Source organism: Panicum hallii, chromosome 1 (genome assembly GCF_002211085.1).
Source record: "Panicum hallii strain FIL2 chromosome 1, PHallii_v3.1, whole genome shotgun sequence".
In the NCBI taxonomy this organism is placed as follows: Eukaryota; Viridiplantae; Streptophyta; class Magnoliopsida; order Poales; family Poaceae; genus Panicum; species Panicum hallii.
Window position 1 is genome coordinate 48,130,721 of NC_038042.1, and position 60,948 is coordinate 48,191,668.

The following is a 60,948-nucleotide window of genomic DNA, read 5'->3' on the forward strand; positions in this document are numbered from 1 at the left end:
ACGCGAGCAGGCGGGGGCGGGCGCGTACACGCGGCACGGCCAGGGTAGCGCGGGCGCGACGCACAGGGCCGGCGCGCGGCCACTGTGCTCGGGAGCAGGGGAAAGGGAAAACAGGAAGGAGGGAAGAAGAAGAGGAAAGGGAGGGAAAAGAAAAGAAGGAAAAAGGGAAAGGGGAGGGAAAAGAAAAGAAAAAGAAAAAGGAAGAGAAATAGGGAGAAGAGAGGGAAAAGAGAGAGAGAGGGAGGGAGAGGTGCCGGCGCCGGTCGCGGCGGCGACCGCGGCCGGTCGGCCACGCGCGGGAAGGCGCGCGGTGCGAGGGAAACGGCGAGGGGAAAAGAAAAACGCGTCGGCGCCAATCGCGGCCGCAGTCGCGGCCGATCGGCCACGCGCGCGCGGGATTCGCGTGCTGCGAGAAATGACTTGCGCCGGCGCTATTCGCGGCGGTGACCGCGCGCGGACGGCAGGCTTCCGAGCGGTGCGGGATGGGATGGCGATACGGTCAGGGGTTAGGGCTATGGTCTGGCGACGAGTGGTCTTTAACGTTTTAACGCGTGATTTGATTTTGGTAAATTTTAGGGCGTCACAAACCTACCCCACTTAAATGAATCTCGTCCCCGAGATTCGGCTGGCCCCTAAATAGATAGGGAAACTCCTTCTTTAGCGCTTCTTCGCGTTCCCAAGTCGCTTCCTCCACCCCATGTCTGCTCCATTGAACTCTGCATATTCGTACCTCGGAGTTTCTCGTTCTCCTAGTGACGGTGTCCAGGATTCTGACCGGCACTTCTTGATATCGCAGATCCGGTTGCAGGTCTATTGTTTCTACCGGCACATGTTCTCCTTCGGGTACTCTCAAACATCTCCTTAATTGCGAGACGTGAAACACTGGATGTATATCTGACATTCCTTCCGGTAACTCCAGTCGGTATGCCACTGCTCCTACCTTCTTTAGAACCCGATACGGCCCAATGTATCGAGGGGCTAATTTTCCTTGTACCTGAAATCTTCGTGTCCCTCGAATGGGTGAGACTTTGAGATAGACAAAATCTCCCGGATTGAAGCTTATCTCCCGCCTCTTCTTGTCTGCATAGCTCTTTTGCCGGGACTGGGCTGCTTTTAATTTCTCGCGGATTTCCGCCACTTTCTCTTCCGCTTCTCTTATGAGCGCGGGTCCTACTAGCGCACGTTCTCCGACTTCCGACCACATTAAGGGAGTTTTGCACTTTCTTCCGTAGAGGGCTTCGAATGGCGACATACCCAGGCTGGCTTGGTAACTATTATTGTACGAGAATTCCGCGTAGGGCAGACTCTGTTCCCAATCATTCCCATAGGTTAGTACACATGCTCTCAGCATATCTTCCATGATCTGATTTACCCTTTCGGTTTGACCATCCGTCTGTGGGTGGTATGCGGAGCTAAAATCTAACTTCGTGCCCAAGGCTTTGTGCAGGCTTTTCCAAAACCTAGATGTAAATTGGGTCCCTCTATCCGAGACAATTCTGCTGGGCACTCCATGTAACTTTACTATATTTTCCACGTAAAGTTTTGCCAGCTTTTCTCCACCATAAGTGGTTCTCACGGGTATGAAATGTGCCGATTTGGTGAGTCGATCCACGATTACCCATATGGAATCGTGTCCCTTCTGTGTTCGGGGCAGTCCCACTACAAAGTCCATTCCTATCTCATCCCACTTCCACACCGGGATAGGTAAGGGTTGCAATAATCCCGCCGGTTTCTGATGCTCGGCCTTGATCCTTTGGCAAGTATCGCAATGAGCCACAAATCGTGCAATATCCGCTTTCATTCCATTCCACCAATATTTTTGCTTTATGTCCATATACATTTTGGTGGATCCTGGGTGGATAGAGTAGGCCGAGTTATGGGCTTCGTCCATGATCGATTTCCGGAAATCTCCATTCTGGGGTACACAAATTCTATCCTCGTACCATAATGTTCCCACATCGTCCACTCTGAAACCTGGCGCTTTGTTTTCTCCAGTTTGCTTGCAGATCTTTACTAACTCCTGATCCGAGCTTTGAGCCTCTCTAATCCTATCCTCTAGGGTTGATTGGACGCTTAACAAATGGCTGGATCCTCGAGGAACAATGTGCACATTTAATCGTGCCATTTCCTCGCGCAGGTTGTCATCCTTGGGCCCATAGGGTTTCCGGCTTAAGGCGTCGGCTACCACATTCGCCTTTCCGGGGTGATACTGGATTTCCAGATTATAGTCCTTGACCAACTCCAACCATCTTCTCTGCCTTAAATTTAAATCTGGCTGAGTAAAGATGTACTTTAGACTCTTGTGGTCGGTGTAAACCTCACACTTATTTCCGATCAGGTAGTGTCTCCAAATTTTAAGGGCATGCACTACGGCTGCTAGTTCCAAATCATGGGTCGGATAGTTCTGCTCATGAGTCTTGAGTTGGCGGGAGGCATATGCAACGACTTTCCCGTCTTGCATCAGTACGCACCCTAATCCTTGTCGGGATGCGTCACAATAGATGACAAAGTCCCGATGAATGTCCGGTAGGGTCAGCACTGGGGCGGTTGTCAACCTTCTTTTCAACTCTTGAAAGCTTCTTTCACAACTTTCCGACCAGGCGAACTTCTTCTCCTTCTTAAGAAGTTCCGTCATGGGTCGGGCTATCCTGGAGAATCCCTCGATAAATCTCCGGTAGTACCCAGCTAGTCCAAGAAAACTCCTGATTTCACTAACATTAGTCGGTTGCTGCCAATTGGATACTGCCTCGACCTTTTCTGGGTCCACTGCTACTCCTTCCGCGGTTAGAATGTGACCAAGAAAAGCTACTCTCTCCAGCCAGAATTCGCACTTGCTGAACTTGGCATATAACTTATGTGCCCTCAGCTTTTCTAATACTACCCGCAGATGTTGCTCATGTTCCTGAATACTCTTAGAGTAGATAAGTATGTCGTCGATAAAGACTACGACAAACTTATCCAGCTCGTCCATAAACACTTTGTTCATGAGGTTCATAAAATAGGCAGGGGCATTGGTTAGTCCGAAGGACATTACAGTGAACTCAAACTGCCCGTAACGGGTGACAAAAGCTGTTTTAGGGATGTCACTTTCTCTAATCTTGAGCTGGAAGTATCCTGACCTTAGATCGATCTTGGAAAAGTACTTGGCTCCTTTTAGCTGATCGAACAGGTCATCAATCCTGGGAAGAGGGTACTTGTTCTTAATGGTAACCTCATTCAGTGCTCGGTAATCTACACACATCCTCATACCCCCATCTTTCTTTTTGACAAACAGGACTGGGGCTCCCCAAGGCGACGAGCTTGGTCTGATGAAACCAATCCGTTGCAGTTCTTCTAGTTGCTTCTTTAATTCCGTCAATTCCGAGGCCGCCATCCTATAGGGTCTCTTGGCTATCGGAGAGGTTCCGGGAATAAGGTCTATGACGAATTCTATATCCCTGTCCGGCGGCATACCGGGAAGCTCTTCAGGAAATACATCTGGGTATTCGTTTACTACCGGGACTCCTTCTAAGGGCTTGGTTTCCATGCTAAATACCATTGGGTCATATTTACTATCCCGGGTACGGCAGATCACTTGTACTCCTTCGTGGTTGGTTAGGTGGACCACTTTATCGGTGCAGCCTATGAGACCATTGTGTCGGCTTAACCAATCCATCCCAAGGATCACGTCTATTCCCCCAGGCTTAAGTACTACCAAATCTGCTAGAAAGTCTACCCCACTTAAGTTGATCCTTACCCGTGAACAACCTAATTGGCAATTGATGTCGCCTCCAGGCGTCCGGGTCAATAGGGGTGTCTTTAGTAGTACTGTAGGTATTTTATGTTTCTCCACATAGCTCGAGGATATAAACGAGTGTGATGCTCCGGAATCAAATAATACTGTCGCCAGAGCTGAGTTGACTAGGTACTCACCGAGCACTACGCCCTGAGCTTCTTGAGCCTCCTGCGCGTCGATGTGATTGACGCGGGCTCGTCCAAATGATTGCTGCTTCACTTGCTGGCTGTTGTCGTTGTTGCGGACGGGCACTCGGTTGGCACCGGTCAGGGCTGGTCTGGGCCCGTTCACCGTGTTGGAGAAAGTCGACGTTGCCGGTTTATTCTTGGCGTAGGGGCAATTGGCGATGAAGTGCCCTGTCTCTCGGCAGTTGAAACAAGCCCTAACATTGTTGTTGTCGGGGGTGGCCTGACTTGCATTGCTTTGCGGGGCCCTCGAGGTATTCTGGCTTCTAGGCGGGGCCTGTGATCCTGTCACCTGGGACTGAGTTCTATACTGCATTGGGGCCTGAGTTCCTGGTGCAGTATAGCTAGAATTTCTCGGCTTCTGGAAACGGTCTTGTTGGCGAGCCTTACTTTCCAACAACTTGCGTTTGTTGTCCTTTCTTTCTTCGGCCTTGGCCCTTTCTGTGAGGATGGCCTTGTTCATCAGGGTGTTGAAGTCTGGATAGATCTGGGGAGTAAGCAAGGTCCGGAGCTCTGGGCTTAACCCCTTCTTGAACATGTCTTGCTTTTTATCGTCGTCGTTCACCTCCTCCGGCGCGTATCGGGCCAATTCTATAAACCGGTGGGTGTATTCTTCCACCGTCATGCTCCCTTGTTGTAGTGCGCGGAATTCATCCGCCTTGCGCTTCATAGTGGCCGAAGGGATGTGGTAGCGGCGGAACTCCCTTACAAATTCTCCCCAGGTGATGGTAGAGGCATCTTCGGCTGCAGCACAATAGTTTTCCCACCAGGATAATGCCGTTCCGGTGAGCTGGTGGGCTGCCAGTAGGACTTTATCCCGGTCCTGGCATTCGAATGGTTCGAGCTTCCTCTGAATTACTCGCAACCAGTCGTCAGCATCCAACGGGTTGCAGGATCCGGCGAAGGTAGGTGGCTTGGTCCTTAGGAAGGCCGTCAGCTTGTCGTTCATACTCTGCCCTCGCGGCTGCCGGTTAATGAGGGCGTTCGCCAGAGTCTCCAGTATGAGGGTCTGGTTATGGATGATTTGTGCCAGGTCTCCGAGGGGTGGGGGTGGTGGTAGTTGTTCTCCTTCTTGACTTCCCCCTCGGTTCTGGCTTACTTCTTGCTCTCCTTGGGGAAGATCTTGTTCAACGGGGTGTGCTCCGACACTAGCGGCTACGGGGTTCCGGCCGCGGGAGGCCCTCGCAACGTTCCGGGGGGTCACCTGTTGATCAGGGTTATGATTATGTGATGTTTAAGTTGTTTAATTCGTATATAGGGCAGAATCTACCTTCTGCCTGTATTCGTATAAATAATCAGCACACAACAAACCAGTACACAACATCACAAACAACAATTACGAACCATTTTATTACTGCGAGGGGGTACAACTTAGGGTAAGGCTAGGCCTCGTGCTACTCATCCAGGGTCTTGTCTTAAGGGTACGGCGTAAGCAGAAAGGCTGGGGAGGGCATTACTGTGATGGCGTTGGTCACTCTACTTGCGTGGTGTGTCTTCTTCCGGGGCGGACAGGGTGAGAGGTTCTCGCTCGCCGTCTTCTGGGTCCCCATCGGTCAGGGGCTGCATTGCAGCATCTCCTTCGTCGGCGGCAGCAGAACTTTCAGGATTCTCGGGTGGGGCTCGTGTGCTCCCAAAGAGTGATCCCCACCCTATGACGGGTGTTCCGAGCAAAACATGGTCTTCCCCTATCGCCGGGACTGGTGTTCCACTTTGGGTCCAATCTTGCATACGCCGGTCTCGGGCCTGCCTGAGGCTCTCTTGGGCGACTGCTTCGCTACTGACCGCGGCTGCGGCTCTTGCCTCGGCATGGGCGGCTCGGATCTGCTGCATCCTCACCGCGAGCTCTGCTTGCTCGGCTCGGTGAGTCTGCTCCCTCAGAAGGTTGGCTTGCTCGTCAAAGAGTTGGTCCAGGGCAGCTAGGTAAGTAGCCACTTGGTACAGGGGCCCTTCTTCGTGGCGGCGTCGCTCCAGGTTTCTCATGCGCGCTTCCCAGACTGGGGTTCTGATGGCCGGCGGAAAGAACTTCGCTGGTGTAGGGGCGAGGTGTTCTTCAAAGATCCGGCACAAGTAACGGAGTGCTTTTCTGATGGCCAAGGGGTAGGTGTCTTGGTGCCTAAACCCTGTGGCGGTCGCGCGCCAAGGCTGGATGTCGGGGTAGCGGTTGCTCCTGGCGATGACCAGGATCACCCTGCAGCGGAGGGTACCATGGTGCTCGTACTCTCGGCTGTAGTACCTTGGGTGCTTCGTAACGCCAAGGTCTTCCAGGGTGTTGATCAAGAGGCTGGGGAATCCAGGTGCGGCTTGGCAATCGCCCTGGGTCCATCCTTCCTCAGCCATCTGAAACAGAAGTAGGGTAAACAACCTGGACAGGTGTAAAAGCGAGTAGATGATATTTATTATTACAACAAGGGTGGTACAGCTTTCATGGATACGTGGTCATTAGGGTAGGGCTTCTGCTAGGGGTGCTAATCCTATCATGGGGATTCTTCCTCAGTCCTGATAGAGCGCTTCTTTATTGGAAGGAACCGATCTATCTCATTTTCGGTCTGAGTACCCTTGTCCCAATGGGTCTCCATGGGTTCTTCTTCTTCTTCTTCGATCCATCCACCTATCCCGTTGCGGCTCTCGTATTCTTGCATCTGGGCTTGGAGGGCGGCTAAGGAATACTCGGCGTTTGCGGCTCTTATCCGTTGTTCCTCCAGCTCCTGGGTTAACTTTTCAACCCCATGGATTAGCTTCTTCAGTTGTGCCGATTGTTCGCGGCAGAGTGCATCCAAGCCAGTAAGGTAGATGGATAGGTGGGAGACCGCATCTTCTAAATCTTCTTCTTCTCGTCCAAGTCCCCTCATCCGGGCAATCCAAGTGCGTCCACTTCTTTCAGCGGGTGGGAAAAATCCCATAGGAGTCCGCTGAAGGTAGTGCCTGTAGAGCACACGTAATCGGCGCAGGGCTTTACGGGCGGCCTTTCGGTAGGTGTCGGGGAATCGGAAGCCCTTTGTGGAGATGAACCACGGGTCTACTTCAGGGTAGCGGGTGCTTCTCTCCATAAAAATCATCATGTCACACCGGAGGGTGCCCCCGGAGATGTATTCTCGGTAGGCATACTCCGGTGGTTCCATGATTCCAATGCGTTCCAGGCTGAGCAATAGTAGCTTGGGGAGGCCGGGCTCTGCGTGGCAGACTCCGTTGACCCATCCATTGTCAGCCATCTGGAACAGGGTAAAAACCAGCGGTGAGTGTTTATGTGAGAAAAGAGTTAAGCCGGCGCAAATCCTAGGGCTCTAAAAAGGGTTTCGCTCCTAGGGTCACGTCCTACGGCCAGCCTACGGCTCTGATACCACCTGAAGCGTCCCCCCATCAGGGAAGACTTAAAAGTGTCACTTTATCAGTCCCAGGAGGCTGATAACACTTTTATTACATCAGATGGTACATCACCGTACAACTCTTCGCGGTAATGGGCAGTGTAGCGCCACTATCGCGAGGATTACAACAAAAACCCATACTACTACACTGACTACGAACAGGGGATCATCAGAGTCTTGCGCCATGCGGAGCTCCAACGGTGACCTCACCCACAGGCAAGACTGGGTGCAGGACGGGACCCTATTCGTCGTTCTCGGGGATGTAGTCGGGATCCTCCACTGAAAAGTAAGAACGGGGTGAGTACTAACGTACTCAGCAAGTCCAATCACACCCACGGAGGGGTTATAACAGATTTACATGCACAGGATAATCCAAGGATAAGGTTATGGTTCATTTGCGGAAAACTTGACTTTATGCAAAGGTTCGTTTCAAAGCATTTTTCAAAAACAAGTCGTTAAGCATCGAGGGGCACACGGTGTTGATCCACACAGGATCTAGTTTAAAACTGCTACCGGACTCCCCGTCCGCCGTAGCACACGGCACCTACTGCCGGATACTTTCCAAACAACTCACACTGGATCAACCATTCCCAGAGAGAAACACTAGTTATGTGACCACACCGTAACTTGCCCAATACCGTGGGCACGGCTATTCGAATAGATTTTAACTCTGCAGAGGTGTGCAACTTTACCCACAGGCGGGGTACCACAACACGAACACCTTAGCGCCGGTGCAGATCCCATCGAAGCCCTTACCCACCTTAGCTAGACCTGACTAGCCACCACGGGATCTATCAAGGGGTCATTCGACCTATCACCGAGGTTTAACCGGGGCATAAGTCACACAGAGCTTATCCCGTCTCCTTGATCACCCGTTGCTCCCAGCTCTCCTGATGGCTATCAGACTAACTAGTGGGGTTAGGCCAAGCCGTTGCCCATACAACGGTCAAGTGGCTCGCACTATGAGAAGCTAGGTGAGATGTCACATCAACTCGGTCCTTAAGGGTGACAAGATGGATATCTCCCATCCACGCTCAACCACACAGGTACGAGCACACCAGCGGCAATTCACACAGAAATGCCATCCATCTCATCTAACTCGCTTTTCAAAACCACTTTGTATCCCTTCCCACACACACGCATTTTCTTTATAAATCAGGCAGTCAAAGTATGATTATTTCGAGCAGGGGTGGCTATCCTACCGGGTTTCCAGCACGCAAAACAATGCAATTTTATAAAACAGGCCATTGGGTCGTGTTTATAAAAACTAGGACAGAAATATGCATCAAAGGGCGATATTGAACTTGCCATCGTCAAACCCTTGCGGGAAGTCCTGATCGAAGCACTGTCCTTCGGGTTCGGGGTCGCAGTACTGGTCCTCAGTTGCTTGGTCGCGGTCGGGAACCTCGTCGTTCACTCCGTGTCCTACGACGCAAACAAACAGACACACAATCAAGCGAAAGAACTAAAAGCTTTTACCGATAGGCTTGAATCGGAAATAATTTAGTTACGGAGTTAGGGGTGATATCTTTGGGTGGTTTCCTAATGGCATAGCTAAAACTATGCTAGAAAGGGTGTGGTAAAGTTTCGGGTCAATCGGAGGTCGTTTCGCACATAAAATGACGCGCTAAAGGTGGTTTCAGGGCTTAAACAGGGCTCTAGGGGTTTATTCATCAGTATCTGGAAATAGCAAGGACCTTTTTGTAAATTCTAGAATTTCTCGGGGCATGCTAAAGAGTGCCAAACGTATCTAGGTTCAAGTCTTGGGGGGGGTTTGTTTTGAAATAATAAAATAGTGAGGTCTCATTAGTAAAAGAGGTGATTAAATGAGAGAGGGGGGGTTTCCCCTTGGGAATACAGGAAAGGGGGAGGGGGTTTGGGCAAAAAGCCCTCCTTCTTCCTCCCCTTGCCAGGGAAAAACAGAGGAGGGAGGGGAAGGCTCGGCGCCGGCCCCAATCCGGCGGCCGAGGGCTCAATCGCGGCCAGGGAGTGGGGGAAGAGGGAGAGAGGGAGGAGGGGAACCGATCCCCGGCCTTACCTCGGGCCGGGGTGGGGCGAGGGAGCGCGCCCACGGGGGCTTGCGGCGGCGGGCAGAGGCGTCCGTGGGGGCGGCGCCGGGCTGGGGGAGGTGAGGGGCCGGGTGGTGGAGTGGGTTGTGGGGTGGGTGAGCCGCGCGGGGATCCAATTTATAGAGGACGGGGGCGACGGGGCGGAGGGGAACGAGGTGATGGCGGCCGGCGGGCGGTGCGGGCGCCATTAATGGCGTTCCGGCCGCACGCGGCCGTCGCGACGTGGCGTGCAGCGCGGGTGCGGGACGGGAAGCGACGGCGCGTGCGCGGGCAGGACGCGGCGACGACGAGCGGCGCGGCACGCGCGGGTGCAGGGCGCGAGCGGCGCGGCGTGTCGCGGGTCCGGGCCAGGGCGCGGCGGCGAGCGGCGCGGCGCGGGGCGCGGGCACGCGGGGCACGCGAGCAGGCGGGGGCGGGCGCGTACACGCGGCACGGCCAGGGTAGCGCGGGCGCGACGCACAGGGCCGGCGCGCGGCCACTGTGCTCGGGAGCAGGGGAAAGGGAAAACAGGAAGGAGGGAAGAAGAAGAGGAAAGGGAGGGAAAAGAAAAGAAGGAAAAAGGGAAAGGGGAGGGAAAAGAAAAGAAAAAGAAAAAGGAAGAGAAATAGGGAGAAGAGAGGGAAAAGAGAGAGAGAGGGAGGGAGAGGTGCCGGCGCCGGTCGCGGCGGCGACCGCGGCCGGTCGGCCACGCGCGGGAAGGCGCGCGGTGCGAGGGAAACGGCGAGGGGAAAAGAAAAACGCGTCGGCGCCAATCGCGGCCGCAGTCGCGGCCGATCGGCCACGCGCGCGCGGGATTCGCGTGCTGCGAGAAATGACTTGCGCCGGCGCTATTCGCGGCGGTGACCGCGCGCGGACGGCAGGCTTCCGAGCGGTGCGGGATGGGATGGCGATACGGTCAGGGGTTAGGGCTATGGTCTGGCGACGAGTGGTCTTTAACGTTTTAACGCGTGATTTGATTTTGGTAAATTTTAGGGCGTCACAATAATAGTCGGTTATTCGATGGAACCAATACCACATGATTGTTGGATGTGGTTAATCATTCTGCGTAGCCACATGCATTCACGTGAAGCTTCATATAAAACAATTATTTCAGAATAATTGGTGGATGTAGCCACTAATATTTGTTTGGAAGATTTTCATGATATGGTTGTTCCACCGTGTAAAAATATATAGACTGTCTGGGATCTGGCATTATGGGGATCAAATAAATAACCAGCATAAGTGTATCCAATCATATTTGAATCTGCATTACTTTGAAAGAAAAGCCCAAGATCTTTTGTACCATTGAGACATCGAAAGATATTTTTAACTCGTGTCCAATAACTTTTGGTATCTAGCTAGTAAATTCACTGCAAAAGCAATATCTGGACGGGTACTATTTGCAAGATACATTAACGCTCCAATGGCACTAAGATAAGGAATCTCAGGTCCCAACAATTATTCTCTATCATCTCGTGGTCTAAATTTATTCTTTTTCATATCAAGTGACCGTACAACCATAGGTATCTGTCGGAGGAATTCTCCAGCCGGGTGGCGGAAAGCACCCGCCTAATCCTAGTTAAGGATGGGTTTGGAGGAGACTTAGGAGTGCTCGATCGGTGGACAGATGAACGCAGGAAGGACACGAAGATTTAGAGTGGTTCGGGCCGCCGGAGAGTAATACCCTACGTCCACTTTGGTGTTGTATTGGCCGCGTGAGCCTGAATGGAAAGCAGCATAAGCTTGTGTGTGTGCAACCTGGAACCTCTTCCCTAACGAGTACACTCTCCCTTTTATAGTCCAAAGGGAGTGTTTACACTGTGCAGGGCTCCGACAGGTAGGCCCGGCCAACAGGAGCCTGCTCTATGAGAGATGTGGAGATCTTCATCTCCAGCTCCTCTCCGTAGTCTTCTCTATCGGGGAGTTGATGTGCGTATCCTTTGCCAGGATATGGCCGTGTGCAGCCTTATCTTGTACAGTGTCCGCTGTCTGCGTTGCCCAACAGTGAAGCCGTGCTGTCACTGTTGGGATGGAACCTCCTGCCACGCGGTGAAACAGCACTGACCCGTTGCGTGCGCACTGTTACAGCGCACGCCTTGGCTCGCCTATTACAGGCCATCATCACGCGTGCAGCGCCGTGACGGGACTGTACACAGTCCGCGCACTGTGCACGGTGATACGACGCGCCGCCTTCAGGTCAAGCAGACTTACCGTAGTGTCAGCATATCTGCCCCGTGTGTCAGTGGCTGGCCGCTCTTTTTGACTTGGGCGCGCCCGGCCCAGCTGCCGCATTAAATGCTGGTAGGTGGGGAGGTGACCCGCGAAGGGCCTCCAGCCGCAGGCACGCGGCAGGGCCAGCCCCGCTCCCTCCGTAGGACGGCACGTGGTGGCACCGGACCCCTTCCCGGGGGAAGGGAGGTCCGGGCCCCCAAGGCCGGTCGGAGCGGTCTGGCCTGTGATGGACCGGCCATCACACGTGGCAGCCCCGGACCTCCCTGGGGAGACCGGGTCCGCGGGGGCTACCCGAGAGCTCTCCAGCCTTCCTGGGGGCGTGGAGGCCCCGGACCTGGAATAGCACGGGGAGGGTCCGGAGACCACGGTCCCAGCTGTCAGGCCCGGGCCGTATGCCTCGTCTTCCAGAAGGCGAGGGGGAGATTACAGATTGCGAGACGCCAAGGGCCTGGACACCCTAGCAGGAGGTACCCCTGTCTGTATGTACCGACAGTATCTTTGATGGATATGATTTGTGCATATTGAATTTCTCCGATATCTTTTGGATATAAGCGGCTTGATGTACAAAAATTCTCGTAGGAAGATGCTCAAGTCGTAAACCTAAACAAAATTTGGTTTGGCCCGAATCTTTCATCTCGAACTCCATTGTTAGATGATTTTTTGCTTCATTTATATCTTGCATGTGTCCATTGTTATTAAGATCATCAACATACACACAAGTAATACAAAATCCTATATTGTAATGGACACACATGGTGAATCATCACTACTAGTGTACCGCTTCTTGAGAAAGAATTCACTCAGCTGATTGTACCACATTCGACCCAATTGCTTTAAGCCATAAAATGACTTCTTCAATTTTACACAATATATGTTGCGATTTGCGTTCAAATTAGGTATGGGAATTCCTTCCGGAACCTTCGTATATATATCAGAATCCATTGACCCATACAAGTATGCTGTCACTACATCCATCAACTGAATAGATAGATATTTTTTACTGCTAATAAAATTAAATATCGGAATATGATTCCACTCATAACTAGAGAATAAGTTCCATTGAAATCAATGCCGGGCCTCTGCATGAACCCTTGTGCTACTAGTCTTGCTTTATATCTCACCACTTCATTGTTCTCATTCCGCTTTCGAACGAAAACCTATTTGTATCCCACAGGAAAGATACTTGGTGATGTAGACATCACAGATGTGAATACTTTCCTCTTAGTAAAAGCGAGGCTATTTCTAATTGAATTGCTTCTTCCCACTTTGCCCAGTCCGAGCGTTTTCTACACACTGCTATGGTCTTTGGATCTGGATCATTGAGAATATTGTTTTCAATTTGTTCGAAAAAATATGTGTCGACAATAGTAATCTTTCTATTAAATGTTTCTCCAGAATTAATATAATTAATTGAAATCTCTTGTACCCTTGATGATTCCTCGTCATTTCCTCTTATGATAGAATCTAGATACTCCAATATCCTAGCCTCAGTATTTAGTTGCACCGCTGAGCTAGGTTGTGGATATTGCCCATCCACCGAATTTGAACTGTCCAATACGTGTCTGTCAACAAGAGCTTGACCGACATTTACAGTTTCTGAAGATTTATTCTTCTGTTTCTGCAGTTGCTTGCAAGAAGTTTTTTCCTACATTGTAGCCATACTCCTCCCCCCTCTTTTTCTATTTTGGAGGTTGAGTGGTTTTCTGAGGGTATGTCCACTTTTTTTTTGGTGACACCTTTATAATCAGTAAATGCATTAGGCAGATTATTTGTAATATGTTGCAAATCTATAATTTTCTGAACTTGAAATTCAGTTTCTTAAGTACGTGGATCAGAGGCCGGAATGCCTTGCACATTCCAATCGATTTCCTGGCACATATTTTGGTACTTTGTTTCTCCCACTAATGCCGAGAAATGGTCTTCATAAAAAATACAATCAGCATACCGAGCCGTGAATAAATCCCCTGTCAGGGATTCGAGATATTTTATGATCGATGGAGATTGATATTCCACATAGATCCCCATTCTTCTATGAGAACCCATGGATGTACGCTGCGGTGGTGATATCGATACGTACTTAGCGCAATCGAACTTACGCAGATGGGAAATACTCGATGGATTTCCACGCACTAATTCTAAGGGGAAATTAGTATGATAAGCAGTTGGACGCAATTGAATCAGATCAGCAGCGTGTAAAACTGCATGGCTCCAACACGTGGTTGGTAACTTGCAATTCATCAACATTGGTCTTGCAATAAGCTTTATCCTCTTTATAAGTGATTACGCTAAACCATTTTGAGCATAGACATATGGAACTGAGTGCTAGACCTGAATACCTAATGTCGTGCAATAATCATTAAAGCCTCTTGAGGAAAATTCAGCAGCGTTATCCATGTGAATGGATTGAATCCGATATTCAGGATAATTTGCCTGTAACTTGATAATTTGAGCAATTATCTTAGTAAATGCATGGTTTCATGTTGATAAAAAGACACACATAGGACCATCGTGTAGATGCATCGATGAGAACCATGAAATATCTTAATGGTCCACATGGTTGAATAGGACCACATATATCACCTTGAATGCGTTAAGTGATTCATTTTTAACGATGCAATGGTCTTAGAATTAACTTCTCTTCTGCACATGCAGTACACACAAAGTCTGAGAATTGAGCGAATTTAGCCTTTTATAAATTATGACTAATTGAATTACTAATAATTTTCCGCATCATCCCTACACCAGGATGACCAAGGCAATCATGCCATGTTTGAAATGTGTTAACATTTTGGAAAATTACCTTATATGCAACATGCTTGACGGGTTTGATGTATGCATTAGTACAATCCATATGAAAAGGAAGAAATTTTTTCAACAATTTGTTTGCCCATATCCAGTATCTTTAGTAAAAAGAAGATATCCTTCTTTATTCTTTTTGTGTGTTTTAACATAAAATCCGTTTTTCCGGATATCTTTATAACTTAGTAGGGTATGAGTTGAATCAGAATATAATAAAGCTACTCGATTGTAATTTGCATACCATAGGAAGTGTGACAGTAGCACGACCAGTGCCTACTATCATCGCATCGCGTCCAGCGATTGTTACAACATTTCCTCTCTTTTGGTAAGATTATGGAAATATTTTGTTTCTCTAAGTATAGTATTCATGGTGCAACTATCCACTAGGCATATTTCTTCCTCCATTGAATTGACTCCCATTCAAACTATATATAGAATGAAGAATTTAAATCAGAAATTTTTTTCAGAGATATAGAATGCATACTTATTTTATTGAATATTAAGTGTGCTTGATATAATTACATATTATTAATTTATTCAATGTAAAAGTATGATAACAACTTTAATTATTACAATATTTCTAAGGACATTAAATATTATTACGTCTGTGGAATCTTGAATTTGTTCCATGTCTCCAAACACATCACCTGAAGTGAATTCTCTACGATCATGTTCTCCATGCTCTCCTTGAGGTCACCTAACTTATTATTTGTCTCATTGTTGCTTGGTTTTTTTGGAACTTGCTTTGAACAACTAGCCTCCTTAAAGAAAGTCTGGTTGAAGCGAGCTTCATATCTTGAACCTTAACTTTTGCATATACGACCCACAGATTTGAGATATAGATCTACTAGGTACTTTAAAGTACGACAGTTTTTTGCTACGTGCTCATAGCAACCACACTTGTAAACAGTATACCTCATCTAGAAGACTGGAACGTGCTGCTTGCAGGTAGCAGCGAAAAGTAAATGGAGAGGCGGGATCAGCGTACGCGTGTTTGACGGAGAACTTTCATCCATGCTCAACACGAAGAGGAACCACACAAAAGTGTAAATCTGTATGGAGTAACTGACATTGTCTCCTAGACTTGCTCTACGTTGAAACGTGGGATCCACACAACTTTTCAACGAAAGCAGACATGGAGATCATTCAAACAAACACCATGCCTTGTCAAACATCCTAGTTAGACCCTGGGTACATGGAGCTCGAGGAATAGGAATACAAATTATATATATTTTAGGTTATTAGATCGATCTAAAAGGTTGATAAAATAAATTAAAATAACATTCTGCGTAAATAATTTAAATAATTTGAGAGAAAAAATGAACTAAAAGAGCATAATATCATAATTAAATAGCCGGTCTAAAAACAATATTAAAAATATTAGACATCCACTTGCATGTTATCGAGAACACTCAACGAGTCAACAACTCCCTTCTTTGTTGAGCAAAGCTCCCCTAACCTGCTCAACTATGCTTTCTAGGCCTCTTCTGCTCCATGTAACTAACTCATTTTTTAGAGGAATTTATCTTATGTCATATTATGATGGGGACGAGAAAACAGGATCTTGGAGCGTCAGGTCTGCTGCGCTGTTCCGAGATAAATAAATATTTTGAGGGGTAAATAAATAAATAATTAGGTCCATCAAAAAACAAAAGAATAATTTGGTCCATTCAGCCCACACTCTACCCCTCAAGCCCAGCCCGTGTAGAGCCCACACGCGGCGGAGGTGTCTGGCTGGGCCCATGAACCTTATCCCCTTCCGTCCGTCTTAAACCCAAACGTCCACTTCCCCCACCGCTCGCTTTCGCCTCTTCCGCCCCTCCTCCTGCGCACCCGCCCGCCGGCAGGCATGCTCGCCGTCTCGCCCCCTCCCCGTCTCCCTCTCCGCCTCCCAGTCCGCCCCCTCCTCGCTTTCTCTCTCCCATCCCCTCGCCGCCTCTGCCGCTCCAACCGCGGCCGCCTCCGCGGCGGTCCCCGCCGTCTCTGCCGCCTCCGCGCGGACTCCGCGGCCGGGCGGCGCGCGGGCATCGTGATCGACGTCGACGAGGTGGGTGAGATCGGCGACCGGGACCTCCCCGTGGACGTGTCGTTCGCGCGGAGGCTTCCGCCCGCGCTCACTGTCGGCGACGGCCTCGGCGCGCTGCGGCGGGCCGCCGATGAGCTCAAGGCCAGCCCGCCTGCTGGCGCCACGAGCGGCGTGATCAGGTTCGAGGTAAGCTGTGGGAATCATCGCGACTCTTTCGTGGCGTTATTAATAGGATACGTGGTGAAGACTGAAGTGTAGCGGGTGCAGTTTTGACTGGTGATGACTGATGGCGTCTGCGTGTGGGGAGCACTTGCGGAACTTTGGGTGCTCGCTTTGTAGTTGCGATGATCCTATCCTTGTTTCATTTCCATCACATCTGTTCAAATTTGATTGACGCCGTTGGGCAAAGCTAGAATTAAGTTTGGGAGAAAACAACGGTTAGATCACTCGCTGCTGGTCAATTCGTTCTGTTAGCATGCAAACTATCTCCCTCCCAATTTGCTATTGCGTGATCCGATTATTAGTCACCATGATTTGAAGTGGATGATATTATCATTTAAGTTTAATGCGATGGAATTCTATTATGGATTCAGTGTCTCCTTTGGTGTTATGGACTTATGCCAAATGCAGCCTTTGGGTTTGCTCTGAAACTTGCTCTTAGTTTCCCCTTAGGGTTCAACGAGACTTCATCCTACATTCTTTAGTTTAATATTTACTCAAATTTGTGCAGCCAGAGCACTGTTTGCTGTTGGCATAGTCGCATGGAAATGTGCAACATATACATTTGTCTAGACAAATTACTCACCTAATGAATTCAGCATGAATTTGTTCATCCCTTGAAGTCCAAGAAACATTGGAAGATGATTAAAGCCAACATGCAATGGTGCAGGTACTTGTTCCACCCAGTACAAAGGCACTCAACTGGTGCTCTCAGTTTAGAGGATCATCCTTGTTTCCTCAGTTTTATTTATCGAGGAAGCTAACCTCTGGTCCATCATCTCAACTTGAAATATGTGGCATTGGTTCTGCAATTTGTTTGCACGGTTCCTACCCAGTAAAAAATGGATTTGATTTAGTATTGAGGTGAGGTTCCACCCCCCCCCCCCCCCCCCCCCTCCCTCTCACCCTTTCTCTGACTTATGCACACACATTCCTAACAAAATTAGGACTTACTTTCCCTGCAGATATATTTCTTCTGATTCACACTTGATAAGGGCTTATGGATTTGTAGGCATGAAATATGACAAGGAATCGTCATCCATAGAGGAGAAACTTGGCTCATATTACCTCTTCATCCCTCAGGTAAGAACTAAGTATTGTGATAAGCTTTTGTGCAATATGAACTCAATGTAGAAGTCATTTTATATTCAGATCTCAAGTTTCATGTATTATCTTTGTTTTTTTTAACTTCACTTGATCCTGATGGCTCACATGGTCACATTGATCCAAAGCTTAAACACTTAGGGTTCCCTTTCCGTTTTTAGTTTTTCAGTTGCCCTCAAAGTAATCTGTTGTGTGCAAGATGATTCCTTGTTTGAGGCGTGAAGCAACACTATATTTAGTTCTTACATGCATCAATGGTGTGATTGCACCGATATCGACAGTGCAGACCTTATTTTATGTAAAAGGAAAAAAAAATACTGAAAGTTGTGGCTGAAGCATTTTTCAAATGAATGCAATGTTTGCTGACCAGCATTGCCCGATGGACCAAGTGTTTAGCTTAGCGAGCCTGACTTGGTCCCTCAGCAAGTTGGTGAATGGAAATGTCTGGCTGAGTATTATGGCCATAACATTACACGATTTATAATTTTCTTGTCATATAATTTTACACCTCAATATTCATTTGAGTATTACTTGTGCAAAAGCAATGCTACTAAGAGAGTCCAAAGTGGAAATTAGTTTTGTCGAGGGATGAGGAAAATTGTTGGATAGTTCCTTTTTTTTCTATTTCATTTCTGCAAACTAGTCGTGTTGCAATCTATACTAACTCACAATTGTTTCTCAGTTATTGTTTGCAGGCATCATGTACATATTTGACTTTCTAGCATTTGTGATTCTCAGCAACATTTATCTTACAGGTTGAGCTGAGCGAGTTTGATAGTTGTTCCATTTTATCATCAACTATGATTTGGGATGATTCTGTTTCTCACACATTTGAGGATGCAGTTTCTTTGTTTGAATCTTGCTTTGATCAGGTATGTGTAATTCTTCAGGTTTTTCAACTTATTGCTGAATAATTTTCATTTTTCCTCCTCTTATATCTTGCTTATTTATCGCCTGTTTTTTAACTTCTCCCTCTTTAATTTTTTTATATAATCTGATCGAGTTTACAAAGGCTCGGATATGTAATGTACGAGACCTCACTGTGTATGCACTATTATGCTTCTGTAACATCTGACATAATAAAAAAGCTTATTTACTTTGCCGGCCTTTGACCCTTTTAGGTCATCTCAATAAATACGCTTGCTTATTTGTTTGTTTTTTATATTTTACCAACAGATACAAAATAGCTATGATCCTTTGGATAGCATTTGTCACAAAGGTTTGGTACCAAGTTACATTTCTGGAGATGCACATTTGTCAGAGACTGGGAATCCTCAGTTGGTAATATTTCTGCCTTGGATTGTGCATACTATGTTTGAGAAAAGTATGCTCTACTAATTCAAAACATGGAAACTTGCGCGGGGTAATGGTGGTAGGTGGGTGGGTAGGTGGTGGTTGGGGGGTGATCTTCCTATTACCCTCTGACACTGGCTGTTAATTTCAATTTTGTTGGATCCACCTTAACAGGTGTATTTGGATACAGAACTGCTCGCCACAATAGAAGCAAAAGGTATCCCCTTAACCTTGGTAAGTTTCCTGGAGCATTATACAGCTCTGTGATTTTGGTTGATTTTTTATAAAACAATTCTGCCCATTGAAGAATTTCATGCTTCTTACAAAAGATACTCCCTTCGTTTCTTTTTATAAGGCATAATAGGATTTGAAAAAGTTTTTAGAACTGTATTTTGGTCATCACTTCCTCTTTCATATCATGCACATAATTTGACTAATTTTTAGTTAAAATTTTATGGAGTTTGGCCTTTTCAAATCCTAAAATTTTATCGAGTTTGACCTTTTCAAATCCTATACGTTCTATAAAAAGAAACATAGGTATTTTATTAGTTGATATTTTGTCTTTGTCATGGTATAATTTTACCACATTAATTTGGAGAGTGAGTGAAGTTTTCTTTTAGTCCCTTAAATTTTGTTTGCAGTTTGAAAGTAAACCTTCTATAAAAGGGTCTGCCAGACCCTGTAAATCTCTGAGTCATTAAACTGGTGGGGATGACTAACATGTTGGTGCCACCTGGCAGTTGGGAGCTGAAAACTTCATGGTTAAAATGGACCTAACATCAAAATTGAAGGACAAAGAAACATTTTTTTGTTAATTTTCCTTCTTTTCTGAAGGTCTGTAGTTTATGTTCTTTGTTATGTGTTCCATCGAATTATATCCCTGATCACTTCTGGCATTTATTCTTTTGCAGGACAAGTTTTTGTCTTCTGATCAGTCATTTGTTAGATTTTCACCAGAGTTCCTCTTTTGTTCAAACATGGTATGATTATACCTAGGTATCTTTAGCTGCATATGGCCAACAATTCATTATTCAAAAACAGACCCTTGGTATATTAGGCTTTTCTACAATCTACAGCACTTACCAATTCAGAAAAAAAAATGGACACAATTACACATAAAAGGTATATGATTATAGTTGCAATGCAAAAACTATGGTTAGATTATGAAAGATCAAACAAGTTCGTCGCTCTATAACCATAACTAATAATATTCCTATTATTTATAGGAGTTATGCTTGCAACAAAATGAGACAGAATCTTTCATCAAGCACTGCTCTAACATAAATTTGGCATGGGCATCCCTTCTAGTTGAAGAATGTGTTAGACTTGGTTTCACGGTAAGATTGACCAACTCAAAGCCTTTAGCATGTCTAGAATGCTTCTGATCCACTTTGCTTTAGTACTTCTGTATAGCTCCAGGGTCGAGATCATCCCCCCTTGCACTTTCTGCTACATGCCATCCTTTGACAACATGCATATCATGTTACGATGAACGGTCACTTGGATTTCATGCTCTTGGCTATGGGAGAGGTTCTAGGAAGCCAGCAGTAGTAATCACATCGTCAGGAACCGCTGTATCAAATCTTCTTCCTTCAGTGAGTGGCAAATTTCTCTTTCTTAAAAGTGCCCCATTTCCTTATTCCATTATTGTGAGATACGATCGTTTTTCTGTATCATATCCAGCAAGTTTGCATAGTGTAGTGCTTCTGAATAGCTTTATATGAAATTATAAAATGGGAATCCCATAAAATATGATCTGGATGTGTTAGTAGATGAGTTCTTTATAAATCAAAGAGAAACATTTTCTAGACTGCTTAATCGAGTTGCACTGGGCCGCATGTAGGTGGTTGAGGCAAGTCAAGATTTCGTACCAATTATATTACTCACAGCTGATCGTCCTCCTGAGTTGCATGATGCTGGAGCTAACCAAGCCATCAATCAGGTACCGGTGATTACATAGATTCTAAAATACAAATTTCTTGAGAACAGTTCCTATTCTGTATGAGTTTTGCACATTACTCTAGAATTTGAATTACCTTTCTTATTGCGCATAAACATTGGGTATGTTGTTCTCTTAACAATTATCATGTGAATAAGTTATAGACCAAGTGAGCCTTAAGATTTATTATACCCCCACATAATAAACACCAATACATAATACATAAACTTGCACTTGTTAGGATTGCAGGTTTGACACTTGATTTATTTCTCTTTGAGCCCATTGTGGTGCCATGCAAACTCGTTGGCAAAATGGCAAGTTCTATCCTTGTTCTTCAATGAAATTTGTGGACAGCCTATCTCAACAGTTTCATTTTCATTTTTCAGGTCAATCATTTTGGTACCTTTGTAAGATATTTTTTTAATCTCCCTCCGCCCAGTGACCAAATTCATGCAAGAATGGTTCTCACAACACTTGACTCAGCAGCCTACTATGCAATGCAAGTTCCACAAGGCCCAGTGCATTTAAATTGTGCTTTTAGAGAACCTCTAGATTACACTGATCGAGATTGGAATCTTGACTGTTTGAGAGGTTTGGATAAGTGGTTTACAAATAGTGAGCCGTATACCAGATACCTAATAATGAAAACGGTTTCTGCATTCGGTAATTATTCTTGCTCAGTAATGGAGCTTCTGCAGATCATAGAGAAGGCAGAACAAGGGCTTCTATTAGTTGGTGCTCTACATACAGATGATGACATGTGGGCCGTGGCTTTGCTAGCTAAGCACCTCTCCTGGCCAATTGCTACTGATATTCTGTCTGGACTAAGATTGCGGAAAGTAGTAAATTTGTTCCCACTGTTTGATAAGAGCATTTTGTTTATAGACCACATTGATCAAATTCTATTGTCTGATTCTGCTAAAAACTGGATAAGCCCAGATGTCATTGTTCAGGTTTTTCTCCTCATAACTCATGGATTCTATGTTTTTTCAGACCGTTCCCCTTTTGTTTCTTTTTTCATTATTATGTATGTATGCAGCATTTTTATTATGGCATAATGCGTTTAAGTTGGTACTGTTCGATTGGCAGATTGGTAGTCGTATTACTAGCAAACGAGTGGGAATGTTTCTCGAGACTTGCTCCCCATCTTCCTACATCTTGATTGATAGGCATCCATGCCGTCATGATCCATCACATGTTGTCACTCACAGAATACAAGCTAGTGTAGTGGAATTTGCTGCTAGTTTGTGCGGGCGTACTTTTCAAAGGAAGACAAGCAGATGGACAGATATTTTGATGGTTGCTAATTCAGTGGTATGATCTAGAACATGGTAGCTATCTTGTAATAACATAACAAAATGCCTTTGATCATGCGATGGATATGACAAGACTTCTCCATGTGTATATATAATTAACCTTTTCTGAACTTAGCCATTTGTTTCATTTCTTTAAGTCCACCAAGCTAGCACTTGTATACCTTTTTTACAATGGATAAAAGGGTTCACAGCTTATTGAAACTTCAAAGTAGCACTAGCAGTTTTTGGCATGTACCTTTTAGCTAACATTGACATAAGTGAATATTTTATTTCTTCTGAGTGAGATTTAAATGAAGTAACTTACCTGTTGCAGCCAATGTATTTGTGCCTTGAAACTTAACTATAGAGAAGCCTCTAGTTTTATATTGACCAGAGATTTGCGCTACTCTTTCCCTGGAAATAACTGACAAAACCTTTTGCCCCTTTTGCTATCAAGTGTTCTGACAACTGTTGCCTAACTCCAGGTTGCTCAGGAGATAATGTTTCAGATACATTCGAAATGGTCACTTACAGAACCATATGTTGCTCATGTAATTGGGGAGTCACTTTATGGTGATGCTATCATGTTTGTTGGGAACAGCATGGTCGTCCGAGACTTAGACATGTTTGGCAAGGGCTGGACTAATTACACTTCAAATGGAAATAGCCTGATGATGCATCATTTTCCGGAGTTTGTTGGCACATTAGTGGCTGGGAACAGAGGAGCAAGTGGCATTGATGGTTTGCTCAGCACAGCAATCGGATTTGCTGTTGGATCAAACAAGCATGTAGGTTGTTTCTTTAGTTAAACTTCATGCTCTAGTGAAAATATTCCTATTAGAGGCAACAAAAGATCTAGTCTGATTAAGTGAATATGTTCTTGTACATTTTCTATTTATCTTTGATGTGAGCTTAACTTATGGACATGTTTGTTCTCCTTGAAAAAGATGCCACACTTATCAATAGATGTTTGCTTAATCATTCACTTGAGGAATGAGGAATACAAGTACAACACAAAAACAAAGCAAAAGCAAACAAAACAGAAACTGGATAAGGCACACCGAAAAACAGCAGACCCCCACAACCTGTATGGCGCCAATAACAAATTGATCTCACAACTTTGACTCTGTATGTTCTCAGGTATTCTGCGTGGTTGGTGACATATCTTTTCTTCATGACACAAATGGATTGGCACTTCTCAACCAAAGGTTTGAAGTTCAAACCTTTCTCCGCACCTGTGACCTGTCTATGGACTCTTGACCGATGGTCCATTCCTATTAGTTTAAATTAGTGAAAGTCATAAAAATTATTGATATTCCTATTGCCGAAGCTACTCCTGTGTTGTCATGACATTGGATGGTAATATTCATTAGGGATAATGTTATTGATATTATTGAAGGGCACGGAGGAAACCTATGACGATAATTGTTGTGAACAATCATGGCGGTGCGATCTTCAGCCTTCTACCAATTGCGAAAAATACTTCACCACAAATTTTGAAGAAATTCTTCTACACAATGCATGACATATCAATTTCCAACCTCTGCGCTGCACACAGGTAACATCAATTGGTATTCAGTTCTTCTGCTTACGTGTCCTATCTGGTTGTAATGATTCATGCTGGCATTTTTTTCTTTTATTATGCCTGGAAGGCTGGAATTGTGTACTAGCTTCGGCCTGCCAAAGTTAACTATTACCATTATTTACCCCTGAAGCCCATATATAAACTAGCGACTCTGAAAGGTGTTTGAGATTGTTGGTTATGGAGTCTATTATGTATAATGAAATATTTTCTAGTACTGAGTTTTTTCTTCTCAGCACTCTTCACTACTTGTGTTGCAGGGTAAAGCATCTTCGAGTTCAAACAAAAGCAGAGCTTCATGATGCCTTGGTGAAATCTAAAGCGGAACAGATTGATTGTGTGGTAGAAGTAGACAATAGCATTGATAGCAATGCAGACTTTCATAGGTTCACATCTAAACTAAATTACTTTTTTACATTATTTTATAATGTTCTCTCCACCATTTACTTACGTTTCTACTAGTTCTGCAGAATTATGAGCGAGTTCTCTGCATATTCTACAACTCGGTATCTGGATTATCTTCTGGGAGATCCATGTTCTAAGAGTGAGTTAGATGCCATGCCTGTTTATACAATTCATGGAGCGGAATACATGCTGTACAGGTATATGCGGTGATCTATAATGATATATGTAATGCTTCCACCCCCACATCTACCACAATTTATCTTTTTGAAACATCATTTGAAAACAGGATCCAGCTTTCTGCACCACGTACTTCTGGGCTATCTGATGGCAGATTCTCTCATGAAGGGTTTATTCTGAAGCTTTGTATGGATGATAACATTGCAGGATTTGGTGAGGTTTGTCTTTAACACTTTTGTGATTTTTATTGTTTCTAGCATAGTGCATCTGTTATTAAGTTGCCTGTAATTGAAGCAGGGCTACAGATATGGGTATTTTGAAAGTTGAGGAAAGTCTACTGTTCTCAGATAGAAGAGGAAAGTATATGTACAACAGTATATATGGCTAATAATATGGTGACTAATATCTTGTACTGCACAAATAAATATTTTGGTATTAGGTTACCCTTTCCCAATTCAGATCTCCTTTAATAGTATAAATTACGGACTTGGTAGCGGTGCTCTTTTCACTCCTTCCCTCCTTACAGAAAAATTGTGTGCCAACATGTGAGCCACATCATCACCAAAAAACCGGAGCAAACCATTCTTTAGGAAAAACACAAACAAACTACATCTACCTGACTCAACCCACCTATCACATTATAATCATTTGTAGGTGGATGGAAATTTCCAATGTAGGCCAATGGGTGGCATTCAGACTGACTAGATTTAATTGGACAGAAGGATATCATCATTGAGCATTTTGCAAATAACACTCAATACGTTCAAAAATCATATACAAATTTTCTTTTCCTCGAGAGCTATGTATCCTAAAGGGGACACCCAACTCACACACCCAAAAAAGAGTTATGGATCAAATACGGCAAATAAAACAGGAAGGAATGACCAAATGACAGAAGATGGCTCAAGATTTATTGGATTTGGATCTGATGTGTCCAGATCTCATCCTGATATTCACATATGTGTTTGCATGGTAGCACCTAGCAATGGGTTTGTGTTACTAAATATGCTTCCTAGCAACTGTATTTCTGATTTTGCATGTGCAGAAAATTGTTAGGTATACATCAGAGGCATGTTCAAGAGTTTAGTTTTGCTCCACTTCTTTTTTTTTGAAAGCTTTTTGATCCACTTCTTGTAACAGGTTGCACCAATTGAAATTCATGAGGAGGATCTGTTGGATGTCGAAGAGCAACTTAGATTTCTTTTCCACAGGATGAAAGATTCTGAGCTAGATGTTATTCCTTTGCTGAGAGGGTCCTTTTCCAATTGGATATGGACAAGCCTAGGGATTCCTGTAAGAGAACTTTTCAAACTTGTTAGCACTTATTTCTTAAGAGATTAAAGTTTTCTCTTTTTTACTTCATCTCAGCCTTCTTCGATATTCCCAAGTGTTAAATGCGGATTGGAGATGGCCATTCTTAATTTACTTGCGTCACAACGGAAATGTGGATTGTCCAAATTTCTCGCTGGTTCCGACCCCTTAGTACGAGATCAGAACAGCTATGCCGGTATAGAGATCTGTGCACTAGTAGACTGCAATGGTACTCCAATGGAAGTAGCACTTGCTGTCGCCAAACTGGTTGCTGAAGGTTTTACCACAGTTAAACTGAAGGTAACTATTCATCTGGTTCTGTAATCATAACGCATGATAGTTAATGTTTTTATAGACTAGTTTTTGCTGATCAAGGTATGACATTTTCGTTTTCAAAATCTCTTTGCAAGGTTGGGCGTCGTGAAAGCCCTATTGAGGATGCAGCTGTTCTTCATAAAATAAGAGAAGTTGTAGGATACAAGATCAATATCCGTGTTGATGCAAATCAGAAATGGACATATGAACAGGCAGTTGAATTTGGATCTAGGGCTAAAAGCCTTCAATTGGAATACATTGAGGTACTATACCTTCTATTCATCAGCTCTGTATTAAAAACTCTGAAATATGCGAAACATGAAACTTGCCTACTTCTGCACCTTGTTGCTATAGTACTTGTTAGTTGGGGCTGGGATTCCTTCCATTTCCCACTAGGCATATTTTTATCTTGTTTTTTCTTGAGAATCTTCTTTTGTTTTTCTACTCTACAGGAACCAGTGAGCTCTTTAAATGATCTCATCAAGTTCTGTGGCAAGAGTGGCTTGCCTGTCGCACTAGATGAGACAATTGACAACCTTAAGGGGGATGTAATTCCTAAGCTTCATCAGTTTGTGCATCCAGGAATAGTTGCTCTTGTGAGAACTGAGAAAAACTTTGTGGGCTAGTTTTGAAGATTGCTTATTCTATTATATATCTGACCTTGCTTTAATTGCCATGCTCAGGTTATTAAACCCAGTGTTGTTGGAGGTTTTGAGAAGGCAGCTCACATAGCAAAATGGGCTCAGATGCACGATAAGATGGCTGTCATCAGTAGTGCGTATGAGAGTTCTGTAGGTTTGGCATCCTATATACAGTTAGCACATTATGTTGACCAACAAAACTCCGTAGTCTCCAGAATAAAGAACAAAGATACATGTGGGGTTGTCGCACATGGACTTGGAACATATCAATGGTTAAGGGAAGATGTATCAGAGCAGAAGTTAAATATCCATGCAACCCCACTTGGTGACGGGATCCGAGCTTCAGTAGAAGATGCCCGTGGTTATCTTCACCACTTAAACATTAACAACAATAAGATAGAAAGGACATATAATGATGAAAAACTGAGGTCATATTCTGTCCAAGTTGATGTGGACGATTGTTCTTATCTAGTCAAACTTCAAGAGGCTGGTGATCATATAAATGTAAGAATTCTTCTATATTATTGAAAATTCTTTTTCAGAGGGAACATGCCATGCATGTATTTCTTTTCTCTTGAAAATTCAGATGCTATATTCACTGTCATTGTTGTATAAGAATTTATTCTGTGCATTTGACCACTGACCATACAAGTGTAAGAATTCCTCAATTCTTGGTGTGCAGCCTCTTGGCACATGATCTGTGCCGAGGAACTATTAGTATCATGTTAAGAATAACGTGTAAGTTAATTGAAAAGGAGGTAGAATATCATGTTAAGAATTTGATACTTGATATATTGTTTTGTGCCTGCAGGAAAAGGTTGTTCTTTTACTTCATGGATTTCTTGGTACGAGTGACGATTGGGTTCCTATGATGAAAGCTCTCTCCCCCAGTGCACGGGTCATTGCAGTTGATCTTCCTGGTCATGGCGAGTCACAAGTGCTGCAGCATCATGTTGAAAATTCAGAAAAATTTCCTATTACAGTGCAATCTCTTGCAGATTTGTTGCTGAAGTTGATATCACAAATAACTGATGGTGAGGTGGTGGTGGTTGGCTATTCAATGGGTGCTAGGATTGCACTCCACATGGCGCTAAATCAAGTTCACTCGGTAACTTTCTCAATATTTATCTTTTCTGTGCACTTCTTTCTTATGCTGATTCTGAGCTGGTTATGCCAGAGTCCAAGACAGATTCGTGGAGCTGTGATCATATCAGGAAGTCCTGGATTGAGAGATGAAGAGAGTAGGAGACGTCGTATTGCTATTGATAAATCAAGAGCTAAGTTCCTGATGTCTTGTGGGCTCGAATGTTTTCTTGAAACATGGTACTCTGCAAGAATGTGGACCAGGTGAAGGAACTGACTTATTTGATTATTTCCTGTGCAAAGATGGAGATAAACTATACATTGTATCCTTAACATGTATATGACATTATTCTTTCTCCATTATGTGCCAGTCTACGAGAGCATCCAAAGTTCAATTCTCTAGTGAGGACACGCAATAAACACAAGGATATTAAAGCTCTAGCTAAGGTTCTTGCAGACTCAAGCGTAGGGAGACAAAGGTAAGATTACCTTCCTGTACTCTAGTAAATTTGCATCGACAGTGTTATGTGCCATCCTGTTTATAGCTGTACCAACTGTGTCAATGAGTTGGTACAGACATGTCAGACACTGATAATGAAATTGATAAGCAAATGGCCGGTTGTACTTTCCTAGTGGACATTATTCGTGTGATTCAGCCTTATGCAAGTTTCAATGTGTACCAGGTCCCTGTGGGAAGACTTGAAACACTTGAAGAGGCCTCTACTCATCGTTGCAGGTGAAAAGGACACAAAATTCAAAGGCATCTCACAGAGAATGTGCAGCGAGATAACACAGCACGGCGAACGCGGATCTGATGGTCGTGATGGAGACGAGCTCTGTGAGATGATCGTTATCCCAGATGCCGGGCACGCTGTGCATGTTGAGAACCCTCTTCCTTTGGTAAGGGCCGTGCGGAAGTTCTTACAAAAGCTGCACTGAGAACACCTGAACCACGCAGATGCAGGGGGAGTTCTTACAAAAGGGAGTCTTTAGGTTTGTTGGAGTTGTCCTCAGATGCAGGGGGAGTTCTTCGCTCTACATTGCAATTTGCCCGAGATAGTTGCCAATTTTTCTTCCAGAAAATGGCAGCTTTTTTTCGTGGGAGCCTGCATCTTGCATCTTATGGTCGTCAATGCAGCAACTTTTCCCGTCTGAGCCTTGGTTAATAGACAAAAACCCTCCATGGACTGACTTCCGTATGGTTCGTCAGTTCATGTGATGCAGTTAATCGGTGTAGCGTGTTCTTTGACGTGGGCCAGCTTTCTACTACGTTTACTACTGGCAGCTCTCAGCATGTTCACATCTGGAGTCAGTGTGTTCAACTATTCTACATCCGCCTTTGGGCAGCGGCTTTGGTCAAAGTTTTACTGAACTGCAGCGATTGATGACTTTTTGTGTAAATCTAAGCAGCTTGAGGTATACTACCTTCTATGAACGCAGTGTGTGACTGCTTGTTTTTCCTTGGTCTTGTTGGGATCCGGGAACCGGCCGACTGTCGATCCACTGGCTTCTGTGCGATTCCTGACTGTAAAAAAGTTTAAAATCTCCTGGGGGCGCGTGTTAGGAGCCTGGGATCTTGGTCCGTAACGACGCCGATGCGAGACCGGGCCTTTTATTAACTGAAGCCCCTGACTCCCTGCAGCCGCGGCACGTGACCAGATCGACGTGGTGATGGTGGGCTGCCGTGGTGCTTGCGCCGTGCGCGCTGCACCGTCTCGCCCGCGGCATAGGCAGGGCGCCCCAACAGGGAGAGCTCTACTCCCGAAGCCAGGCCACCAGCCACCCCGGCGGGGAGGCCGGCCACGCAGGACGCACAGCGCCCACACGTGGTGCGCCAGTGCGCGCACGTGCGGGGCTCGGCGCCGCACGGTGCAAAAGAACGCCTAGGGCTTGGTAAAGAACGCTCGGGCACCAGTACGGGCGGACGCAGATGTTTTATTACTTGTATAGTTGTGTACATACAGTAAGTGGTGTAAGAGATCTCGCGCGGGCTTGAGCTTTGACCGCCCGATCGATCTCGAGCTGACTACCAGCTAAAAAGGGCATTACCGCCTGCGTATAAAACGTCTGCAGATACATCTTCACCTCCCTCCTCTCCTCGTTCTCCTTGCGGCTAGCTTGATTTTGTAGTGGTCTTGTTCATACTAGCTTCATACAGAAACACTCACCGTGTAGCAGTGACAGTTCGCCATGGGTTGCAGAAGGGCCTCTTCGACCACTCTTCTCATGGTCATCTTGGCCGTCGTCTTCTTGCTCACACTTGACCGTCCCACTGTTGCTCATGCTCGCCACGGTGAGTGCTCCTGTCATCTTTGTACTGTTTGCTATGTGCATTTGAAGTTCGTGGCGTACATTGTGTTCGTCTTTCCTTATACCTTCCTGAACTTCCTCTCGCCTTGTGTTTGATCCAATTTGCTTCCTATTAATCCTTGCAGTGAGGAGCCCGTCCTTGTCGACCGGCGAGCATTTGTCTAGAAAGAAAGAAGGATTGCAGGGGACGAGGAACCACGGCGCGGAGCACAGCAAGAACACTTATGAAACCGTGCGGGTGGAGAAGGGATCAACGGGAGAAGCTGCAGGCGCGGCCGGAGCAAGCCTCGGCCGCCGCGGAGGAAACAGTAGTCCTGCTGCGTCTGCCGAGAAGGTTGTGGCTGCGCCCCACGGGCCCAGGCCTCACCCTAAGAAACACAACTAAGCTTTAGGTCTCCGTTCAAGTATCGCTCTGTACCTATTTCTTGTAGCCTATTATTAGTGTTTCTTTTTTTCCTTTTTTGTTCAGTCTCTACAGGTGAAGATAGCATAGGACGGATCAAACTCCATAGATGATAGCAGTGTACTAGTAGGTTGAGTCGTTTGTCATCACTGAGAAGTTAAGGGTTGGCTGTTTGGTTTCAGGCCTACCACACCACACCGCGCCGCCGGTGCGGCGCCGTAGGCCAGAAAGCAAACACGCCTTTAATCTTGATAGATATTCTCATCTCGTATAGAAGTACGCCCTGATGCTTGTTTTGAGTTGCGTCACTCATGCGCCCAACCTTCAGTACGTAGTTCAACCGTGCTCTTTCAAATATGGCTGTGCCTTTTAACTTTTTTTTCCCTCTTTTGTTTTGGAAGAAGTTAGCCTTGATAGCAGCTAGATATTTTCATCTTGTATAGAACAGCGCACTGATGTGCTTATTTTGAGTTAAGTCGCTACGCGCTGATGAACTCAACCCCGGCTCAATAGTTCAATCACTTGGTTTCACAGGCGGACCCAGGGCCCGGCCACCCTGGGCATTGGCCCGGGCTCCATCGCCTATTGCAATGCCTGGTAAGATTTAAGAAGCTGGATAATGCTAGCAAATCATAACGGCAAAAGTATGTATAAAGTTCTTATGTGCTTTGGCCACCACTGGAGAGAAGTAAGGCAAGGCAACTAGCTTGGTACGTGTGTTCAAATAAAACACTAGAGATCACCGAAGGACCCAGGGCTTGGCCACCCTGGGCACTGGCCCGGGCTCCGTCGCCCGTCGCCATGCCCGTCTCGAGCTTAGCCCAGGCTTCTTTCGATCCCTTGGCGCTGGGTCCGCCACTGCTTGGTTTGGCTGTGTTGAACCAAGTCACTATGCATCCAATAACATAATCACCCGCCAAGTCACCCCGGCCGAGAGCTTACATACATGTTGGGCGCAGCTTATTTCTCAGCTTCTTCATTGGTGTGACAAACGGCACGACTCTGTTTATTTACTCCCTCCAGTCTTCAAAAACTTGTTGCTTTTGGCAGTGATATAGTCACCAAGCAAGACACTGTTTTGAACAGGGTTAATAGTTTAAACATATTCAAAGTATATTGAAGGCGTATCTAGCCATACCGTTTTCAAAAGTTATCCAAACATTATAAGCTAGTGCAGAATCCAAGAATACTAATAAATAAGAACAGAAAGAACATGCGAAAAGATCAAGCTACGGCCAAACAGTTGCCTAAGCCATGGGGAACCACAGGCAATGCAAGATGCAGGGGGAGAAAAAGGGAAAAAAATACAATAGGAAAAGAGCTGGTAAGATGTGCCTGTTCTTGTCATGTGGAAAGCCCAGTAGCCCACAAATAAAAATCAAGCTCTTTCTCGAGCTACCGTGTACAGCACCGTTCGCCGTTCTGAGATCGAGACATGTATAGCCGTACCAGGGCCTGACAATTGACACCAGCACGTCTCCAAACCTCTCCTTGGTTTCTTACGGGCCATTTCGAGATCCATCTCGTCAGACAAAATCGACCGTAGGTTTGAGACGGTGCCGTGTCGGACGACTGTCTCGGTGACAGTGCGACAGTGTCTGTAGGCGCGGGGACAAATCCTTGCACCTTTTCCTTGGAAGGGAAGGAGGGGAACATTTCTGAGTTTGACTCGCTGTGTTGAACTACAAGTCAACATGCGTCGCCGCGTGCTCATTAAGAGGTAAAGTTTCATGGAGCTACAAAACACCAACCGGAGGGGTTTGGCACATTGGCAAAGTAAAATTAGGGTGCCTCATGACACATGTTCCGGGCCTCTGCCAGCACGGCCCACGTACCTCATGCTTAAGGCCTTTTCTGCTCAACTAGGTAATAGCCCGCACATTGCTACGGGCATAAAGTTAAAATAAAATAGCAGTTATTTCAAAAAATGCAAATAATCATGTTAATTTTAGGTCACATTTGGACCTTTAAACTTAACCCAAAGTTGGTCAAATTGAAATAAAGCCGGCCCTCTAAAAAAGTTGGTCATATTTGCATAACTTTAAGGCTTCAAACCTATCAAATGTTTGAGTTTTGAACCAAACTATTTTAGTAGAACTTCTAGGCTTATGATCGAACTACAACTTTATTATGGGGTGGAGTAGTTGGTTATGCAGGAAAATTTAGAGATTTTTGCTGATAGAGCATTGACGGTTCAGTGTCGTGCGTGCTTAACCAAATCGCTTATAGCTGATGTGCCATGGCCGACCGATATCAGACGTCGCCACAACCACAGCCACGTGCGAGATGCATTTGCGGCTATAGTTGGCCATTCGGGCAGCCCACACGGCACGGCCTGGGCCCAACTCAGGCCAGCACGATTAGGCCCGATTAATTATTCATGCCGGGCTGTGTCAGCCCACGTGCTGAGGCCTCGGTCTAGGCACGGCACGAAGACCTGTTAGCCGGGCCAGGCCGGCCCGATATCCTAAACGCGCTATGCGTGCCGGGCCGACCCATGAGTCCATGTAGCCATGAACTTTCTTTTTTAATCTAGAATTGCCTCAAATTTCAAATTTGATAAGAAATTTATTGAAATATTAACATATTCTCAAATTCAAACACTTTCATTCACACATTCAAACATACATATACACTAGACTCCCGGACTCCCGGCCTTAGCACGCCTTCCATGCTCGGGCCGGCCCACATGCTTGGTCGGGCCGAGGCTTAATCGTGCCATGACGGGCTGGCCCACGTGCCGAGGCGTCGGCCCAGGCATAGCACAAAACCCATGCCAGGCCGGTCCGAGCCCAATTAACTTCGTGCCGAACCAAAAAATCAGGTCGTGAGCCAGCCAACGGGCCTCGGGCCGGATAGAAAACTATATGTGTGGCTCCTCCACTTTTTTTCGAGCAACTACCGATCTATCAAATATAAATCCCTACTTTTTCTTGCAAGGATCTCTCATCCACAATCTAATTATTTATACTCTCTCTGTATCGAAATATTTATCGATATTGATTTTTTCTTATAACTTTGACCATTCTTCTTATTTACCCAAAGTAACTAAGCATGGCCATGGCGCAATCTTTGTGCAAGGCGTGGACCAGACTCCATCATGGACAGTGACATAGCGGAGGCCAATGGTGTGGGAGGCCATGGCCCATGGGCGGTGGTGTTTGACTTTGGGGCCAATTTTGGAGAAGGGTGAACTGGTAGCGATAGGTAAATGACGTAGGCGAGATTTGTTTGAGAGCGAACGGAAGGGAGTGACGTGATGTGTGGCTTTAGGGAAAAAATATGTTTCCAGAAACAATTTGATAATAATATGAAAAAATTAGTTGTGAGTGCGCTTAGCAGTCACAACTGCTCCATCCGTTTTAAAATGTAAGTTATTTTAACTTTTCTAAATTTATATATTTTGCTATACCCCTAGCCATATATTATATCTAGATACATAGCAAATACTATGAATCTAAAAATCCCAAAACGATCTACATTTTGGAACGGACATAGTATTTTTTGCAAAATTTGATGTAATATTGGATGTATTTTTTCCACTATTAATGCAATTTCGGTCTTGTTTGGAGAAAAAAGAAATTATTCTGTCCACTTCACTTTAGCTTGCCCTGACAGGGATGGAATCGGAAATAAAGTCAAGACAATAAGATAAGCTTTCTTTAATCAGCCAGATTATATGACCTGGCCTATCTTATTATATATGCACGCAATATTAAAACGGACTCAAACAAGGCTACACATGAAAAGATATTTCAATTTCAAGCACTACATTCTGGATTTTGTCTCGTTTTTCTTCGATTCCATGTGAGAAGTCCGCTGCCATCTTGATTTTCTTCTCATCAGATTAGATGCTCGGGCTGTGGAGAGGTAGAGGACCGGAAGGAGGGGCGCGCTAGGATTTGGATTTGGAAGTAGGGGCGTCGGGCTCGGTTGCTGTTGTTGCCTCTTGCCTCGAACTCGCCCCCAGCCTCCTGGCACCATCCATTGCGCCGCCCGCCGGTCTCCTCACTCACATGGCGGCGCACCACCGGCCCCGGCTACTTCGCCTCCGCCGCCGCCGCCACTCCCTCCGGATGTTGGGCTCTGAAGCGTCATCCGCGGCGCCGGACGAGAGCTCCCAACCTCTTCCCTGGCAGTGAGCACGGCGCGTCCCTTCCCCTCTTATCTCCTCTGATTCCTGATGATCCAAAAATCAGATTTTTTTTTCCTTTTGCCGGTTTTGGTTATGTGCCTGGAGATTCGTAGAGGAAAGAGGAGCTGCTGCTCGTGGGGGAGAAGATGGTGACGAGCTGCCGGCTGGCGGTGGTGGAAGAGGAACGAATGTGGGATGCCCAGAGCGGAGCAGATGGCATGGGAGGAATGTTCTGCTGCCGGCAGAGCCACGTAGCAGAGAAGAGAAGAATCACCCTGTCCTCCTGCTATGTATGCTTGCGAATATCACTTCTTTTTTATTACCTTGGGAATATCACTTGGGCTTAGCAGTAAGTACGGTACCAAGGGTGTTCGTTTCCTGAGGCCTAAAGTTTAGAGAAGTCACGTCAAAGAGAATCTTATCATTTAGAAGTATTAAATAAAGTTTAATTATAAAACTAATTTCAGAACCCAGTGCTAATTCGCGAGACGAATCTAATGAGGTATATTAGTCCATTATTAGCGGATGATTACTGTAGCATCACTGTAGCAAATTATGGATTAATTAGGCTCATTAAATTTGTCTCGCGAATTAGCACCCAGCTGTGCAAAAAGTTTTATAAACAGATTTTATTTAATACTTCTGAATAGCAAGATTCTTTTTGATGTAATGGGTCTAAAGTTTAGAGGGTAGGAAACGAACGGGCCCAAATACACGAACGGGAATGTAAAGTGGTTGCCTGTACGTCTTCTTCCATCAGAAGCCTCGTCCGGATCGGACTTGAGGCCGATTCGTCGCAGGCTCCTGTTTCGTACCGTACTCCAGCCGGATTTTTCTTCGCCTCTACGGCTCGTATCAAGATTCACTCTGTCAGACGAAATCCAACGGTTTTTATGGCACTGCTGCGGATGGTGCGGTACAGCCAGCCTCTCGACCGATGGCAATGCGACCGTGGCAGCACGTACGGTACGGTAGGACCCGTACACGCCGATGGGGGGCAGCCACGGACTGACGGCTGGGATCAACCCGGGGATGCGATCATCCATCCGTCAGAAACAAACCCTTCAAGGCACACGCCGTTGCATAACAAAGAATAGACCGAGAAGAGAGACCAATATAGAATAGAACGAACGGATTTCCACAGCATAATAAATTTATGCAACCGAAGGATGTACACCTGAATCAATCACCTCTACTAATAAGCCTGACCGCTGCTCTCCCTCGAATGAAAACCGTGCAGAAACGAAAAGAGCAAAATCACTACCCTACAAGAGCTATGTATACCTTCACTCTCAAGCCACTGCGAAATCCGGCAAGCCGTCGTCGTCAACCTCAGCTCCAGGATCAATAAAAGGAGCCGGGGGGCGCGCCAACGAGGAGCACCATTGGGGATGTTTGGATGAGTGGTATTTCCTTGGAACGTTCGGTGCCTAGCTCGAACTTCCCGAGGAAATACCACCATCGAGCCAAACGGGTTCCCGATGATGTTTGTTCCCCTCAGGGGCGCGCACCACGGAAGGAGCTGAATTCCGCAGGAGAAGATGCGTGGGCGACCGCGGCCGATCAGAATTTACAGCAGATGAGCCCTTTCCTCCAGACGCGGCGGCGCCTGCTGCGCCGACGTTCCGCCTTCGCCATCCTCACCGGGCTGCTGATCCACTCCCTCTGTAACCTGTTCATCGACCGCAGACTACTCATCAGGTTTCGTAGAAATTTCAAGTAACAGTTCTATGGTTACTTTTTTGTTTCGAAAGACAGAATACGAACAACTATTAAGAGTTTACATGCTTGTTTTGGGACCAACAATAAGTAGCACAACATTGTTAGTATAAATAAAGATGGTTTGAAATCTGATGAAGTCGACGGCTTGTATGTAGACTTACACTGGAAATGCGAAGGACCGGGTGCTAGTGGTGCTGCTATCCGACCGAAGAGAGACGTTGCCAGAATATGCTATATGACCGGACATCGACACTGGCCCTGACATGATGCTGGGACCAAAGAAGTTCGGTTCAGAGAGATTGTCGTTGCCAACGAGAGCAGTTGATTGCGAACTTTCGGGCTTCGTTTGTTCCGCCACGGAATGATCTTGCGCAAGGGTGGAGCTCTTACTGACTGCATCGTCGGTGCCTAAGCAGTGCTCCTCATCTATCTGATCAGCGACACTGTCACTCACGCATTTCTCTTGATTCTCCCCATGTGCATCACTAGGTTCAGAATTCCTTGATGAGGATGTAGCAACTGCTGTTTCATCCACTGCATCAGTGATGGCCTTGCTAACAATACTTTCACTATGATCATTACTCTTCTCAGATGATTGAATGTCTGAACTGCTACTACTCACAGCATCCGTCCTGGGTTCAGCTGTTTCGACCTCATCTATTCCTGTGGAGCCACTTGCCAAATTGTCAACGGTGAGGATGGAATCTGTGGAAGCAGCATCTGTGATTCCTGGTATAGAGCACTCAGGTTCTGAGGCGTCCTCTAACCTATGATCAATGAAAGGGTTGTAGCGATCAATTTTGTGGGGCTCTCTCACATCCAATGTAGCAGCTGCATCATGATATTCTGACATTGTTCCTGAGCAACCACTGGTATTCTCTTTACTGACTTGCTCACTGGTGTTGGTCAAAAAAGCCTGAGCGTCAGGAAAGCCATCTTTGGAAGTCTGTAAGAATAACAAAGCTTTCATGAGGTACACACATGGAAGAATTTACCACTGAATTTCGAGTCAAAAGGGAAGAGCATGTGTACAGCACAATGATAGTGGTAACGAGGCAAGCAATTTAAACTATCTGCAAGTCGTAACAGCATACCTGTCCAACTTCTTCATGAAGAGAGCACTTATGTTTTTCACTGCTCTCGGAGTTTATTGTGCTTGCATGTCGGGATTCTTCTGCACTTTCGAGGAGAAGTAACTCTTGCAAACTTACCTTCTTCTCACTGGGATCGCTTGCAATGTAATCAGGAGTAATCCGATCTTCATGATCATACTCTTTGCCAGAAGACTGCTGTTTCCCGTTGTCACAATGAGGAACAATGTCAACTGGTACAACTGTTTCTAGTTTTAGTTCGTGCACAGACTTTTTAGAATGATGTTTCTTCCCATATCTTATGTCACTGTTTGCATCAATCATTTGGCAACTGAAATTTGGGGATGACCTTTTATCTACTGGTTTTTCTTCTGAAATCTTCTGATGAAGTAGTGCCCCTTCATCAACACAGACATCCTTGACAAAATTACTGCCATAATTACCAGAATCCACAGTATCTGCCAATTTTATCTCCACGACATCCTTGTAAGAAACATTCTGAAGTGCGACATGTCCACGTATCTGCACCGTATCTTGTGATGGATTTTTGTCTTCTACCATTTTATATCAAAAACTCAGTATCATTTTACGATCAAGTTCTATTATCTAGTTTCAGGGACCATCAAATGTAGTTTTCCTGCACACAAGTTCATGAGAGAGATTGTCAGTGTGGAATTCTTCATCATCTTTGCACGAATACAACAATAAGACTTTCAGGAGGGATTAATAAGATATTGTCAATGCCATGCTAATGTTGCATCAGTAATAACATGTTTTTTCTATGATTTGAGTATTTGGCATACAGTGAATGCCCAACAAATATCAAATTAGTGATAAATATCTATTGGAAATCCATAAAGAACTTAGTGAAGATCTTTTGCAGTTTGCTTCTTTTCAATATGGTTGCTACATCCCTTTAATCAAGTGCAAGCATTAAAATTTCTTGTTGTGGCTCCAACTACATTGGCCTAAATTCGTGATGGCCTTGACAGAGACAGTTCCTTCTATGGTTTGAACAAAGAGACCGGTGGCAGTCGTGGTGGAATTAATATCATCATGGAGCCAAGTCAAGGCACAAAATCTCGCAATCAGAATCAACAGCCTTCCCACTTGACATGAACAATGCGAATAATTTTCAGATTATAGGAAGCGGAGTCAAGTAGTGAAGGACAGGTAACAGTAACTGAGACTAATGGCAACCCAAATACCTAATGCCACCTTTTCGGAGTAAGATGGGCATCTGACCTTCAGTGTCCACAAGTTGCTGAAGCAATGGTGATTCCACAACTATTGCTTTTCTTGTGATCGTTCTGAAAGCTTTAAATATGTTAAACTTTAGATTTAATACAGCTAGGTTCTAGAAATTGTATCGGCATTATGTTTACCTACTGAGAAACCACTTGCTACTTATGCATACTGTTCAGCCAGTGGATATTTCGACTTTCAAATTGCACTTGACTAATCCAGACACAAGAGTGTTCACCTAACAGAGCTAACTAGAGGAAGGAATATTCTGCACTCACTAACCAGAGCTAATTATGTAGCAAAACTCATCCTGAACTCCAAAAAGCCCCAGACTTGACGAGTGCATTGCAGTTAGTTTCAGCAACAACTAAATATGTGCGCTAAGGCAGAAACATAAGAAATAGGTAAAAGATGCAGCTGGAATTAGTCTCACATGCCTAGCTTCATGATGGAGAATTAGAAGCAGCCTGCAGATTTAGATTCCATCTATAGGTCGCAGGAAAGGGAAAAAAATTATTTAATGTATAGTGCAGAGAATGAATTCCAAGGTTTACTGATGACAGAAGAAATGCTGCACTTTCTGAAATGACGTATCCTAATAAACATGTAACTTGTCCTGGTAAGGATACGAACCTCAGAGTCTTTGCATGATCCGGTACAAACTGACACACCAACCGAACGCAGATACACGCCAAACTAACTACAGAGTTGGCACCAGAACAAGAGGCCACATCCCATGTACACTCCACCCAAAGAGACGTACAATACAGCCATCAAGATTCAGCATCCCAGACCCATTCGTACGCCCAAAAGAATATTAAAAAAACTTTTTTTTCCTTCTTCCATGACTGGCGGGTCGACATACTAAATTGCCATACAAGACACAGTACAATCCAGGACCTAAGTCATCGGCGATTTAGTGACCTTGATAACCTTACCACATCAACAGAAGGGTACCATCTCTTGTCGCAGACGTACGGCAGAACACTACCAGCATCGGTACGAAAGCTCACGTAGAACTGCAGCGAACGCGTCACGCGATTAGCAGAAATGAGCTGCGCGACGATTCCTCTTCCACCAAGGAACTTGCGTAGACGAAGAAACTTCAATGGAATTAACTGCATGCATCAGATGTTGCCTGACGCTGGGCAGTGCCCCCACACAGTAGTAACTGCAGGCAGATGCAGGCATGGAAGAACTCGGCAGCTATAGGACTGGGAGAAATTTCGCGGCAGAAGCTAACCTAGTAGCAAATCACCACTAGTTTTTCTGGTGAAAGGAAACAAAAAACCATACTGCTCCTTCTCATGTGGACTAGTTCTCAGATCAGTAATGTTTTTTTTTGTTCTAATCTAGGAGTTCAGAAATCATGGCCAAAAAAGGAGAGCAGGACCTGATATGACAAGATGAGACAGAAAAAAGAGAGAGGCAAAGCTCTCAGAAATCATGAACGCCGTCAAATCGCATACAGAACCGAGCGAGGCAATCACACTGAAATCGAGAACGAACCACCAAAAGAGGGCGAGGGGAGGAGGAACGGAAGAGAAGGATCAAGAACTCACCTCTGCTGGGATAAAACCCCTGGAATTCTCTGCTCCTTCGCTTCCGAAGCCGGGAGAAACGCCGCGAGTGGAGATTGGCCGGAGCCCGGCGGGGATAGAATGAGAAGGGGATCAGGATCGCAGGAAGCCCAACGACCAGGAGAATTCGGAGTTGGAAAAAGAATTCCAAACCCCGGGGGTGGGCTCTTAAATAAAAGGCGTGAGAGGCAGAGCTGCGCAATAAATTTCGTGTTCTCTCTCTCTCCACCTCTCTTTCTCTCTCCTCTCTCGATTTGTATTTACAATTAGGCCCCTCGAGGTCCAGAAAACAGGTCCTCGGATTGCTTAAAGCACGAGTTGCTAGGACATTTCATGGTACAGGTTTGCTGGATTTCTGGTCTTATGGCGTTTAGTTGTTGCAATTATGCTAAAATTCAGTGCCCTATTCGAATTTTGCATGTGCTCCAAACTTGACTACTCCAATATATGTGAAGTTCTAATATGTCCAAATTTCTTTAATTGTTGACATTTCCAACATTTCACGTATGTGTTCATTAATCAAAATTAATTAATTTGCAATATATGTCTGCTAATACCAATATTTCACAAACAGGACATTAAGTGGTCTGTGCTTAGAAAAAAGTGAATTCCATTCATGTTCCAATTAATTCCAATATATAGGATTAAAGGCATTTCATATGCAAATGACTCCATTTATGAAACCAATTTTTTTGATATATAGAAGCTTTTGTATTACAAATATATAAAAAGCATCATGCGGGTCAAAGTTATGCTCCGGTTATCATGTCAGGCAAAAATGAAAAAGTAAGAGATTTATAAATTATAAGCGAGGTATAAAATGAGGTGAATAGAAAAGTTGTAAACAAAATTATCATACCAGCTTTAAAATCTACCTCTGATTGTACTGGCCAAAAAGAATACATCTATGCACTCGTTTGGTAGTGCAGCTAGAGGCCAACGCTTTACAGCCTGCGGAACTATATAGTGCAGTATCGAGGGATCGACAATGGGAAAAAGTTACTGTAGATCACGTTGGAGGTATGTTAAAATGGTCCTTCCAATTTTCAATCAATGAACCCAAAAATTTGAATAAATGAAAAATAGTACTACAAGTGCAAAACCCTGCAGCAAAAGCTTTGAGGCAATAACGTCCTATGTAGAGGGTGCAATCACGAAATGTCACAAGAGCAAACCGCTGGAGAAGACAGCTCTCTCCCGCATTTAAGTACTCTAAATTCCAAACCACCTCTACGGACCCAAAATTTATTACGCACACAAGAACCAACGAAGCATTTCTAGAAAGGAAAAAACCAGAAAAAGAAACATATAAAACACAAAAAGTTTCCTCAGAAAAAATCGAACAGAAGAAGAGATTTTATTGCTGGGGTGGCGAAATGGTCATACGCAGGAGAATATTATTTTCTTAAAACAAGAAAACTATTTGGATGCACGTATAAAATAAATACTTTATTTATCTTTATTATCCCTTGATAGTAAGGTTTTGCAAACAAATTATACATGTCTTGCATGCCTAAATTAAAATAAAGGAATTTCACATGAACATACTAGTACATTATTTGTTGTTTCAGAAAAAAATGAACATACATTATTTTGTACTCCAAGCAAGGCATTAACCTATGTCCTTAAGCACGACCATGGCCGCACGCAAAGTAACTAAGCATGGCCATGGCGCAATCTTTGTGCAAGGCGTGGACCAGACTCCATCATGGACAGTGACATAGCGGAGGCCAATGGTGTGGGAGGCCATGGCCCATGGGCGGTGGTGTTTGACTTTGGGGCCAATTTTGGAGAAGGGTACGGTGAACTGGTAGCAATAGGTAAATGACGTAGGCGAGATTTGTTTGAGAGCGAACAGAAGGGAGTGACGTGATGTGTGGCTCTAGGGAAAAAAATATGTTTCCAAAAACAAATTGATAATAATACGAAAAAATTAGTTGTGAGTGCGCTTAGCAGTCACAACTACTCCATCTGTTTCAAAATTTAAGTTATTTTAACTTTTCTAAAATTATATATTTTGCTATGCATCTACCCATATATTACATCAGATACATAGCAAATACTATGAATCTAAAAATTCCACCTACATTTTGAAACGGAGGTAGTATTTTTTGCAAAATTTGATGTAATATTGGATGTATTTTTTCCACTATTAATGCAATTTCGGTCTTGTTTGGAGAAAAAAGAAAGCATTTGTCTGCACAGACTGTCAGTACCTGAAATAATATCGGGAGCAAATAAAACAAAACGAAGCAAAAACAGCATGCACTGGAAACAGAATCAGAGGGAGCGGAAAACACATTGTTTCATGGAAGAATCATGTCAAACGCACTTTGCAGCTGCCCCCTATCTTTTCGTTCCCACTGAACGGATTAGTGGGCGAGTCGGTTATGATCCGTCCCTAATCCAGTGACTGATCAGTATGCATCATGTTATCATGACTAGCAAGACCATACTCCAGTCCACCGCAACCTTTATGTGTTGCAGAAGTCATGAAGATACGTAGTCTTACACTGCCCGCTGCCTGCCTCCACATGGTGTTGCTGTGCTGCACTTCAAGTTCATTCTGAGCAACCACACTGGAGGAGAACAGACTGCTCAACTAACTGCTCCAGTTTACTGGGACCATGCATGTAATTTGTTCCTCCTTTGTTGTCTTCAGAAGATATTTTTTAAAAAAAAAATCATCTCCCATGCATGTCCTTGCAAGGGCATCAGAGATCCAGTTATGTCCACTTCACTTTAGCTTGCACAACAGGGATGGAATCGGAAATAAAGTCAACACAATAAGATAAGCTTTCTTTAATCAGCCAGGTTATATGATCTGACGTGTCTTATTATGGGGCTCTTTAGTTCCCGTAGCTGTAAACGCAAAAAACTTTTTGCAAAGAAATCTTGCTAATTTGATGTACTAAATGAAGTCTATTTACAAAACTTTTTGCACAGATAGGTTGTAAATCGCGAGACCAATCTAATGATGCTAATTAATCCATGATTAAGCAATAATTAGCGGATGGTTACTGTAGCATTACTGTTGCAAAATATGGATTAAGTAGTCTCATTAGATTCGTCTCGCGATTTACAGCCCATCCATGCAAAAAGTTTTATAAATAGACTTCATTTAGTACTTCAAATTAGCAAGATTCCTTTGAAAATTTTGCGTTTACGGTTTTTTTATGTTTACGGGGTGGAAACTAAACAGGGCCTATATATGCACGCAATATTAAAACGGACTGAAACAAGGCTACAATGCCGGATTCAGGTCGCTAGATTTGCCTCATGTGGCACTAGCCTTTTTGACTTTCTGGGAAGAATAATTCCTAGTACTGTTTCTATTCCCATTTGAGTCTTGTTACTCTATGTATCCCGCCTGCCAAAACTGGCCTAAGAATTTCTTCTTAATATATTGATGCGCATCTCTCTTGCACGTTCGAGAAAAGAAAACTAGCCTAAGAATGTCATGTACATGGCTGCGTGTTTAAATACACATCTTTTAGCGTGACCTTGTAACATTTAGTGACAGATACACACCTGAAAAATAATGTACTCTGTTAGGATCAACCAATCAAACACCAGAAGTCTGGACCAAATGCAGCACATGCATTCGTTGCTTGGCTCAAACCAACCCTTCGTTTTCAATAGGGACATAATAGGAGACCACCACTCACACGAACAAGCCATGTGAGACATCCATTTGACCAAACTTAAAGCCCAACTGCACTTCTCATTCTAGTATTCTCATGTGTATGATCGTAGATTTGCGTTAGCTAAAGCAAGTAATGCAAGAAGTTCTGCATGAGGTGGTGCCAGGTAGCATAAAGCGAACACTGCATGTTACCCAAAGCCAATCACATGCATTATGTTCTGCAACTGCCCACACCCCAATAACTATCAGAGTATCAGGTGAACAATGATCAATGATTTTTCAATTGACTTCTCTTTTTAATCTGACGGAATCACAGACAAGGGCAATGCCACAAATAGGTCTACCAGATCTCGCTGTAGAAATATCATCGATCATACACTCCCAACTCTCCAAGGACAGCAACTCAAAACTCAACTGCGATGGAGGCAGAGGAACCCTACAGATTTTTGTCTCTTGACAAACGATAACATGTACAGTAATTTGAGTGTGAAGTTCAGTTGAGTTACCCTAGGCCTAGCAAATGAGAAAAAGAACTCCTTGTAATCTCTTAGAAACTAACGGCCAGATATTGAAAAACGAAGAAAGCAAACCAGCCTAATGTTATGATTTATGAAAGCAAAGCCTAACATTATGCAAAGTTCCCCTCAAAGGAAAAGAGAAGCATTCTGCAAAGACCCTAGCATGGTGTTTGGCATGTGTGAGGATTGCCATGAGCTTCTCCTGCAATCCTCGTCGAAGCGGGACCCTTCCTTCCACTCATGGGACATGGCAATAATATGTGTAGGTTCATTCTTCTAAAAAGCATCATGCATAGGTCCTATAAGATGTTTGGCACTTGTGCTGAGAGCTTTTCCTGCAGATCCCTGATCTTTGAGCAGAGTTCCACCTTGTGTTCCTTGTAGCTCTGAAGCACAAAGTCCTTTCCCTCAATAACTTCCTTCAGTTCAAAAACCTCTTTCTTGAGCATATCCACCCTCTCTACCTCTCCCTTCCTCTTCTCAATGCCAATACAATGCAGGTCAGCATCATCAGCACTACCATCAGCATAGCCATTGGGATGACCATTTGTCTCATCTAACTGCCAGTGTCCAGCTTGCAAAGGTTTCTCATGAGAGAGTGCCTCTGCAACACAATGATCTGCAATAATCTTCCTTAGATGCTGGATCTCTCGCTCAGATGCAAACAGATCTCGATTGGCAGCATCCAGCTGAGATTGCAGATTGGTGGACTGTATCACCTGAATGTTTAAAGAATTCTTAAGATCAGCAATCTGAGCTTGCATCTCCATGATCATCTCATCACGTTTCTTGAGGTGCTGTCTCAGCTTCTGTATGACCTCTCTTTTGCTATAGATGTCAGACCCTGATTCTGAAACACATGGAGAGCCAGAACTGTTAGAGTACTGAAATGGTCTTCGAGGAGCTTCAAGCCGATCAGGCGAGGATATCCACATAACGTCGCTGTTCTCTTTGCTTGATTCTGGCACATGTATCTTCACAAGTGGAAGTGAGGGTTCAACTGATTTGGGTACAGGACTTGCAGGTGCTTGCTTGACTTCCACTCCACCATGTCCTGACATGGTAAAAGCAATTAGTATAACAAGTTTTGGCAAGAACATTCATGCCACAACAAAAGAGACAATAATGAACTAGGGTAAAACCCAACCCAAAGATCGGATTGTAAGAATTTATTAATTCCGTTCAATCAGTATAGTGAAAGCAACAGCCTGAAACAATGAAATTACGATTGTGTCTCTAAATGCTAAACTCATATCCAATATTGGAAATTTGATAGAATGCCATAGCCATTATTTCAGACAATTATTTTGTGGATAAGCATGACTCTTATGCACACGAACCCTGGAGATTTATAATATAATTATCCAGCCCCACTAAATGTTTTTTAAAGGGTCCCCTATTCCATTAATGAAACAAACTACAAAATCCATCTGATAAGTTCAAGGCTAGAGAGAGGACCACAACAAAGGGTACTTTGTTTACAAGTCAATACAAAGCAAAACAAATAACTCAGGTTTAAAAAACTTGCATTCTAAATTGTATGCTAGCACCAAAATTAATGCAGGTTGAAAATATTCAACGCCCCATAGATTAAAGATTTACCAAGGAGCGGGAAATAGCCGATAGTGCGGGTTCAACCTCATGCGTGCCAGATTTGTATTCTAGCACTAAATTCAATGCCATATAAACTACAATATTTTGTTCACAAAGAAGCGAGTAACAGGTAATAGAACTGAGCAAGTAGGAAGTTACAGATAAAGCACCTGAAATATAGCAGTAGCAGCCAGTTTGGTCACTGAACCGGTGGAGGTTCGAGTGCAGCTCACATGCTTCAGGCCTTCTTTTATCTGCAATTTTGCACAATCAGCACTAATCAGAGAGCATACAAATAATAAGGACACAAGATCAAGATTATAAATGAAGATGGGGGCATGAGATGACATAAGACCTTTGGAAGTATTATTTTGCTGCTTCCCATCAAACAACTGCTTTAGTTTGCACCCAAGCCTGACTGAAAGTGTGCTGAGCAAAACGCCCCCTGCAACAAGAACCCAGTTTGGCCCTTCTCCTTGGACATGGCTACCCCTCCCAGACTTCTGTAAGCTCCTACTTGTCTTGTTCTTCATTCTAACAACAACCAATTTCTTCAGCCAAGCGTACAAAGACAGTACCTAGACCTGCAGAAATGCAATGCAACATATTAAGCACCGCAGCCTCATATTGGTGAAAAAAAAATAGATTCACTTACACAGATACGCATTATAGGGATCGAAAAAAAATTACAAAAGAACAAAGGAAGTAAACCATGTGGCATCAAACAATGCAAAGGCAAAATGCAGCTTCATTTCTCCATGGAAGAACAACTGCGGAAGCTAAAAACAGATTTAAACTACTAATCGCTGTATTAAGAGGGGCGGACCCAGACAACCAGTACAGGACACGGGTGTACACATGTACACCCGATAATTTTTGAAAAAAAAATCGAAGTTTAGCAGGTAAATACATCGTCAGATTACCCGCAAGAAAGAACACTTGGTCAGATCCTAATACAAATAGCATACATTAGGGTTTTGGGTGTTCGATTTCGCACAGAAGGAAGCGAAGGGAAGGGAAGGGAAAGGAATAGGCAGGCGTACCTGTGTGATGCTCAGCGGCGGCGAAGCGCCCGACGAAGACCTGGCCAAGGGTGGCCGCTCGCCCAGCCGTCGCTGACTCAGGCCGAGAGTGGTGTCGGCGGAGAAAGGAAAAGGAAAAGGCATCGGAGGAAAGAAAAAGGAACGCACTCGGGGGCCGTTCTGGGCCGGAAGGCAGCAGATGAGCAAGCGTAGGGTACTCCTCTTCTTTTTTCTTTGCTCGGTTTAATCAAGGAGTTAATGACAGGCCCGCCTGTGGTTAAAAATTAAAGAGAGAACTCGAAACCTTTGCACGTGGGGATAAGACAACTTCCTGAACCAGGCATTTGGCCTAACCTGTTTACTTTACTCGACCACGCGGGCTGCATGGAACCAGTACGCGGGAGAGCTTTCCGAGTAGAGTTGTGGCCGTTTTGGCCATCATGCACAAACCAGCCGCTACACGGCAGCATCAAAAGTTGAAAACCCTGAAGGTACTGATCCCCGCGGTCTTAACTTGTGAATTTGGGGGTTTAGGTTTTTGAGATGAAATTTTAGGAATTTTCTCAGGTTAAGGTTCCTAGTATCATCGCGATCCATTCGCACCATCGCGAGTATAAAGGGAGAAGAAGATTTATCTTTACAACCAGGTCTCGATAACTTTATAAGTGTGTACCTTAGTGGCTCCTCTACACTAGTCTATACAAGTAACAACATTGATTATGCATTAGCCAATGTACGATTTAGATTTTATTTGGATCCATGGGCTAAACTTTAGACATAAAGTTAGATGATCCAAATAGGTGGACTAAAATGTAGAAAAGTTTAGTTCGACTTAATTAAAGTAGCTAAGTTTAGTTCGACTTAATTAAAGTAAAACATTGTACATTTGTATGTAGCAGCAGGACCCCATGGATCATGGTTGGAAACTCGCCGCGCATCAGCGCTGTTGCTGTAGACTGTATTTACGTACGGAGCTTGGAAAGCCGGTTCGTACGGGGTCGGTTCAGCCTACCTGTATTCATCATGGCTGTAATCTTTCGTACTAGTATGAAGAATAAAGCTCCCCATATCCTTTACGAAAGGAGACAAAGAAGCGCCCCAACAACTGATCAGGAGCCATCATGCCGACGCAACCAAGGCCCCAGCCCCCAGCAGCTTGAGCACGGGGACCAGAGGGCCACATGCCAGAGGCATTCACCTCACCTGCTGCCCTGCTTGGCTGTGCCTCCGCGGCGGTTGGAGGCGAGCTACGGACGAGCGCAAGCCGTGCCCGACCGTGTGGGTTGTGGCCTTGTGTGGGGCGCCGTTTGCTTCTGCTCGACGGCGACTCGAGCCCCGGCGGCCTCGGAGACGCATCGCTGTCGTGTCACCCCTGGAGCGGAACTGGAGCACCGCCGCCGGTGAGGGGGTCGTGGCAGGCGATGAGCGGCTGAGCTGGGTTGCCGGGATCTCTGGGCCCAATTTCTCGAACCAAATTATTTTTTTTCAGTTTTACAGATAAATCACACTATATTGCTCTTGGGATTGGAACATGAGCACCCCCACTCCCACCCGACCCCACCCCACCCCACCCCAAAAAAATGTACATGCCGAGGTTGGCTCTCCTGTCAGATATTTGCACGCAGTTGCTTTACACAAACTGAGAGCCGTGGTAAAAAAAAAGTGCAGCTACAGTTTCTCTTTTCCGAGGACATGCAATGTGCACGATCATCCACAATGTGTGTGTTTCTTGGTCTCTTGGACCTGCTCTATGCTGCACAGATAAAAATACCTGCCACCTATAAATCAAACCCACAAAAATGGGTTGATTATGGCAAGGTGATCCTTGGCTAATCCTTTTTTCCCCTTATCATAGAAGGGTTTCTTAAGAAACTGAAAACGTGGTATGGGCTTTTGGCTCCAGCATATGCCGACTCTCCTGAAAGCTGTCGGCATCCATGCATCAGCAGTCTGATGTGCCATGTCTCCAGCTTCTCAGGCCACTAAGGAGCACCACTTTACAGAACTTCGACGATGCACACTTCTAAAAAATCAAGAAAACATCATTTCAGATTGATGAATTTGGAGACAAATACATTTTTTGCTACTGAGACTCAACACAAATTAATGCAGTCAGGGTTATTGAAACCAATGTTTCATCTCGAAAAATCTGTACCATACATACAAAAAGAGTACAAGGAGTTGTGTTGTTTTTTAAGAAATGTCAGAATCCATGCATCATTACTGGACTATTTCTCCATAGTCTTGGACCATTACCATCAGATCGTTTAGTCAACATAAAAGTGAAGGTATGTAGAATTAGAGGAATTTCATATCTAATATCTAGTTCAAAAGCTTTCAACAGGGTACTACAACTACAAGCATTGATGAGACAAAAGTCACGGCAGAAAGAATCAGTTAGTTACCTATCTGAGGGCATGAACGCAGTGTGTGACTGTGTGTTCAATGATCCATGATCTATGCAATTCTGGCGTGCATAGCCTCATACACAGCATGTGATTGAATAAGCACCAGTTGATGAACAGTTTGCATAGGCATGACTGACAGAGACTTTGCTGTGAGCTATGAATGTGTTAGTTGACAACCTATTCCCTGGTAGACAATTCCTCAGTCAGCATTGCATACGTTTCATCACGTGGTTTGCAGTTCATCTGTTCTAATATGGATATCATGTCATGGCACATATCTGAGTGACCCTTTCTTATCAAGCCATCAATTATAACTTTCCAAACAATTTCATCAGGATTGTAGTCTTTCCATCTGGAATCTCTGAATATTTCTTTAGCCCTATCGGCTTGTCCTTCAGCAGTAAGCCCAGAAAGCAGATTCTGGTAAGACAACAGATTTGGTAAAAAACCATGTCCAATCATGGAACAAAGCAACGCCCAAGCATCAGGATACATCCTCAATTTGCAAAAGCAATTAACAAGAGCAGTGTATATATCTTCATTCAGAGGTAGATTATCTTCTTTCATACGAGAAACTAACGAGGTCACCTCGTCCAATCTTCTATCTTCAGAAAACCCTTCCAGGATGGCCAAATAAGCTCTTGCACTAGAAGGAACACCATTCTTCTTCATTCGCCCAAACAATTCAAAGACATCAGCAAGCTCTATGGTCTTCCAAACACGAGTTGCTTTCAAAGGCACATGCTCAGCCAGCCTCATCTGTAAAAGATGTCTAAGCAAGATCAGAAAGGTAAAATGGTTTGGCATAGAAGCCACACTTTTCATGTGGTTCAAGATTGTGACTGCATGATCCGTCTGCCCAATACTTGCATACCCATCCATCAAAGTGTTATATGCCATTGCATCAATAGTGACCCCACTTTTGTTCATTTCCATCACAACATTTTCTGCTTCATCAAGCCTGCCTTCATTGCAATATGCACGCACAGACGTAGTATAAGTGACTACATCAGGACTGCACCCCAGTGATACCATTTGCTCCCACATTCTTGTGGCTAATCCATAGTTTCTCTCCTTGAAAAGCTTGTCAATTACAATTGTATAGTTGACAGTCGATGGCTTCAAATCCTTTTGTAGCATCTCATCTATAAAATATAATCCTTCTTGCCATCCCTTGGTCTTGCATAGATTTTCAATGAATGGACTGTATGTATAGGTATCTGGTGCACAACCAGCTGAGATCATCTTTTCCAAAAATGTTTGTGCAACATCGACTTTACCAGCCTTGCATAACCCATCTATCAGTGTATTGAACGTCACAGAATTAGGTCTTATGCCTCTACCCTCCAGGCCATCAAAAAGAGAGCAAGCTTCATTGGTTTTACCATCTTTACAAAGAGCAGCAATCAATGCATTGCAAGTGTACTTATCAGCAGATAAACCATCTCCCTCCATCAAACGGAGTAATCTGAAAGCACTCTCTATATGCCCATCAATGCATTGGCCTCGAATCAACAAATTGTAAGTCACAACATCTGGCTCTACTCCGCATGCTCTCATTTTGTCCAACAAAGCCATTGCTTTGTACACTTTCCTCCCATTACAGAAACCTTGCACTAATGCATTGTATGTCCACACGTTTGGCTCGCACCCTTTCAACTTCATGGATTCAAACACCCTCACCGCACGACTCATCCTCCCCTCCCTGCAGTAGGCATTCACAACAGCAGTGCACGTTACAACAGAAGGAGCCAATCCTTTGTCAAACATCTCCTCCAGCATTTTCTCAGCCTCGTCAACCTTCCTCTCCCTACACCATAAATCGACCAGTGCTGTATAAGCACGAGTGTTTGGCCTCCATCCCAGCTCCTTGATCTTCTGCAGTATACAGAGCCCCTCCTCCCCCCTTCCGGCATCACAAAGCCCCTTCACCAAGGCCACATATGTGTGCATGTCTGGCTGCTCCATCTCCCTGAACAACTCCAGTGCCTGATCAATCCTCCCTGTCTCACATAGTCCTTCAATCAGTGCAGCATAAGAGACCATATCTTGCCGGAACCCTCTAAGCGGCATTTTGTTGAACAGGTCTTGGGCCACTTCAACCTGCTGTGTGCGGCAGTACCCCACGATCAGGGAGTTGAACGTGAACGCGTCGGGGCGCCAGCCAGAGCGGACCATGAGGCTGAGGTACCGTTGGGCCCGGCGGAGGTCGGCGCGGCGGCAGAGGGCCCGGATGAGTGCATTGTAGGTGGCGCCCGTCGGCGCAGGCGGGGCGTGGCGGTGCATGTGCGCGAAGAGGCGGAGCATGAGCGGCGTCAGCGCGAAGCGGGAGAAGTGGGCGAGGAGGGAGCGGAAGGGGCGGTCGAAGAGCGGGCGGAGCGGCGGCGGGGAGAGCGCGTGGAGGCGGAGCACGACGGGGAGGGAGATGTCGAGGAGGTGGCGGGACGGCGCGGCGGCGCGGGCGACGGCGGCCGCGAGGCGGAGTGGGAGCGGGACGACGAGCGTGCGGGGCAGGGACGGCGCGAGGAGGGCCGGGAGGTGCGGGAGCGAGGGGTGGAAGCGCCAGTCCGGCGAGGAGAGCACGGCGGCGAGATGCGCGATGAGCGCGGCGGGGGACTGCGGGGCCGGAGGGTACGCCATGGGAGGTGTTTAGGGGAATGCCAGAGACCGATAGCTAAGTGCCGTGTCGGCGACGGCCGGGTGTCTGATAGCACGTCAGCAACTACCGACGGAGCCGCCGCACGCCGCCGTCGCCATTGTTGGGGATCATTTCCTCTCTTTTTTTGGAGAGAGAGAGAAGGTGTTGGCCGCTTGTGTGTGCGGTTTGACGCCCAAACCAGCTCCAGGAAGATTTGAGTCGATGGGCTGGAAAGGGCCCATGAGAGAGTTTGGGGGAGTCGGTAATGCTAGGGAACTGACGTCCAGTGCGTCGGAGGGTTCGTAGGCCCAGCTATAATAAAAAAATCGTGATGTCCACCGCTGCTTCCGTTCCACCTTATCCACTCGTTCTTCTCGTTCTTCTCTCCTCCATCCGTTCTATTTTCTCGAAGCCTCCCAACCAGGAAATACAAAACCGCTCGATAATCGCGATTATCGGTGAAATTTATCGTTACCGATGCTAGCTGAGAACGTAAACCGATTGGAATTTCGCTAGATTTCAATGAAAAATTCAAAAATTTATAAAAAGTAGAGAACTTATTTTTATAAAAAAACTAGACCTTCTCTTGATTCCAGAATGTTGTCACATGTTGAAAGCAACAATTGTTTGCTTAGTAAAAAAATATTTTATCTAACTACCCGTTACCATCCACTAACTCGTGCGATTAAGGCCGATTTTCGTACGATTAAGGCCGATAATCAATATATATGCGGCAATTGTCGATGATGCTGCAGCTGGGAGCGAGGGAGCTGATCGTGGCGTCGATAATCGAAGAGACCGAAGAATGATTAAATTGATATGCCGAATGCCTTCATGTATGGACTATGTGCTCGCTAAGTTTGTATGTGGCTTGTATAGACTATGTACTCTTGTTTCTATGCACTATGAGGTTTGTATGAACTATGCACTCTTTTATTTCTGTGAACTATGAAGTTTGTATGGACTATACACTCGTTTGTTTATATGCACTTCGTGGTTTGTATATATGTGCAAATTCATGTGCTTTATGCAATTTTATGGGCAAAATATATAAATATGTTTATTTCTTAGGCAAATTGTGCATGTATGTGTAATTTATCTAATATAATATAATACATAACCTACAAAATTAAATGCTATCAAACCTTTATTTTTTCTACTGCCAAAACATATTTTCAGTAGGCGAAGCGATAAATCGTTCAGTTTGCATCGATTATCGACGATAAATTGTTGAATTTCATTTTTTTTTTGAATTTAGGTCTCTTTACCAATCGGTTTTGGCGATTTTTCACCGATTTTCAACTGATTATCGTTACCGGAGCTCACTGATAAATGCTGTATCGCCGGTAATGTAATCCTTGCTCCCAACCCGAGCCGAGCAACGCCGCCCGCCAGGATTCCAAATCCAGCGTCTCCGCCAGCAATCCCTATCACGCACCTCCGCCCTCATTGTGCCTCCCCCACGCTCTGCTAGACGAGGCCTCCGTCGCGTCGGGGAGGTTCCGGCGGGACGCGCGCCGTGGGAGTTGCGCCGGCGGGGAGCGCGCGGCGGGGTGGCGCCGGGAGGAGCGGTGGCGCATACCTCCGCCGCGTCGGGGAGGTGCCGGCGGCGCTGGCCGTGGAGCGTAGTGTGGACTTCATGCACCCGCCGCTCCTCACTTCCATCCACAGCGCAGTGTTAGCCTAAACGGTCGGTTACCTGCTGTTTCTATTTATTCGGACTAAACGGTCATTTAAATAGATTAAACGGTTATTAAATATGGTAAACGGCTAATTAAACGCACATGGCTAGCCACGTTTACACGACGTGTCCATAGGCTAAACAGCCGTGTACGCGAACAGTGCCACAACGTGAGGTCGACGGTGGCGAGCTCCGTGTGGCCGCAGCCTGCGGCGGCGGTGGCCACGGCGACGGCGTGGCTGATGGACTGCAGGCGGGACAGGTCCGCGCAGAGGTAGAAGGCGAGGCGGAGGAGCTTGACGGCGCGATCGCCGGTTGGGGCTGGCAGGAAGGTTTGCTGCATGTTGCAAGCGTATGTCTTAAGTGTTTTAGATATTTCAGAACCATATTTCACATGGATGTTGCAAAGTAGATTTAAATGTTGTGATGTTGTATATGTTTTACATATATATTGCAAGTTTTTATCTGGAGATTGCATCTTCGATGAGAGATTTGAATGTTCCATGCAACATAAAACAGATGTTGCGATAGGTTTTTTTCCTCATCATCAACGGATGGCTATGTTGCAAACGATGATTTTCTATATTACAACGTTTATTTTCTATGTTACGGCCGTTATTTTTCGATGTTGCGGTGGACTAATGCTATGTTACGGCCGTTATTTTTCGATGTCGCGGTGGCCTAATGGAGTTTTCGATGTGTTCCCGACGGACGTCCGAACGCTGGAACGCTGGCAGCGCCGTTAGGAAGTTCCGTCCGAATTTCGTTGAATTATTATTTATGAATTCATTCACACTACAGACCTTTCAGCAAAATCTATCCTCTCGACAAGGCTGGACGTCAGACTTAAGTTGACGCTTATCGCTCAGAAACAAAAGAATCGAAGCTTAGCTACGAACATTCAGTCGAGAAAGTAAAACCGGACAGGCGGACAGTGTTCAACTGCCGAAGAGTTTACTAGTTCTATACATCAGATCTCTTGCTGATGAATTGATTTGCCAAGCAGGCATAGACATCAAATTCTATTAAGTTCGACGGCTGATGGCCAAGTGCTGTCCTGCGCATCATATTACAAGACTTGGACAGAGACCAGATCTGCCATGGTTTCCAGCTCGAAAACACCGCGCAATTCACTAACTCAAACATGTATAGCCGACTAAGCTAAGATCAAAGGGCGCCCACATGCGAGAATTTCGTCACCCATATAGCTCGCGCCAGGGTTCCTGAACGATTGGTGATTTTTCAATCCCCCTCTCGAGAACAGATTCTTTGCTGAACTCCAGGTTGGTGTGCCTGGCCAAGTGCTGTCCTACACACTGCAACATCTGACAATAGGAAGAGAAATTGGATGAGCCAAGAGCTAACAAGCTTCACAATTTGCAACTTACAAGCACGAAGTATGCATTCTTTCACAGTTCCACAGAACTGCACTGGATGTTCTTAGAATCATAGCATATAGGCTACTGCTATGGGCATCTGTGTACAATGCTTCATATAAAAATATTATAGTTCAGGAGTTTAAAGCATAGCAGAAAACATGACGTGTTTCTTTCTATTTGGGCAGAAGAAAACTGGAAAAGCAGATGTTATCTACAGATGACAAAACTTTAGAGGGTTCTCTCTATGTTGCATCCTTAAAGGCTTTGGAGGTACCAAGGTAAAAGATTAATTAACCCATTTTAACATTACTAATTAGTGTGACTATTGTTTCAGTAGCAGGGGCAAAGCTAGCTCTAGACTTACCATGGTGCACCCAAGGAGCATACAAAAATTTATAGCAATCGATGGTGAATTTGGGCCTAGCTAGTGGCAAAATTGTCCTTGCACTGGTGCACTGGTGCACTGGCACCAGGCAAACTGAACACAGCGTCACCCCTGTTCGGTATTGTTTCCGATTTGATCAGAACAATTCTGGCAATTTTCAGTAACTATGTGGTCTGCAGAGCTTCTACTAAAACAAGGGGGCGCACAACAGAAGCAAAGGAAGGCAGAAATACAGAGTGACATACAATTATCCAAGGCGTGAGATCTAGATACCAGTAAAGAATAATTCAATCAGAATCAACAGAGTAGACAAGATTACCTCAAGATCAGAAACTGTAGAGCTTTTGCCTTGCTGCTGCCCACCAGAAGTGACAAGAAGAACTGTAGGCATCTTCAACACTCGTACCATTTCTAGCAAACATACTATTGGTTCACTACGGATTTGCAAGGATGTAGGAGGTTTAGTAGTCCCGTCAACCAACAAGTGAGTAAAGTCAGTTGTTGCCCCTAATTCAGCACCATGAAGTACTGGCGATGCTTTGGTTGCATGTTCTGTTCCATGATGATAGCTTGATGATCTTGTGATGAATGGGACAATTAGAACTCGCTCAGTGGAAGTAGATTCAGCAGAAATCAGTTCTAGGACCTCATTCATAACACACGCTGCAAGAGGGGGCTTATAATCTGGCACAACAAAAATAGACACCTGGCAATAAACAACAGAGCTTAAATACAACAATTTTCTTATGGAGTGCAGAAAGGGGTTAAAAACAGTGCAGATCCAATATCAACAATCAGGAACACAATTGACGTTTCATGTCATAGCAAAGTATAGTCAAATCTTCATTATCAAATCATTCCCATAGTGGACTAACAGCTTGACAGCCAACAGCCCTTACAGTCGTGTAATCTGGAACTGACAGCTGAATATCAGTTGCAAAAGGACCATATCGACAAAGATTCAAAGAATAAAACATTGTTAGCAGAAGCAACATGAAACCAATTGCATGTTACACATGTTAAAATTCCGAAAACATGCTTATTTCCATATTTCATCTAATAAAATTCAAGCAAGACAAAAAAAAAGGGTGTGAATCCCACTAGGAAAGTGTCCTTTTCCATTGTCATCGATTGCCTCCAGGCTCCAGGTGCATAATCATTACCATGCAATGTCATTTTGATGTTGTCCAAATGTGATAAGTTGGTTGAGATTTAAGAATGAAATCCATGAAAACATAATTATGTTATACTTGCTAAACCATATTCAGTATTGATTCATCAGGCGTAGTATTGCAAGTAAAGAGGTAGACAGGATCACAGCAACAAAAACAAGGTTGGCATTCACAAAGTATTCATTGAGATCAGATCAGGATGCAAGTTCACAAAAAACAAGGACGACGTGGCACCCGCAACCTAGCATCTGTTCGTCAGTCATGACAAGTTGATAATGAACATTTGTTTTCCACCAAGGAAAGTCTCAGCCTACACTCACTACTAGCAAACCCCAACGACGGAAAGGTCTGAACCCTGGAGCTTCCAAGATGTTATATTTCTCAGGGAGTTTAACAAACGGTGACAGGGTGACAGCAGGTGTACGCTTTCCACATACATTTTTCATTTTCCAGTGTCCTCGCCTTTGCCAAAAAATTTAAACTCCTTGGAAGAACACTATCTTCCAGTTTGATGGATCATGCCCATTTTGTTAAAGAAAAACAGTTGCTTGTCTAGTAACCTTCAGCACATTCACCCAAAACAGAAACAACAAGCATTCCGTTCATTTAGCTAAGTTTGAACTAGTACCACACGAATCGAACCGATAGGACGGGTAGAAACCCTCTTGGGCCCATTACCTGTGGAGAGCCACTGGAATCAGAGAAGCTCAGGAGCTCGACGGACGCCTTCTCGCCGTCGAGCCCGTACTTTGCGAGGGGGAGCTCCAAGGGCGCGGCCTCCCTGCAAAAGACATCAAGCATCAACCGCTGAAGGGCCCAGCAGGCGGACGCTGCGGGATTGGGGGCAGGTCAGGTTAGGGTTTAGGCGGGAGGAGGAACCTCGTGAGCCCTGGCGGCGGGTGGAGGGCATCTGCGAGCGCCGCGCCGTATCCTGCGGCGTCGCGGACGAGGACGAGCACCCTGGATGCCACCCGCATCGCCGCTGGTCGCCGGCGCCGTAACGAGACGATCGGAGCGAGTGCGGAAGGGGAGAGAGGCTTGTCAGTGAAGCACCGCAGGCGGCAGGCCGCAGCAGCTACAAGGAGTCGAGGGCAAGGCCCTTCCAATATTGGGCCTTCCCACTTCTTACCTCATGGGCCTCCGCCCGCTCGTCGTCGTCCCCGCTGCCCGAAAACGATGGGCCACGCCACATAGCACTCCTCGAATTTTTAATGGTGTAGTATTGTTTTTGGATAAAATTCTTTTCAACGATGCATCGTCCTGCAGGTTCGGCTCTTCGACGAACGATGCTGTCAGGCTTGCACCGGAGGTTACTTCGGGGAGATTTCATTCGCGCACGTGGTGATCCCTACTAGCGCTCCACTAATACTGGTGCCATTAGCTGACACGACACGAGCATGTCAGCATGCAGAATGCGTCAGCGCTCTTGTTTGTCGACGAGCCGCCAAATTTCTGGCTGGTCGATCTCACGAGCAGAAAAATCTTGCTTCCTGAAACCGGCATGAATCGTACTCATAGGTTGTAAGATCCAGAGGGAGTTGACCCGGGAGCAACCGACAAAAGCCCGTGACTTGACCTCGCTCGCCAATGGACAGCCACGGGCTAAACTCATTGAACAGCACTGCGTTTCGTTCTTTCTTTCTTTCTTTCTTTCTTTCTTTCTTTCTTTCTTTTTTAAAAGGAACAACACAGCACTGAGTTTAGGGCTTTAAAATTCCGCGGAGAAAGGAAAATTGGATTTGGATGGGAACCGAAATGCTAAGAACGGATAGCTCCAAAGAATTAGAGAAGCCCGATTCAGTCACTTGGAGCGTCAGCTAATTTTTGTTAACTAGCTAAAAAGTGGTTGACAGACGGTTACTGGTTAGTTTATGCAGTGGAGTGAGTGCTCGATATTCTTCGGTGATCCACTTCACTGACTGATTCATATAAAGGCTTTACTATACAGTTTCTCGAGAACTCGTCGGTTTCTCAATCCCAACCTAGTCAGCTGGAGTATAGCTCGGATGGGCTTTATTATTTAGTACTACGTCTCACAACTGCCAATTGTTACAATCTACAGTAGAAAAACGTCAATAGCGTCAGTGGAGTGGCTGCTTGTGATTCTACATGATTATACAACACAGCGTGTCTAATTCTGGACAAATTCTTAATCAGAATGATTGATGGTAGGTGGTTGCAGGCTAGCAGCAAGGTTCAGACAAGTTAGGTGGAGTAAGTTGTAAAGCTCAGAGACACCAGCACAAGTAGTGAGGACAGTAACATGTATAGTAACACTAACAGAAACATCTTCGTGGCATGTTCATATACAGGTAAACTTTACAGCTACCTTCTAAATGCATACATGGTACATGTTTTTTTTTTGAGATTATACATGGTACATGTTTAACAGATCATGTTTTTTTTTTGAGATTATACATGGTACATGTTTAACAGATCGACTAACTCAACTTTAATCCATCCGACAGAACCATCTACAGGAATTTACAGCCTTCCACGCCTAAATGCCTAATCCAAGCCCAAAGAAAACCACAGACAGCAAATCCACACATGGAGGAGTAAAACACATGGTTTCCATGCGAAGCAGACATCAAGATTCAAGAAGTAGCTGGGAGTTCCTCTGCAACGCTGTCGATCATGGCCGCATCACCTTCGTACGCGATAGAGCATGCAGCATGCTAGAGTATGGTGCAGGTGTTGCTGCCGCCGCCACGGCGGGGCACCGCTGCCATGCTCTGCCTCCGCTTGCTGCTGGAGGAGGAGTTGTGGTCCATGGACTGGTAGTCGTGCCTCTCCACCAGCGGCGAGTAGTTGCCCGGGTGGCTCTGCGCCGCCGCCAGCGAGTAGCTGCTGACCCTGGCCCCGTAGCCGCCGTAGCCGTAGCCGTGGCCGAACCCCCCCGCGACGGCGCCCACCGGCGACGGGTAGTAGTGGTAGGCGTAGGGGCTGGCGGGCGCCGCGGCGTAGCTGCTGTTGTACTGCCACTGGGGGTGGCTGCCGTTGTACGGCGACCGCATCGCCGCCACCTCCTGCTTGGTCCCCGGGAGCGGGAGCGCCGCCGCCTCGAACGTGTCGTGCGTCCGCAGCTCCACGATCTCCGCCTGGCCCACCTTCTTCTTGAGCTTCCTGACCAGCTTGTTCGAGTCCACGCCGGTGCCGATCACCAGCAGCAGGCTCTTGTCGCCGCCGGCCAGCGTCACGGACTCCACCCCTGCTCGAATTGGGAATTACTAATGATCCTTTTTTGCTGACAGGAACGAGCCGCTTCAGAATTCTCAATCGGAAACAGGAACAGAGCGCGGACACATACCGCTGACAGCCGCCGCCACTTTCATGGCCTTGGCCTGGCACTTGTCGGACTTCGCATGCATCCGGATTATGATCTCCTTCTGAAAGAATTCGACAGGTACAAACAAACAAGTTCACAAGTTATGAAAAACAATTCAACCCAAGCAAAGAGAACACGAAATTTGCAGAACAAGAAGAAGCAGATCGAAGCTGGAAAGAAGAAGCTAGATACTTACCCTCATGGTTGTGCTTTGTTGAATTGCTGCAGTGTTTTGTGAGCTAGCTCGAATAAGGGAAGCTGCTCTGCGTGGATGCTGAGAGAGGAAAGAGAAGTGTGTGGTTCATCTCAAGTACTGACAGCCAGGAGGAAGGGTAGGATTATATGTGATGTGCTTGCCACTTGCGTGACAAAAGGCCTGGTTTAGTTGGTACTCTAATGTACTTGGTACTTGGTAGGCAAGCAAGCGTAATCACGGACTAATAAACCTCACAAGTCGAGATATTTAACTGGTATGACTTTGACCAAGAGTCTCGTAGTTATCTGGAAATTTTGGCGGTTTTATGCTCGTCACTGGAGGCCCAACAACATCATAAACTAAGAAGGCCCGGCCCACTCACTAACTTCTACAGTTCTATTGATGACGGGAAAATAGGCCCACTAAGTTCTAATTCAGGTACCTGCAAAGTTCATTTCAGAAGGCCGTGAGCGCACAATTGTTTATGCCCTGAAGGTTCACTAGTTACTTATAACCACATGCGGGTTACTATTAGTACAGCGGAGTTTCGAATTCCGTGTTGGAAAGCTCAAGTACTAGTTGAGTTTTGAACGTGTGAATTAAAAGTCCAAAATTCGAGCTGATGAATGCATGAGGTTTGAGGTGGGCAAAAGTTTCACCAGCTAGCGGAGAAGTTTCGCCACTGAACATCCAAATTACCAGAGC

General features: G+C 45.3%; 7 protein-coding genes and 1 long non-coding RNA gene across 21 annotated transcripts; 3 read left to right on the forward strand and 5 right to left on the reverse strand.

Annotated features, from left to right (window-relative positions):
• Nucleotides 1-16,204: 16,204 nt before the first annotated feature.
• LOC112893416 (protein PHYLLO, chloroplastic) lies at nucleotides 16,205-29,226 on the forward strand. 7 transcript variants are annotated; one of them, XM_025960741.1, is made up of 27 exons: nucleotides 16,205-16,613; nucleotides 17,317-17,510; nucleotides 17,612-17,729; nucleotides 18,506-18,622; nucleotides 18,927-19,031; nucleotides 19,218-19,277; nucleotides 19,955-20,023; nucleotides 20,270-20,380; nucleotides 20,444-20,638; nucleotides 20,887-20,985; nucleotides 21,369-21,935; nucleotides 22,072-22,296; nucleotides 22,763-23,065; nucleotides 23,418-23,485; nucleotides 23,677-23,835; nucleotides 24,120-24,245; nucleotides 24,330-24,461; nucleotides 24,551-24,659; nucleotides 25,582-25,734; nucleotides 25,810-26,052; nucleotides 26,163-26,330; nucleotides 26,520-26,663; nucleotides 26,751-27,212; nucleotides 27,520-27,816; nucleotides 27,898-28,055; nucleotides 28,163-28,270; nucleotides 28,475-29,226. In XM_025960741.1, exons 1-27 carry the CDS (start codon nucleotides 16,251-16,253, stop codon nucleotides 28,728-28,730), a joined length of 5,109 nt encoding a protein of 1,702 aa, XP_025816526.1. In that variant the 5' UTR covers nucleotides 16,205-16,250; the 3' UTR covers nucleotides 28,731-29,226. The 7 variants fall into 7 exon arrangements, with proteins under 7 accessions (XP_025816526.1, XP_025816516.1, XP_025816532.1 ...); XM_025960740.1 differs by having other exon boundaries at nucleotides 16,206-16,613; nucleotides 27,886-28,055; XM_025960731.1 differs by having other exon boundaries at nucleotides 27,520-28,055.
• A 167-nt stretch (nucleotides 29,227-29,393) lies between these two features.
• Nucleotides 29,394-30,800, forward strand: LOC112893479. The gene is made up of 2 exons (XM_025960845.1): nucleotides 29,394-30,084; nucleotides 30,227-30,800. Exons 1-2 carry the CDS (start codon nucleotides 29,982-29,984, stop codon nucleotides 30,484-30,486), a joined length of 363 nt encoding a protein of 120 aa, XP_025816630.1. The 5' UTR covers nucleotides 29,394-29,981; the 3' UTR covers nucleotides 30,487-30,800.
• Nucleotides 30,801-34,505: 3,705 nt separating this feature from the next.
• On the forward strand, nucleotides 34,506-34,975 carry LOC112893488. Its single transcript, XR_003228826.1, has 2 exons — nucleotides 34,506-34,642; nucleotides 34,745-34,975. It is a non-coding gene; the product is annotated as an uncharacterized LOC112893488 (long non-coding RNA).
• Nucleotides 34,976-35,735: 760 nt separating this feature from the next.
• Nucleotides 35,736-40,451, reverse strand: LOC112893448. Of its 7 annotated transcripts, XM_025960802.1 has the most exons (6): nucleotides 40,260-40,451; nucleotides 39,131-39,183; nucleotides 38,661-38,762; nucleotides 37,456-38,089; nucleotides 36,523-37,307; nucleotides 35,736-36,311 (listed from the first exon to the last, which is right to left on the reverse strand). In XM_025960802.1, the coding sequence occupies exons 4-6, from the start codon at nucleotides 38,011-38,013 to the stop codon at nucleotides 36,203-36,205; spliced, it is 1,452 nt and encodes a 483-aa protein (XP_025816587.1). In that variant the 5' UTR covers nucleotides 38,014-38,089; nucleotides 38,661-38,762; nucleotides 39,131-39,183; nucleotides 40,260-40,451; the 3' UTR covers nucleotides 35,736-36,202. The 7 variants fall into 7 exon arrangements, with proteins under 7 accessions (XP_025816587.1, XP_025816609.1, XP_025816580.1 ...); XM_025960824.1 differs by lacking the exon at nucleotides 39,131-39,183 and having other exon boundaries at nucleotides 38,698-38,762; XM_025960795.1 differs by lacking the exon at nucleotides 39,131-39,183.
• A 3,894-nt stretch (nucleotides 40,452-44,345) lies between these two features.
• LOC112896165 lies at nucleotides 44,346-47,265 on the reverse strand. Its single transcript, XM_025964112.1, has 4 exons — nucleotides 47,078-47,265; nucleotides 46,390-46,618; nucleotides 46,205-46,288; nucleotides 44,346-45,495 (listed from the first exon to the last, which is right to left on the reverse strand). Exons 2-4 carry the CDS (start codon nucleotides 46,565-46,567, stop codon nucleotides 44,741-44,743), a joined length of 1,017 nt encoding a protein of 338 aa, XP_025819897.1. The 5' UTR covers nucleotides 46,568-46,618; nucleotides 47,078-47,265; the 3' UTR covers nucleotides 44,346-44,740.
• Nucleotides 47,266-48,625: 1,360 nt separating this feature from the next.
• On the reverse strand, nucleotides 48,626-52,259 carry LOC112900364 (pentatricopeptide repeat-containing protein At5g65560-like). 2 transcript variants are annotated; one of them, XM_025969203.1, is made up of 2 exons: nucleotides 49,462-52,259; nucleotides 48,626-49,076 (listed from the first exon to the last, which is right to left on the reverse strand). In XM_025969203.1, the coding sequence occupies exon 1, from the start codon at nucleotides 52,102-52,104 to the stop codon at nucleotides 49,642-49,644; it is 2,463 nt and encodes an 820-aa protein (XP_025824988.1). In that variant the 5' UTR covers nucleotides 52,105-52,259; the 3' UTR covers nucleotides 48,626-49,076; nucleotides 49,462-49,641. The 2 variants fall into 2 exon arrangements, with proteins under 2 accessions (XP_025824988.1, XP_025824980.1); XM_025969195.1 differs by having other exon boundaries at nucleotides 48,626-49,079.
• Nucleotides 52,260-54,707: 2,448 nt separating this feature from the next.
• On the reverse strand, nucleotides 54,708-57,778 carry LOC112886357. Its single transcript, XM_025952279.1, has 4 exons — nucleotides 57,599-57,778; nucleotides 57,398-57,500; nucleotides 55,867-56,253; nucleotides 54,708-55,108 (listed from the first exon to the last, which is right to left on the reverse strand). Exons 1-4 carry the CDS (start codon nucleotides 57,694-57,696, stop codon nucleotides 54,980-54,982), a joined length of 717 nt encoding a protein of 238 aa, XP_025808064.1. The 5' UTR covers nucleotides 57,697-57,778; the 3' UTR covers nucleotides 54,708-54,979.
• A 1,212-nt stretch (nucleotides 57,779-58,990) lies between these two features.
• LOC112893778 lies at nucleotides 58,991-60,448 on the reverse strand. The gene is made up of 3 exons (XM_025961272.1): nucleotides 60,244-60,448; nucleotides 60,030-60,108; nucleotides 58,991-59,930 (listed from the first exon to the last, which is right to left on the reverse strand). The coding sequence occupies exons 1-3, from the start codon at nucleotides 60,247-60,249 to the stop codon at nucleotides 59,398-59,400; spliced, it is 618 nt and encodes a 205-aa protein (XP_025817057.1). The 5' UTR covers nucleotides 60,250-60,448; the 3' UTR covers nucleotides 58,991-59,397.
• Between the last annotated feature and the right edge of the window lie 500 nt (nucleotides 60,449-60,948).

Bases quoted from the DNA above. Each gene is read 5' to 3' on its own strand.
- LOC112893479 (XM_025960845.1), top strand. From the start codon at position 29,982: ATGGGTTGCAGAAGGGCCTCTTCGACCACTCTTCTCATGGTCATCTTG. The intron at 30,085-30,226 runs GTGAGTGCTCCT...TAATCCTTGCAG, and splicing joins TGTTGCTCATGCTCGCCACG to TGAGGAGCCCGTCCTTGTCG.
- LOC112886357 (XM_025952279.1), bottom strand. From the start codon at position 57,696: ATGCGGGTGGCATCCAGGGTGCTCGTCCTCGTCCGCGACGCCGCAGGA. The intron at 56,254-57,397 runs GTAATGGGCCCA...GTTTATTGCCAG, and splicing joins ATTCCAGTGGCTCTCCACAG to GTGTCTATTTTTGTTGTGCC. The intron at 55,109-55,866 runs GTAATCTTGTCT...TCCTATTGTCAG, and splicing joins CTACAGTTTCTGATCTTGAG to ATGTTGCAGTGTGTAGGACA.
- LOC112893778 (XM_025961272.1), bottom strand. The intron at 59,931-60,029 runs GTATGTGTCCGC...CAATTCGAGCAG, and splicing joins AGTGGCGGCGGCTGTCAGCG to GGGTGGAGTCCGTGACGCTG.
- LOC112893448 (XM_025960784.1), bottom strand. From the start codon at position 38,013: ATGGTAGAAGACAAAAATCCATCACAAGATACGGTGCAGATACGTGGA. The intron at 37,308-37,455 runs GTATGCTGTTAC...TTATTCTTACAG, and splicing joins TTCATGAAGAAGTTGGACAG to ACTTCCAAAGATGGCTTTCC. The intron at 36,312-36,522 runs GTAAGTCTACAT...GTCGATGAACAG, and splicing joins CGGTCCTTCGCATTTCCAGT to GTTACAGAGGGAGTGGATCA.
- LOC112893416 (XM_025960731.1), top strand. From the start codon at position 16,251: ATGCTCGCCGTCTCGCCCCCTCCCCGTCTCCCTCTCCGCCTCCCAGTC. The intron at 23,066-23,417 runs GTAGGTTGTTTC...GTATGTTCTCAG, and splicing joins CTGTTGGATCAAACAAGCAT to GTATTCTGCGTGGTTGGTGA. The intron at 23,836-24,119 runs GTAACATCAATT...CTTGTGTTGCAG, and splicing joins AACCTCTGCGCTGCACACAG to GGTAAAGCATCTTCGAGTTC.
- LOC112900364 (XM_025969203.1), bottom strand. From the start codon at position 52,104: ATGGCGTACCCTCCGGCCCCGCAGTCCCCCGCCGCGCTCATCGCGCAT.
- LOC112896165 (XM_025964112.1), bottom strand. From the start codon at position 46,567: ATGAAGAACAAGACAAGTAGGAGCTTACAGAAGTCTGGGAGGGGTAGC. The intron at 46,289-46,389 runs GTCTTATGTCAT...GCAAAATTGCAG, and splicing joins GCAAAATAATACTTCCAAAG to ATAAAAGAAGGCCTGAAGCA. The intron at 45,496-46,204 runs GTGCTTTATCTG...TTACCATGTCAG, and splicing joins CTGCTACTGCTATATTTCAG to GACATGGTGGAGTGGAAGTC.